At 43.2% G+C, this 60948-nt stretch overlaps 1 protein-coding gene across 3 annotated transcripts; it reads left to right on the forward strand.

Moving 5' to 3' along the window:
• Nucleotides 1–4492: 4492 nt before the first annotated feature.
• Nucleotides 4493–60187, forward strand: FAM149A (family with sequence similarity 149 member A). 3 transcript variants are annotated; one of them, XM_045453943.1, is made up of 14 exons: nucleotides 4498–5566; nucleotides 38523–38633; nucleotides 38890–39028; nucleotides 41389–41531; nucleotides 43577–43702; nucleotides 45423–45593; nucleotides 46677–46867; nucleotides 47665–47816; nucleotides 51671–51774; nucleotides 52257–52466; nucleotides 55542–55662; nucleotides 56910–57038; nucleotides 57375–57453; nucleotides 59607–60187. In XM_045453943.1, the coding sequence occupies exons 1-14, from the start codon at nucleotides 4917–4919 to the stop codon at nucleotides 59759–59761; spliced, it is 2481 nt and encodes an 826-aa protein (XP_045309899.1). In that variant the 5' UTR covers nucleotides 4498–4916; the 3' UTR covers nucleotides 59762–60187. The 3 variants fall into 3 exon arrangements, 2 of the variants coding, with proteins under 2 accessions (XP_045309899.1, XP_045309910.1); XM_045453954.1 differs by having other exon boundaries at nucleotides 4502–5566; nucleotides 59578–59802; XR_006706319.1 differs by lacking the exons at nucleotides 55542–55662; nucleotides 59607–60187 and having other exon boundaries at nucleotides 4493–5566.
• Nucleotides 60188–60948: the final 761 nt, after the last annotated feature.

Genomic DNA, 60948 nt, shown 5'->3' on the forward strand with positions numbered 1-60948 from the left:
GGCTGAAAAGGGAACTGAGCTCGTTGGTCTGTCCTCCGCTCTTTCCACTATGCTATATATGCTCCCATACCTGGCAGAGTTAGTCACGGTCTGTTAATAATCTCTGTGATCGAAAGCTGCTTCTTCATCAGTGGAAAGTTGTTCTTGTTCTACTATTGTTCCCTTTGCTAGAAACCAGAACACCTTAATCGAATATTAAGACAGTTTTCTGTTTAGTTTTCTTTTATTGCGTTTGTCCCTAAAAGTAAGTAATACGTATTTGCCGAAAATATTCAAATAGTACAAAAGTGAATAAACTTGGAAGTAAATGTAGCTATAACTTCCTTCCAGATTTTCCTCAGGTTGTTCATTGTAACCTGAGATTATATGATAAGAACTAATATCATATAACAAAATCACATGTAATAAAATCACGTATAATGTAAATTAACATCTCAGGGCGACCGGGGGCTTAGTCAGGTAAGCATCTGACTTCGGCCCACGTCATGATCTCACGGCTTATGAGTTCAAGCCCCGCGTTGGGCTCTGCCCTGACAGCTCAGAGCCTGGAGCCTGCTTCAGATTTTGTGTCTTCCTCTCTCTCTCTGCCCCTCCCCCGCTCATGCTCTGTCTCTCAAAAATAAATAAATGTTAAAAAAAAAATGATAATAAAATTAACATCTACTGAGAGCTTACCCTGTGTGACGCTCTGTTTCAGTTACCAAGCACGTGTGAATTAATATAACCCTCGGAAAGTGCCATTATTTCAGATAGGAACCATTTCATCCCTGGATTATAGTTGAGGAAACTAAGGGACAGAAAGAAGCCTGGGTGTTGATGGATGGCAGAGACCATATGAACCTAGAGAATCCTGTTCCAGAGTCTGCTGTTCAGTACTGTCTCCATTGTGGTGCTTTGTAATTATTTGTTGAATCAACAAATGTCTTTTGCTATTAAGAAGCTTTAAATTTTTTTATAATCAAATCTGATTGCATTTTTCTTTATAGGTTCTGGCCTTGGTGTTATGCTAAGTGAGGCAGTTTAAATTCTTTCAAAAAAATTTTTTTCCATGTTTATTTATTTATTTTGAGAGAGAGAAAGAGAGGGAGGGGCAGAGAGAGAGAGGGAGAGAGAGAGAATCCCAAGCAGGCTCCATGCTGTCACTACAGAGCCCAGTGTGGGGCTCGAACTCATGAACCATGAAATCATGACCTGAGCCGAAATCAAGAGCTTAAACGACTGAGCCACCCAGGTGCCCCATGGCAGTTTAAATTCTTAAACAGATTAATTACTCAATGTTATTTGCTTTAACCTTCAGGTTTCCAAAACATAACATTTCTTCATAGCAACATGGTCATAACTTCCTAATGTTTTTTTCAGTGATGCAGACGAGCATTGTTATACACACCAGAAAACCACTGCATCTAATTCTTAATTAGCCAATATAATCAGAAGAGTTTTAGCACGTAGAACACTGCTTTCACATAAAGTCTGCCTAAAAATCACCACTGCCACGGTTAGAAGCAATAATTTACTGCATTTCTTTTCATTACTGCACTTGATCTCCATCCGTGTGGAACCTCACCTGGGGCTCATGTTATGAGAATGGTAATTAACAGAGAGGCCTGGTAGCATCTAACGTCTGTCTGAAGGACTGTTGATGGATGAACAATGGGTGTAAAAGACCTAGCGTCTTCCTGAGAATCGTTTGCCATGTTTGCAATTATAGGCCATTTTCAAAGGACTTCAAACAAAAGGATCGGTGTTCATTCATAGTGCCTTCCTCACACGGCTGGGTGGCCAGAATATTTTATCCCCTACTTTAACTGACGCTCCCCGCCCCACCCTTTCTGTGATTCCTGTCATTCTCCTAGTAGATTTGAGAAAGTCATGATTTGCCTCTGTGACCAGCTTTATCGAGCGAACACCCCACCGAAGATGCTCATAAACATATCAGAAAGAGGGGTGCCTGGGTGGCGCAGTCGGTTAAGCGTCCGACTTCAGCCAGGTCACGATCTCGCGGTCCGTGAGTTCGAGTCCCTCGTCGGGCTCTGGGCTGATGGCTCAGAGCCTGGAGCCTGTTTCCGATTCTGTGTCTCCCTCTCTCTCTGCCCCTCCCCCGTTCATGCTCTGTCTCTCTCTGTCCCAAAAATAAATAAACGTTGAAAAAAAAAAAATTAAAAAAAAAAAAAAAATCAGAAAGATACTGCGATCGTAAAGTACCCCACTAATTAATTAATACTGAAATAGCTTATTAGTTTCTCAGGGATGCCGTAACAAAGTGCCCCAAACTGGGTGGCTTAAAAGGACAGAAATTTCTTCTGTCATTGTTCTGGAAACTAGAGGTTGACATTAGATGGGCGGGGCCATGCCCTCTCTGAGACCTATGTAGGGAAGAATCTTCCTTGCCTCTTCCCAGCTTCTGGCAGTGGCTGTCCGTCCTTCACATTCTTTGGCTCGGCAGCTCCATCACCCCAGTCTCTGCCTCTGTCAGCACATGACGTGTCCCCTGTGTGTTTGTGTTCAAATTTCTTCTTGAGAGTATGGCAGCCATATTGAATGAGGGCCCGTCCTGACAACCTCCTCTTAACTTGATTACATCTGTAAAGGCCCTGTTTCCAAATAAGGCCACTTTCACACAAACTGAGGGTTAGGGACTTTTTTGGACTGGATTCAACCGAGACAGATAGGATGCATGTAAACACACCTTAGAAGCAGAATACTTTCAAGCCAGGTTCTGGAAGAGGATGAGCTTTTCTGCAGTCTTATTGACGGTATCTACATACTTAAAGAAAAGCATGTGCATGGAAAGGAAGTGGTTAGTAATGGGAGCATAGAAACGTCTAAAGTTAGAGAGCTGAGACAGGTGGGTGAATGTCCCATTGTTTATATTAAGGTTGCTCCTCCAAGAGGGAGAAAAGTGTTGTCTCTAACGGTTTCTGCCCCCATGTGTAAAATATATATATAATATTATATATTATATAATATATTATATATATAATATAATATAATATATATAATATATATTATATATATATTTATATTTTTTATATATATAAAATATATATATATATTATATATGAGAGTAGGAGAGATGTTGATGGTCCCAAACCATGATACGTCTGCTGTCCTTGCATGACGACACAGGAGGTGCAGTTTGCTTGGTTTGACCCTGAGACCTCTGCCTCTAGTTTCCACTAGGTGTGTCTGCTACTTTCCCCTCTTTCCTTCATTCTTCACCATGTGCTGGTGCTGTTCATGCTGACAACTGCATGCGCTTCCCTCTCCCAACACGCAAGGCCCTTTATACTCTGACCCATATCTGCCTTGTCTCTTACTTCTCTCAGGCACACATGTGTTATTCTTGCCTTGAGCTCCTGCTGACTACAGTGCCCGCCTTGTTTTCTGGGACACTCACCTTACACCTAGCGTGTGATGTGAAGCTGATCATTCCACATTGTGGGAAGAGAACACCTTTTTTTTTTTTTTTTTTACCTCTCCGTGCCTACCACAATCTTGAGTTAGGAAAGGGGCTGGCGTATGTTTGTCCAGGGTAGTTGGATGCAGAAAAGGGCTCATGACAGGATGTGAATATCGTAAGGAGAAGACTGGCCGGCTGTCTTCAAGACGATGAAAAGCTTGCATTACTCTAGAAATGTTCCATGGTTCAGAATCCAGTTTGTGGATTCTTGCGAAAGACTCGTGTATAGAGTCACGAATACCAGCTAACGTATTCACTACCAGACTTACTCATCTCTTTTTGCCACCTCTAATCAGAAAATATACCTCCTGAGATCCAAGCAGAAACTCTTCACTAAACATTAGTGGATAACCCGTCAACATCTTATTTTTAAATCACGCTCCAAATCAACCCCACGCTCCCGCAGATACTCATACTTACAACTCTACCATGCACACATATTTCTTCCGACTTAGTAAAATGCAATGTATTCCACTTCATTAAAAACTCTTACCTTTCATATCTGCCTTTGAGTTTGTATCCGAGCAGTCTGATTATAGTTTGAGTGCCCAAACATTTTAGTTCTAAAATCTCTTGGTGCACCCAAATAGATGTTGTGAACGCACACATGGTGTATGGATTTTACTCTCAGGGCCCGGTCTTTTTTCCACGTTCTTGGGTGAGGCCCTTCCTTGCTGTTGTTCCCCTGCGTCCTCTTCACTGACCCACTTTGAACATGGCCCTGAGGCGGGAGGCTGGGCGCTGCTGTTTCAAGACCCCTCGCCTGAACACGCGTTTGTACTACGCTTCCCTCAGATCAGAGAGCTGGCCGGCGCCCTGATCCTGGCACCTTTGGTCTTATCAGGCTGGACAAGCTCCAGATCTTTTGGAACCAGGATGATGGCGAGATTGCGGTGTTCCTTTAAGGCACGAATCAAGGAGGGCCGTCAGTGTGTCTATTGCGGCCGCGGCCCCAAGCTGCAGTCTGGGGCCCAATTAGCAGTGAGCTAAGCAGGGTTTTTGTTTAGCTTAGCAACCGCCAGCGCCGTCCCGGGGGCCCGTGGGGGTAGCTCCCGCGGGCGGAGCCCAAATCACCCTCCGGCCCGCGGTGGCGCTGGCGGCACTTCGTCTCCCTGGGCTCCCGGACCTTTGGCCCTCGGGGGTCTCGGAGTACTAGGCGGAGAAGGGGCTGCTCCCCGCAGACGGCGTCCTCGGCACCCCGCAGGCGGACCAGGCCGTCGGGGCAGGTCGGCCTAAAGCGCTGCGGAGCTGAGCGCCGGGAGGGGTTCCTGCTGCTGGAGAGAGTGCCAGGCGCCCCCCGGGCTCGGCGGCGTGCGGGGACCCCAGGACCCCCGCCCCCGCCGGGGGCAGCCGGAGCCGGATTGCCGAGCGCGGCGGTGGATGGAGCCCAGCAGCCCCGAGTCCCGTGCCCTGGAGGTTCAGGCTGCCGCGGGGACAGCGTTTCCAAGACTGGGGCATGAAGGTCGCTGTGTCGGACCTGGGGTCTCTCTTTGCCAAAATCTTCAAGACCCCGACGGCGCCCCCGGCGGTCCCCTCGCCGGTGGCCTCCTCCGGCCATTCGGGGGGCGCTGCCGCCGCAGGCCGGACGGGCTCCAGCGCCTCGCTCAGCGCGGCCCCGACCCCGGCCCTCTTGCCCGCCCTGGCCCCCGACTCCCCCTCCGCCGCGCGGGGAGCACCGCCCGCCTCGCTCCATCCTCTGCTCGCCGCCTCCTACCCCCGGGTCTCGGTCGCGAGCCGCGCGGCGGAAGCAGCAGGGACCCCCCTCTCGCTACCCAGTAGCCCGGGAGCGGCCCGAGCGCAGCCCCCGCCCGCCGGCCACTCCAGCAGCGGCCGCAGCGCCGCAGGCTCCCCCGCCCACCTGGTGACCTGGGCGCGGTCCGCCCCGGGCCCCGGCGGGGTCACCGCTGCGCTGCCGGCCATCGGGGGCGCCGGGGGCGGCGGCAGCCTAGGCGCGAGCCCACGGAGCACCCAACAGTCTGGCCCCGGAGAGCGAGAGCCCGGCGCTTGGATGCCCCCCGGGCCTGGCCCCAGGACCCTGTTCTTCACCCTGCCGGACATCGGCGAGGAGTGGGCCTCGGACAGCGACTCGGAGGACGGTGGAGAAGCGTGAGTAGCGGCGGGGTCCTTGTGTGTCGTGGTTAGGACGCCGACCTTCCCCTGCCACACCCACCTGGCCAGGCGCTAGTTGCAATTTTCACTTCTACTAACACCCCTGGGCACCCTCCTTGCACTTTTCCTGAGTCCTTATTGCTCGGCTTCCTGGTCTTTTCAAACCTACACCGTGACAGGCTTGTTGTTCAGCTTTCTGGAAGGTAATCCTCTGCTGTTTGCTCTCAGAGAGGGAGGGGAGACCAAGCAGGGCTTGAAGGACAGGAGGACAGAATTTTGTTTCTCTTCTAGCTGAAGTGTTCCCCTCGATCGTTCGATACTCTGGTTTCCTTAGGGACTTTGAAAGGAGGCTTCAAGTCCCTTTCTCTGATGCAGAATGTGACAGAGAGATGCGCAGTGTAACCGAATACACGCGTTGGCAGCGACAAGTTTAAGAAACGGTGAGACTTTGCGCTTTCCTAGTTTTCAAAGATCAGCCACAATTCTTATCCCAGGTGGGATGGGGTTTTCTTTGTGTGATATCTAGTTAATTTACATATGTATAACATCATCTGACGTAAACGGAATTTGTAATACTTAGGACACTTCTGATCATATACCCTAGAGCTTGGGAGTTCTTGCCATAGCGCCCTGAGGTAGTTCAGAAACACTGACTGACTTCATGGGAATATTTCACTGGGGATTGGCGAACCCTGCCCTCAACACACACACACACACACACACACACACACAGTCCCTCCACCATCAAGAGCAGTGATGCACACAGTTCCTCCACCATCAAGAGCGGTGATGAAAACATTCCTCTTGCAAAATGTGCAGTTTAGAATTAAAGAGATTATTTTTCAATGAGCAGAACATATGGCTCTTCTTAAGTGGGTATAGAAATGTTCAGCTTTCTGAATCCTGCAGAAGAATAGTGAAATGGTCAAGGGCACACCAGAGGGTCCCCATGATGGATGGAGATTTCTGCCTACACAGAAGCTCTTCCTCACCTCTTGCCCCCCAAAACAGATTGGAGAACCATCGCATTAAAACGTATTCTAAGCCATTCACAATTTAAATGACTGCATCTTTACAATTCTCTGTGATATTCATCTCCGTGTTAAAACAAGTTGTTAAATAACATTAAGATGATTCTTTTGATTTAAAACATCATGTTGGAAAGCATATTAGAAAGTGCGTTAATAAGTTGATCCCCGCCAGAAGGAAAATCAACTGCATTTGAATTCGAATAAGTGGCTAGAATACCTATGCCTTAGGAATGAGGCCTTTGTTTTTGGCTACTGGTCCTTTAACACTTACACACTTAATGTTTTATGAGCACACGGTTCCACATGCTGACTTTAACCTCTAGTCTTAGTGCTTTTTACGAACAGGCACATTGCTCTGAGAAATAATATGGACAGATCTGCTCATTCAAGGATCTTTCTGATGATGTGTGTTCCTACTCTGCCATCAGACAGCCCTCGAGTGCACCAGGATCTTTTGTAGATACACAAACTCTCACATTCCCTTCCTTTCATACCTCATTCCTTTTGTCACTTAGAAAGTTTATGAAGGGGGAAAGGAAGAAAGTGTTGCGGTGAGTTTTCCTTCAATACTACAGACCTTTTGCAGCTTGAAGTGTATTTTTTTTTTTTTTCCCTCCCGGATTTCTCGGTTGGCAATTTATAACATAGACTAAAGAAACATCATTCAGTGATGGATTTAAATTATACAACTGCAAGCCTCACCTGCCGGTTTGCAGAGAGCTACTATGAATTATTAGACTACTTGCTTAATATCAAAGTAGAGTCTTTAGTTTTCTCAAGTCCAGGGAGGGACATGGGGAGAGGGAGGTGGTTAACGTAGGAGTAGGAAGACAAAAAGAGTAGGTAGAGAGCGTTTGGGACATGCAAACTACTGGACATAAACCCTTGAGAAACACGAATCCAAGGGTAAGACCACTACACTCAGTTACAAAGGAAGATCCTAATTCACAGTTTCTGTTTGCTTGATGAGAGCCCATGCATTTTACATCCTGATTCTGTACTGTTCTCTGGAAACTGGAACCAGTGGAATTAATTTGAGTGGGAAAATGTGCAGACTTTCTCTCAATTCTGAGCCTTTTCTTTTTCACCGAGGCGCTCCATAGCAGCCCGAGTTTTGATCTCTGAACCACGGATTGGATGAAGGAATGGCCCACAGAGGAGGGCCTTGCCTTTCTCATTCCACAGGGCGCCTTGGCTGCCTCGCAGAGGCAGAGCGTATTGAGTTCCCTGCTTCACCCCGCCCTCTTGCACTCCCAGACATGTGATCCCCTCACTTTTTGTTTTCACCCTTACCTCCCCATGCATTTCATTTACACCGTGTCCCTCATTTACGCTGGTTTCCGGTCTTGCCCACCCTCCTCACTACCTCTCTTTGGCACTTCTGGTGTGAACTACGCAGCTACCGCCCTGTAAAAGGTCTTAGTCTATTTGTTCTGGAAACACAAGAATTCCTAACAGTAGGTAAGGTGGAAGGTATATAGATAGATAATAGCTATGTAGGAATGTGGACAGACCGTAAACTTCACGTGGTCAGAAAGTATATCTCTTGTAAGTTATAGCTGGTAGCATATAATGTTGCCCTTTTGAGTGATTGAGTTCCACGGTCGGAGTCACGTGAGTGTGGAAATATTGCAGGACCTGCCTGCAGGGCTTGTCAGCTTAGCTGGAAGTAAAATGAATGCACGGACTTACCTCTCAGTCTGTCGGGGCTGAGGGAGCCTGTGTACCTAGGAATCAGAAGAGCCGGATTCCAATCTCAAACCGTCTGCCAGCTGTGTAATTCTGGGCAGTTCATGCAGTCTTCCAACCTGTGGGTTTTCCTCCTTGATAAAAGGCAGATGATAATAATATTTGCCTCAGAGGGAGGTTCCCGAATTCAATTGCAGCAACATCTTAACGTGCCGAACACGCGGAGACCTGCTTTAAAAATGTTATCCACGATTGCTATCTGCTTCTCGGGTGAAGATGAAATGAAATCTGGGAGTGTGTTTCCTGAAAGGATACATTCCGGGTGAAGAAAAGGGTGACAGAAAAAGAAGAAAAAAAAAAAAAGAATTCGTTTACAGTTATCAAATGACTGTAAGAAATGGCACCGCTTGGTTCCACTATTTGGGGAAACCAATTAGAGTACTCTAATCTTTCATGACAACGTCCCGAAGGTAAAGATTATCCTAATTAGTATGACCAGTGATTATGCTCGAATGGCTAGACGAAATGTAGGTGTCACCCTGGGATCGAACGTTTCACGTTCAACTTTTAGAGACACTGCAGGAGAATCCGTAACGTCACAAATCCTTCACGGCCCACCCTCCATACAGCTCTTACCCATTCCTACCCCCTAACCCTGTGGCTTCTATTCACATATTACATCCTTTTTGGACTATAAACTCTTCGTCCTGTGCCACTTAAGGCAACATGGGCAATAAATAAAACAATAAATAAATATAAACTAAAATAGGCAATTTTAGGAAAAAAACATTTAATAAAATCTGTTAAATGAGGGAATGAAAATGTTAGCTTTGTCACATAAGCCACTTTTGTGGGTTCCTAATCTCAAGGCAATTTAAATGCCCTTTCTCAGGACATTTAGGTACAAAACTGTATGTCACATAATGGGTTCAATTTGTTAGGAGTACAACGTTTGTGAAAAGGCATTGGGAGAAAACCCGGCGAGCCTTGGATACAGACTCTGCTGAGCAAACACTGGGGAGGCCACTAAATGTTTTTAGACAGAGAAGTGGCATGAACAGGCCTGAGCTTTAGAAGGAATAAGCTAATGCACAGAGAGTGTGAACCCAGAAACAGTGGAGAGGCTCTGGCAATGAACCCCATGGGAGATATGAGGGCCTGGGATGAGGATGATAAAAATAAAGATACTGGGATGATAAATATCACAGGACTTGGCGATGTGTTGGTGCAGTTGAAGGAAGCAAGAGGGAAAGTTAAAGATCATTTTACGTGACTGCAAGGAGAATGCCATCAATAAAGTATGAACACAGAAGGGAGTTTGTTGGGTAGATGAGGAATTCACTTTGGGATGCATATTGGGTTGAAATCTTGGAAAAACAACCAAAGAAGGTGCCAGGTGGAGAGCTGGACCTTCGTGAGTGGAACTTGGGAGAAAGATTAAGGACTAGAAATATAAATATGGCAGCTTTCCATATGCAGTTGATTTTGAATATGTACAACAATTACAAATTTATAACACAGCGCATTACAGACTCTGGAAGATACATAGTGTTCTTTATTTTTGCTCAAAGCTGGGTGTTTTAAGATCTTCTACAAGTGGAGGTGTCTCTTCTCTGTGCTAACCTAGGATTTCTCAACATGTGCCCTGTCAGTTACCCGTCACCAGTCCGTGATGAGTACAGAAAGTGGGAATAAGCATTTAGAAACTTTTATAGCAATTGAAAGAATAACTTGACGCCTGCTGACTGATAACGTTTGTATTTGTATTTTGTGCCTCTTTTTTTTCCATTTTATTCTCTGGTTAATTTATTTTTATTAGACTTTAACAATTATTTATTCACAGTAAACTGGAAAAAAAATTTTAAATGGTCTGACACTACACAATAGTTTGAGAAGCATCGAGGCAGACTTTACTTAGATACCTTTAGACCATAAAGAGCAAAAAACCTTTGGGACACCAAGAGAGAAAAAACCAGCCAAGTGATCATACTACCTTTTTTACTCTCCCTGAAATACGCTAAGCAACATTCAGAGTACCCTCTGGTTTAAGATGAGATTCTTTAAGTTGTTCAAATGATCTAGACTTGCAGATGTGCTCTGTTCACAACATCTATGGGAGCTGTGGCCCTGGGGAGAAACCTGTGGCCAAGAGTCCGCTGCTCAAAGGGGAAGGTTTCTCCTACTGTTACTCTTTGGTTTTTTTGAAGTTTAAGCCAATGGCTATGTCCATCATGATTCCCATAATTCATTCACAACCCTTGATGGCTGATGTGTCTCATAAAGCATAACTTGCAAACACAGATAATTTCCAAACGAAAGGAACTTTGACAGGAAATATGCAACATGACATGCTTTCTTGTTGCCAGTCTATTGTCTTTGAGAAGAGTCCTTTGCTTGTAATTAAGAGATGATCATAATGTATTAATCTCTTCTGAATCCTATAGAAAGGAAGCATGTCACAGTAAGGGCACTGATCTTTTGCCCCATGAGACTATTTTCCCATATTTTAAATTTAATTTCCATTTGAGGCTCACATCCCACCAAAGTGGTAGAAGCTAAAACTCAGTTATATCTGGGATTTTCCCAACTTTATCTTAAGCTTGAGCCTCTTTCTGGGGTGGCGGGGAGGGGGGTGGTGGTTTGCCTACATGGGACCAGGATATTCAGTGGCAGGGAAGGAGCCCACTGGTTTTCTGATAACCTCTATCCTTGCTGGATCCACCGAAATGTCCATAATCTCATCTTATCCTTCTTTCTAACCCAGGGCTCATGCACATATCTACCAAGGCTCTTCAAGTTAGGGCTCTCTTCCTTATTTCTATGGTCCTCATGGGAGCCCCTCATACCAACATTCTCCATTATAGGACTTCCAGGCGGATGTCAGTCTGCTCCAGACAGCCTTTCTTTTCTCAGGGATCCTTACCTAAGTCCTACTGAAGGATCAGGACACAGGTCCCCTCTGATCCCTTACCACACAAACGTACCTTAGGCCAGGTTCCACCGAGTACTCTAGCTCACTGGAGGTCTGCATTTTGTGCTTCGGAACCACAGTTTCCTAGAGAAAACGTGGTTCCTAGATTCAGGGACCCACCAGTTCACGGGAATGAGAAAAGACACTCCTTCCCCCAGTAGGCCCATTACTGACACCAAGAGGGAAATCAAGTGGAGGGCTGGCTAGATTTCAATCTACCCCCTGACTTTGTGCCTTCTCTAGGGTACAGTGTCCCTAATGGACTGTTTTGCTTTGTAATGGCCACTCAAGACACATCCTCACTTCCTAAGACTGTCCCTAAGATTCCCTTCTCAGACACAGAAAATCTCTCTCACAGAATCTCCCCATTCTGGGGAATCTGTTTCTCTTCTGAGGGTGGGGAAGAATCTCCCTAATGTATGTGTTTTTCCCTAAATCTTTTCCTAAGCTAAAAGTCCATACCAATCTTGTAAGTTCAGTTCAGGCTTAAAACACACACACACACACACACACACACACACACACACACACATATCAAGGGGAAAAACCCCTGCTTCATTCTCTGTTTTCTGAAGCAATAAGCAAAAAAGCTTTGGATTATTCGCTATGGGAGGGGACAAAGGAACATGAAAACACTAATTGAATACATTTATCTTTTTTTAATGTTTATTTTTGCAACAGAAACAGAGCATGAGCAGGGGAGGGGAAGAGAGAGGGAGACATGGAATCCAAAGCAGGCTCCAGGCACTGGGCTGTCAGCACAGAGACTGACATAGGGCTTGAACTCAAGAACCACGAGATCACAACCTGAGCCGAAGTTGGACGCTTAACCAACTGAGCCACCCAAGTGCCCTGAAATACATTTAAAAATACCCTGCTACATATCCCTACATATAGAGAACACTTTTCCCCTCAGCAGAGCAGTGTGGATATTTGTTTAATTCAACAACACCCAAATCATATACCTCTTTGGATATAATTTTATAATCTACAGGCAAAACTTTTGCTTTACCCCAAAATTATCTGAATATTCAATGGTCTTAAGAATGCTAGGCATAGTATATATTATATTATATTATATTATATCATGTATTATGTATCATGTATCATATCATATCATATATCATATATATGTTATATGTTGTATGTTATATATAATATAATATGTGATATATATTATATATAATATATATAAAATAGGACATGACTCATTAAATGAATAAATACCATTCTTTAAATATATGTTGAAAAAATTCAAATATTGTCCTTTTATTCTTGAGAGGTAGAAATAGTCAATGAATATACCATGTTTCATACAGCACAGAAATTAAATAAAGCCTTTGAAATGATTAAATATCCAGTTGTGAACTTGGAAAAGAAATGAATGGTCTTTGACAAAGACAAGAAAAACAGTCAAGCCAAGCCTTACCCTACTTTTGTTTAATAAACAGATTATTAAGGTTAAGTTGAATGAAGTAAAATGTTCTTTTCCTATGCACATATGCATGTATATTCTTCTCAGGATCATTGTCACCTTAAATGTTTTATAATGCCAGTAATAAGGATGAGGAAAAACCCCACCTTGGAAGCTCACGACTTACATTAGGATTTTAATACTAATAGTTAAATTTCAGAGAATGTCACTAGATACATAGAAGGTTAAAATGGACACTTCTTTTCAAATGACACTAATTCAGATTTCTAACACTGAACAGTGAAGTCTTAGAAACCATTCATGTATATCCAAGATTCTTTATAATCTAGTTGAATTAAGAGTCTACACTGGGGGACACTTGGGTGGCAGTGGTTAAGTGTCGACTTCGGCTCAGGTCATGATCCCCGCGTCGGGCTCTGTGCTGACAGCTCTGAGCCTGGAACCCGCTTCAGATCCTCTGTCTCCCTCTCTCTGCCCCTCCCTGCTCGCTCTTTCTCTCTCTCTCAAAAATAAATTTTTAAAAAAATTTTTTAAATAAAATTATATTTTATATAATATAATAAAATAAATACAATAAAATGATTTTATATAATAAAATAAAATAAAATAAAATAAAATAAAATAAAAAAATAAACATTTTTTTAAAGAGCCGACACTGAATAAAGTGAACACCTCCTGCTTAAAAACCAGTAATTTCATTGCTAAATTAATGCATAATGATAAATTCTGGGGAACTTTAATTTTATATATAAAATATATTTTAAGGAAGCAGGTGATTTTGTTACCATTTTACAGATGAAGAAATTGAGGCTCCGAAGGGAAAAGAAATTATTTACTTCCACCTGGCTAATAGGTGGAAAATATAACATTCAAATCCAAGCAATCAATCTATATTGTGCTTATATATATATATATATATATATATATATATATATACAAAACCAAATGTTTTTTTAATAACCTGTTTAACATGGTAAGGAGGATAAAAATCTGTTTCTAAAGTAATTGGTAGTGTTTGTCCTGGAACAAACTGACTCTAAGAAATTTTACTCTTTCAAGAAAAATAAATTTGAAAAATAAAAAGCATGTTAATGAATAATCGAAAAGTATCTTTCTTGGAATAATACTCCTAGTAATACTGATAAGGGGACCGAATTTAACGCTTAGTTTTGTCCATTTTGAAGTGCAACTGAAAAAATGACTTTTATTCTAAAGCAGTAATTTCTTTTTTTAAAATTTCTTATAAAAATTTTTTAATGTTCATTTATTTATTTATTTATTTAAAAAAATTTTTTTAACGTTTATTTTTGAGACAGAGAGAGACAGAGCATGAACGGGGGAGGGTCAGAGAGAGAGGGAGACACAGAATCTGAAACAGGCTCCAGGCTCTGAGCCATCAGCCCAGAGCCCGACGCGGGGCTCGAACTCATGGACCGCGAGATCGTGACCTGGCTGAAGCCGGACGCTTAACCGACTGAGCCACCCAGGCGCCCCAATGTTTATTTATTTTTGAGAGAGAGAGAGAGAGTGAGCATGAGTGAGGCGGGTGGGGCTGCTGGTGCAGAGAGAGAGGGAGACATAGAATCTGAAGCAGGCTCCAGGCTCTGAGCTGTCAGCACAGAGCCCAATGTGGGGCTTGAACTCGTGAGCTGCGAGATCATGACCTGAGCTGAAGTCGGACGCTTAATCGACGGAGCCACCCAGGTGCCCCTAAAGCCATGACTTCTTTAAAATAAAACATTAGTTTTATTAACCTTCTTACCGTTTATTTTATGTGTTATTCTTATAAATTATTTCATGTATATTTGAGAGCAAGTTAAATACTTTATCCATATAGTAAGACAGATAATTGGTAAGCATTGTCTTACAAGAAAAATTGGAGAAGCAGATATTAGATACGGCCCTTGCTAGGGGAAAGGGTATACCCACACATTAGCATTTTCTTAATTAGACATTTCACTTAAGGGTTTAGAAGAAGCCTTATAATTAAATACTGACCGCTGTAATCCTTGCCAGGCACTTATATTCACGTTTCTCTAATGAATTTCCTTTTTTCACATAGCATTTAACATTTTAGATCTTACTGATTTCTAACATAATGATATCATTTTGAGTATCTTAAGAAAATTGAACAGTGAGTTATTTGTTCTTTTCAAGATTCACTAAAGTGACAATTTTTAAATTAATCATTGACTTCAATTCCTTACAATGAAATTTCTTTCAATGGAGCACATGGCAATTATACTGAAAAAAACCACGGGCCCCTATTTGAGACGCGCAAGAAATGTTAATGACATTTGCTGAGTTCCAGTGTATGAAAACATACGTGGTGCCTGTCCTAACACATTGCCCCCCACTTACCCCCTAGTCTGAGGCCAAGAAACTGAACCTTTTAGGGGTTGTTGTCTCGCTGTCTCCCTTCTGCCTTCAGTAAAGTTCTGCCTCTCACCCTTTGTCTTAACTTGGTGGTAGAGTTTAACTTTGGACTTGAGTAAGTTTGGCTAAATTTGGCCAATTTAATTTAAAATTGGCTAAGTTAGGGGCGCCTGGGTGGCTCAGTCGGTTGGGCGTCCGACTTCAGCTCAGGTCACGATCTCGCAGTCCGTGAGTTCGAGACCCGCGTGGGGCTCTGGGCTGATGGCTCGGAGCCTGGAGCCTGCTTCCGGTTCTGTGTCTCCCTCTCTCTCTGCCCCTCCCCCGTTCATGCTCTGTCTCTCTCTGTCTCAAAAATAAATAAACGTTAAAAAAATTAAAAAAAAAATAAAATTGGCAAAGTTAAATTAAATTAAATTGGCTAAAATCTGCTTAAATTCATGTAACCCTCAGAACTCCTGAAAACCCGGCTTAAGCTTGCTCTTTACAAATGAGCAAAGTGTCACAGTTCTGAGGTGATCTGGGGCCTTTTCCCTTCGGAAAAGGCTGGCTGAAGAGTAGGAGGGAATTCTGCAGTGAAGTTGTCTCGCGAGCCCGTTACAGATATGGTGGTGATCAGAGGTGTTTCAGGGGCAAAAGTGGTAGTTTGTGTGATTCTCTGAGAGTCCCTCCGTCCCCACGAAGCAATAGTGTGCCAAGTGGATAGAACTGGTGGGAGACAATCACCTGCAGCTATTTCCTGTTCACCCTTAGTGGCATCACGGTGGTGGCTGGAGGCTGGCCAAGGAGGGAGCATTCACACCCTGCAAGTCTGCAAACGCTTCACATCAGGACTTTTTTTTTTTTTTTTTTTTTTCAGATTGCTGGTTTCTCAGCACACCAGTGCTAGTAAGTATTAGAAGTATGTTTACTTCCAAAGCCGTCCTGGAGATGACAGGTACATTGGAACAAAGGGATATGTTTAGCAATAGCTTATGAAACTCCTGAAAATGTTTCTGTCACCAGAACACTCCAAAGAGATGAGGGGATCTCTGCCTTCCAGAAGTCACAGAGCTGGAGAGGAGATAGGGGGTCCCCGTCGAGTGAGTGGCTCCCCGACCTTGGTTCCCTCTCCATTAGAGCACGGCGTTTGTATGCGCAAGACACGTTTTCATGCACAACTGTTCACGTAGTCCCTCACTGTCCACGTGAACAAGAATATGAAAATGCAAATGCAAATGATAGCCTCGAAAGTGCTCGGTTTCGCAACGCACGTTGTTGCTACAAGTAGTCTCAGAACTGAGACTGAGGTTAGGGACCATGATTTTGGATGATACGTGAATGGATAAGAAAGAATTGTGTCCAGCAGGAGGACTCGGTAGTTTTCTGTCTTGAAGAGCCATTCAGCTAAATGTTCTAAAACAAACCAAAACAAAAACAAACAATAGAACTTTTCGTGAAGCACCTTAGCACACAATACATCGTCCTCATTATACGAAGGAAAATCTGTGTTGATTATAGCCAAGGCTTGAGCTGGGCTTCCTGGAGATATGCCTTAATGGAAATATGCCTGTGTTGAATTTTTGTGAATTCAAGGTCTATATTAAATTCAGTTTATGATGCACATGTTTATTTTTGTTATTTAATGCACTCAGCGGCTCATTTGTTTAATACCGATACTTTGATTTAGCATCGTGTGTGTGTGTGTGTGTGTGTGTACTCTAAATGTACTTCTAATCCATATACGGGTCCCTGCTGGAAACCTTTGGTTTTGCCTCAAGTTGACCATGAAGCAGGATGCACTCCAGTTTTCACCGTAAAGCATTTGTAAATTCTTCCTCAGTAAAGCATTAGGGGACAGTGTACATTTTACTGAGGACTCTCCTGGGACATGAATGGTGATTTGTGGCACACACTGTACAAGATTTTGCTACAAAAATTCCCTTAACTCAACTTCCAGCAATGGCACACTAACCTGAGTGCAAGGAGGAAAGCTGGGCAATAAATACAAACCCCTCAGGAGTTCAGCTGAACTGGAAAGAGACCAGCCCCACAAGGACTGAAACCCAGATTTAAATCTTCTTAATTACTGACTGGATTAGTGATTTGAGATTGCCAGGCCCCCCAGTCTGCCACAAGACGCAAATTTAATCCTATCTGACTTTAGCTGTAAGCAACAACTTTATATTCTAGTTGATCAAAGAAGCGAGTTTAAGTATTAGAATACAGAAATACCGGAGATAAATGTGTGGATGGAATGTTGGTACATGTAAACTCTAATCAAAAGAACGCTGGTGTAGCTTTTATAATACGAGACCAAGTAATGTTTAAAACAAGAAGCGTTATGAAAACTTTTTCGAAAAAAGAAAAGAAACGAAAATGCGCTGACAGCACGGAACCTGCTTGGGATTCTCTCTCCTCTCTCTCTGTGCCCCTCTCCCACTCATGTTTTATGTCTGTCTCTCTTAAATAGATAAAAACTTTAAAAAAACACACAAGAAGCATTAGCGGAGGTAACAGGGGCCATTTTATAAATAGAAAAGGGCCACTGTCGGAAGATGTGAAAATCCTAAATGTACAGGCACCAATAACGTAATTTCAAAAATATATGAAGATGTGTCTATTTTTTTTTTAATTTTTTTTTCAACGTTTATTTATTTTTGGGACAGAGAGAGACAGAGCATGAACGGGGGAGGGGCAGAGAGAGAGGGAGACACAGAATCGGAAACAGGCTCCAGGCTCTGAGCCATCATCCCAGAGCCTGACGCGGGGCTCGAACTCACGGACCACGAGATCGTGACCTGGCTGAAGTCGGACGCTTAACCGACTGCGCCACCCAGGCACCCCGAAGATGTGTCTATTTTTGACAGACCTACAGTATCTGCTGCCAAGTTCTCCCTACCAGAGCAAGAAGAAAGTGTTCTCATGCTCTCTCTGATTGTGGCAGGCAAAACTGAATGGAGAACTGAATGAAGAATACAAGAATTATTGCTCATGGGGAAGAGATCATTTTTACAACTCAGAAATAACCTTGTAGATAGTGAAGAGTGAATTTTACAGCAAAAAAAAAAAAGGGGGGGGAGCCTAAATTTTGAGTTTGCAAAAACAAAAACCTATCTATAGTTATAGCAGCAATTGACTAAAAGAAGATATAAGCAAATCCAAAATCATAAGGAAAAATTTTAACGTACCTTTCACAGAAATTGATAGAAAATATACAGAAAAAATAACATTAATTACTATACAACAATATTTATAATATACAATAATTATTCTAAAAACTTTTTTAAAGTTTTTTTTTTTTTTTTTGAAAGAGACAGAGCGCAAGTGGGGAGGGGCAGAGAGAGAGGGAGACACAGAATCCGAAGCAGGCTCCAGGCTCTGAGCTGTCAGCACAGAGCCCCATGCAGGGCTCAAACCCACGAACCATGAGATCATGACCTAAGCCGAAGTCAGATGCTTAACCGACTGAGCCACCAAGGTGCCCCAGCAATAATTACTCTAAAGGACACCAAATTTATTATAAAGCCACATTAATACATAAAGTGTATTACTGATGCAAAGACAGACAAATAGGCCAGTGGAACATAATAGAGAACCCAGATTCCAGATTCAGTCTTCTAAGTTTATGAATGTTTGTTGGTGAAAAGACCGTCTTTTCAATAAATGGTGCAAAATCAGTTGTTCATCCTTAAAGAAGCAAAAGAAACTTGATCACCTGTGTGAAACTCATGCGAAAAAATCAGTTTTAAGTGAATTGTAGGTCTCAATGTGAAAGAAAACACAATGAAGCTTCTAGAAGAAAACATAGGAGATGATCTTTATGTCTTACGGTAGGCAAAGATCTCTTTGGACCAAAGAGATAGGACCAAAAAAGTGCTAACCAGGAAGAAAAGATTGGTAAGTTATACTAAATTAAAAGTAAGAGCTTCCAAAAAATCAATAAAATTGAGAAGTTCATCAAAAGAGACCACTCACTGGAAGGTTTTAACTACCCCAAAAGAGCTTTGTCAGGCCAGCTGGCTCTGTAACTACAATTAATCATTGGACAGGAGGCCTTTTGGATTTTATGAGTTGAGTTTAGCTTCTGTTTTGCTTTATCATCTCTGTTAAAGGTTGGAAGACAAAAACCTAAATAGTTTGAAATTAAGAATTAGAAACACAGGTAAACTTAGAATTTCCACAGCAGAGAATTATTTGACAGATTACCCTGGTACAATATCATCTTCCAGTTCATGCTGCTTTTTTTTTTTTTTTTTTAATTTTTTTTTTTTTTCAACGTCCATTCACTTTTGGGACAGAGAGAGACAGAGCATGAACGGGGGAGGGGCAGAGAGAGAGGGAGACACAGAATCGGAAACAGGCTCCAGGCTCTGAGCCATCAGCCCAGAGCCCGACGCGCGGCTCGAACTCACGGACCGCGAGATCGTGACCTGAGCTGAAGTCGGACGCTTAACCGACTGCGCCACCCAGGCGCCCCTCATGCTGCTTTTTAATGAAGGGCAAATCTTTACAGGCCTATTGTCCATTTCAGCAAATTAAGCCATTGAATGTAGATAAAAACCCTGTTTCAAAATCAGGAATTACTGAACTTCATTTAATTTATAATGTTATTGATTGTTAGACACATTAATATTTTATATTCCACGAAAAATAAAAATGTTGCTGATTAAACTATGATACAATGCTTTCCCATCAGTTAGAATTATAATTTTATTCTTATTGTAGTACTTCTTTGAGATCTAACCACGCAGATTTTTTTAAGTGATAAATTGCTTTGGTCCCAGTATAAGAAGGAAAATACAGGCTAAATAAATTCCTAGAAGTTCTTAACATTCCGAGATGACTCTTCTGAATTCATTTTCTACTCATCATTGTCAAGGCCTTGGTTTTTCCACACAATGATTTCTATGCCATTAAAACATAGATGAAACAGTATTTTTACTATGAATCCAGTAAAGTATTAAAAGATATTGGTGCTGGGCTCTTAAGCTGGCTTTGCAGTTAGTAACGTAGAGCCAGCCTACACTTGACCCTACTTAAGGAACGTGAATCCGATTCGACCCCACTCCCATATCCTCCTAGGGCTTTGGTGGTTAAAGTTTAGATAAGTGCTTTTGTGTTGTGGAGAAGATTCATGTATGGAAAGATTCCTTTCCAAGTCACTAATGCTCATTCTGCCCATTGGAAGGTGAGCTTTCTTTTTAAATGTGCTAAAACGTATATAACTTAAGATGTATCATTTTAACCATTTTTAAGTGTATAATTCAATAGCATTAAATGCATTCACAATCATTCATCTCCATAACTTCCTCATCATCCCAAATAGAAACTCTGTACCTATGAAACAATAGCTCCCCACTCCTCTGTTCCCCTCAGCCCGTGGCAACCACCATGGTACTTTCTGTCTCTGAAATGAAATGCCGTTGAAATCTCGTGTAAGTGGAGTCGTATAATATTTGTCCTCTTGTGTCTGGCTTATTTCACTTAGCACGTCTTTAAGGTGCATCCAGGTTGTAACATGTGTCAAGATCTCACTCTTTTTTAAGGATGAATCATATTTAATTGTAAGTATAGACCACACTCTCTTTATCTGTTCACACGCTGATGAATATGTGGGCTGTTTCCTTCTTTTGGCTAGAGCAAATAATGCCGTTATGAACAATGGTGCACAAATACCTGCTCAAGTCCCTGCTGTCAGTCCTTTGGGAGTACTTACTGAGGAGTGGAATTGCCGCATCATACGGTAATTCTGTGTTTAATTTTGTAAGGAACCGCCAGACTGTTTTCCATAGTAGCTGCACCATTTCACATTCCGACCAGCAATGCAATGGTTCCAGGGCACCTGGCTGGCTCAGCCGGTTAAGCATCGGACTCTTGGTTTTGGTTCAGGTCAGGATCTCACAGTTTGTGATTGAGCCCCGCGTAGGGCTCCCACGCTGATGGTGCAGATCTTGCTTGGGATTCTCTCTCTCCCTCTCTCTCTACCCCTCCCCCGCTCATGCATGCGTGCATGTGTGCCTGTGCTCTCTCTCTCTCAATATAAATAAATAAACATTTTTTTTAAATCTTAAAAAAAGAACAATGCAAAGGTTCCAGTTCCTCCACATCCTCACCAACACAGGTTATGTTTTGTTTTTTGGATAGTAGTCATCCTAATGAGTGTGAGCGGGAAGCTAATCTTTTTTATGGTGTATGACAAGTACTTCCCTATTGATGCTCTCCTGGCCACTATTGTAAGATACTCTTCTTGGTGATAGACATCCTCACCTCAGAGATAAAAATGTGAGAAATTATGGGTTTTTTTTTTAATTTTGCAAATTTTAGGCTGACATTTTTTAAAGACTTTAATTTTTGAGCAGTGTGAGGTTCACAACAAAAGGTTGTGAGTGAAAGGAAAAGATTTTTCACAAAGATATTTCATAAAGATTATACTCCCCTGTCCAACACAGGCATTACCTTCCCTATTATCAACATCTCCCACGAGAGTCAGATATTTGTTATAAATGATAAACCAACAGGGGTGCCTGGGTGGTTCGGTCAGTTAAGCTTCAGACTTCGGCTCGGTCATGACCTCATGCTTCATAAGTTCAAGCCCCTCATCGGGCTCTGTGCTGAGAGCTGGGAGCCTGGAGCGTGCTTTGGATTCTCTCCCTCTCTCTCTGCCTCATCCCTGCTTGTGCTCTCTCTCTCTCTCTCTCTCTCTCAAAAATAAATAAATAAACATTTCAAAAAAAATGAGAAACCTACATTGACAGATCATTAGCATCCCAAAATCATGGTTTACATTAGGGTTCAGCCTTGGCCTTATACATCGTATGCATTTGGACAAATGTGTGATATGTATCTACCTGCAGTCTCACACAGTATTTTCACTGCCCTAAAGAATTCTCTGTGCCCTATTCATCCCTCCCTTTCCCTTGGCACACACTGATCTTTTTACTCTCTCCGTATTTTGCCATTTTCAGAATGTCTTGTAGTTGGAATCAGACAGTACGTAACCCTTTCAGATTGCCTTCTTCCACTTAGTAACACATACTTAAGTTTCCTCTCTGTATTTTCATGGCTTGATAGCTCATTTCCTTTTAGAGCTGAAGAAGATTTCACTCTCTGGATATACCACAGTTTATTTACCCACTCACCTACTGAAGGATATCTTGGTTGCTTCCTAGTTTGGGCAAGTATAAATAAAGCTGCCATAAACATCTACGTGCAAGTTTTGTGTAGACATAAGTTTTTACTCTTTTGGGTAAATACCAAGAAGTGTGATTGCGGGGTTGTAGTGTAAGGATACATTTAATTTGGTAAGAAACCACCAAACTGTCTTCTAAAATGGATGTACCATTTTGCATTCCCAACAGCAGTGGAAGAGTTCTCCTTGTCCTACCACCTTCCCATCATCTGGTGTTGTCAGTGTTCTGAATTTTGGCCATTGTAACAGGTGTGTAGTGACATCTCATTGTTGTTTTAATTTGCACTTCTCTGCTGCATATGGTGTGGAGTATCTTTTCATTTGCTTGTTTGCTATCGATCCATCTTCTTCGGTGGGGTGTCCGTTAAGGTCTTTGGCTTATTTTTAAACCGGGTTGTTTGTTTTCTTACTGTTGGTCTTTAAGAGTTCTTTGTATATTTTGGATAACAGTTCTTTAGCAAATGTGCCTTTTGCAAATATTTTCTCCCCGTCTTGTTTCCCAGGCTTGTCTTTTCATCCTCATGACATTATCCTTCGCGTAGTAGAATTTTTTTAGTTTATTTTAATGAAGGCTCAATTGTCAATTCTTTCTTTCATGGGGCATGCCTTTGGTGTTGTATCTAAAAAGTCATTGTCTTGGGACGCCTGGGTGGCTCAGTCAGTTAAGCGTCCAACTTCGGCTCAGATCACGATCTTGTGGTCTGTGAGCCCCACGTTGGGCTCTGTGCTGACAACTCAGAGCCTGGAGCCTGCTTCAGATTCTGTGTCTTCCTCTCTCTCTGCCCCTCCCCTGCTCACATTCTGTCTCTCTCCCTCAAAAGTAAATAATAAAATTAAAAGGCTAAAAAAATTAAAAATAAATAAAAAGTCATTGTCTTGATGATCTAGGTCATCAAGATTTTCTCCTATGTTATCTTCTAGAAGTTTTATAGTTTTTTAAATTTTACATTTAGGTTTATGATCCATTTCAAGATAATTTTTGGAGAGGATGTTACATCTGTATCTAGGTTGATTTTTTTGCATGTGGATATCCAGTTGTTTTAACACCATTTGTTAAAGAGATTTTCTCTGTTCCATTGTATTGCATTCACTCCTTTGTCCAAGATCAGCTGAATATATTTACGTACATATATCTCTAGGGCTTTCTATTCTGTTCCATTGGTCTATTGTGTACTTTTCTACCAATACCAGCCTTGATTATGGTAGCTTTATAGTAGGTCTTAAAGTCAGGTAGTCATTTCTCTTAGTTCCTCTCCCTCAATATTGTGTTGGTAATTCTGAGTCTTCTGTCTCTCCATATAAACTTTAGAATCAGTTCTAGATATCTGTTTGTTGATATCCACAAAATAGTTTGCTGAGATTTTGATTGAGATCACATTAAATCTACAGATCAGTTTGGAAAGAACTAATACCGGACAATATTGAGTCTTTCTATCCATGAACATGGACTATCTCTCCATTTATTTAGTTCTGCCTTGATTTCTTTCATCAGAGTTCTGTAGTTTTCCTTATATAGATTCTGTACACATTTTGTTAGATATGTATCTAAATAATTAATTTGGGGGTGGGCAAATGTAAATAGTATTGTATTGTTATTTTTAAATTCGACTTGTTTATTGCCTATATAAGGAAAGCAATTCGCTTTTTTTTTTTTATATAATCTTGAATCCTACAACTTTGCTATAATCACTTATTAGTTCCAGGAGTTTTTTGGTTGATTCTTTGGATTTTCTACATAGACAATTAGGTCATCTGTGAACAAAGGTAATTTTCTTTCTTTCAAATCAGTATACCTTTTCTTTCATTTTTGTGTCTTATTGAATTTGGTAAGACTTCCAGTATAATGTTGAAAAGTGAGTGGTGAGAGAGGACATCCTGACATACTCCTGACCTTAGTGGGAAAGCTTCTAGTTTCTCATCATTAAGATGTTAGCCGTAGACTTTTTGTAGATGCTCTTTATCAAGTTTTAAAATTCCCCTTTATTCCTACTTTACTGAGAGGTTTTATTTTTTTGTTTTTGCATTAATGGATGTTCAAAGGCATTTTATGCATCATTGATATAATCATGTAATTTTTCTTTAGCCTGTTGATATGATTGATTACATTAGTTGATTAGGTAGTGTTAAGTCAGCCTTACATACCCAGGATAAATCCTATTTGGTGATGCTGTATAATTCTCTTTATAATTGTTGGATTCAATTTACTAATATTTTGTTGAGGATTTTTTGCATTTATCTTCATGGGAGATGTATATCTGTAGTTTTCTTACAAATGTCTCTGTCTGGTTTTGGTATTATAGTGATGCTGGCCACATAGAATGAGTTAGTAAGTATTCCCTCTGTTTTTATCCTCTGAAAGAGATTAGGAGAATTGGTATAATTTCTTCCTTAAATGTTTGATAGAATTCACCGGTGAACCCACTTGGGCCTGGTGCTTTCTGTTTTATTAATTATTGATTTAATTTCTTTAATAAATTTAGGTGGCCTATTCAGATTGTCTGTTTCTTTTTGTGTGAGTTTTGGGCAGATTATGTCTTTCAAGGAATTGGTCCGTTTCATCTAGTTTATCAAATTTGTGCTCACTGAGTTATTCAGAGTATTCCTTTATTATACTTTCAATGTCCATGGGATTTGTAGTGATGTTCCCTCTTTCATTTCTTTTTTGTAGAGATTTCACTTTTAATTAATCTCTACACCCAACACAGAGCTCAAACTCACAACCCTGAGATCAAGAGTTGCATGCTCCACCGACTGAGCCAGCCAAGCACCCCTCGTTTCTGATTTCAGTAATTTGTGCCCCCTCTCAATCTCTCTCTTTTTGGCTAGAGGCTTATTGGTTTTTCTTACGCTTTACAAAGAACGATCTTTTGGTTTCACTCATTTTCTCTATTTAATTTCTTGTTTTCGTTTTTTTTTTTTTAATTTCTGCTCTAATTTTATTATTTCTTCTCTTCTGCTTACTTTGGATTTCATTTGCTCTTCCTTTTCCAGTTTCCTAAGGTGGAAAGTTAGATGATTGATTTTAGGTCTTCTTTTCTAATATATGCCTTCAATGCTATAATTTCCATCTAAGCACCACAAATTTCGACAGCAAAATCACCAACTAAAAACACAAGAATGCGAACAATCATGGCACTAAACAGACTACAAAAAGGGCACTTGTTTATAGTGTTAGAGCGAAACTAAGAAGGCAGAGTGCTGTCTTGCTCCACCTCGGGGGAGAACACGCAATTCAGGCAACTCAAGCTTTTTGCCCCACTACACGTGTCCATGAATAAGCATGAAAGCACCCGGAATGTTGATTTTGGAATTATAAATAAATTTTAGCAAGTAGGTGAATTCACAAATATGGGATCCGCAAATAACGAGGATCAACTGTATCTTAAGATTTCGATGACATCGAATGAAACATCAAATGAAACCTTGTAAGTAGTGATCTAGCAATTATTACCAAATGTTTACTTTCTGCTCTACTAATTTAAAGAATAGGTGAGATTAAACATGAAAATACACTTTTGGGGGGAAAATTTGACTATATTGATGCTGTAGTGGGGGAAATTCAACTCTTCCTAGAATATGCTTAGGTGGTTGTTTTTACTTTGAAAGTCTGATGAATTCTTTATAAAAGTATTCATAAAAACATTTTCAAATTGTTTTTTTTCTTTCACTTTCTACTATAATAGCATGGTAAAGTTAATGCTTAAAAGTAAGAAAAAATACTGGATATTAAAGAATGTTATTGGGGCACCTGGGTGTCTCAGTCTGTTGAGACCTTGATCTCAGCCCAGATCTTGGTTTCAGGGTCATGAGTTCAAGCCCTACGTTGGGCTCCATGCATGAAGCCCACTTAAAAAAAAAAATGTTATTGAATCCATTCATCCAGTGTATTGGGTTGACACATAAAATTTCTGTTTTTCTGGTTCAAAACAGTACACTATTGGCAATTTCGTATGGTCTTACCTAATAATTATTGTCCTTAATAATTTTCAGCACTAATTTAGAAATCATTGGATTTCTAAATTCCCAATTTAGGTGAGTTTTTTTCTAAATAAAATACAAATTCTGTATCTCTCTGTAATTTTATATAAGCTGTTAACCTCATAGATTACTTAGGGCTTTCTAAGTTTTTTACACCCTTCATATTAAAAGTCTAATAATTTTCCTCCGTTGCCCTTTTCAGATACAATATTCTTCTACATGCAAAAACTTTTCTGTATTCTCTGTTAAATCTAGTGAGCTCGAACTTCTCCGGATATGTTGTAGAGGGCTTCTGAGGTGTCTGCCCTGCATAAAAGATTGAGTATGGTGTTGAATAAGCTTTACCTCCAGTAGCTGAAGTTAGAATGTTGGCTCTGTCATGTCATCGACTTCTCTGTGCCTCAGTTTACTACTCTGCATAATGATACTAATACTATCCCCCTTTCAAAGAATTATTGTGAAACTTAAATGTTAAACTCGCTTGTATCAAGTCCATTAAAGGAGGGACTGGAACGTGGTTAGTATTCGAGAAACATTAGTGAATATTATTATAGAACGTATTTGGTATATCCACAAGTGATGTCCATAGAACATCTTTATCAGAGAGGGGACTTCAACAGAGATCTGCAAGTTAGATCAGAGATGAATCTTAGAAAGGGCAAACTTTTAAACTCAGACTGGACCGATCTGGATAAAACTGCTTACCCTCAGGAATTTACTTACATTGCTCACCCTCGATTTTCTTTTCTGTACTGAAAAGCAGCGAGCATCAGGGTGGTTGTTAGGTTCAGAAGTAAGGTCCCTGAGCCTGTTTGCCTGCCAAAGGGTAAGCATTCCAGCCACAGGGGATGTTAGTATCTTGCCACTTTCTGTCAGCTGTGCATACTGGATATTGTTCACTGCAATAGTGATTTCTGATCTAAACAGGATTCCACATCTGGAAAGAAAATTCACTAAATCCTAAGTCTTGCAAAAAAGATGTATACATATATCATATAAATATATATGTATATATGTAAACATATGTAAACATATGTTTATATGTTTATATGTACATATGTATATATGTAAACATATGTAAACATATATATATATATGTATATATAAAATCCACCTGGGCACGTTTTTCAGTTTTAACAGATGGGAAAGATTGACATCTAGTGGCTCTCTGGCGGGATTGCATGCAAACATTTTGATTGCAAAAGGAGTCAAATAATGCACTTGTAGTTTGCTGTACATAGACTGCTCTTAGAAAAGAATTATATAAAGCACATTTCTGTTATTATTTATTAGTATCTGTCATTATAAAATCAGATATAACTTCCTGTATTTTGTTATAATTCTTTAAAAATAATGTCCTTATAAATTTTCCCACCTAGTAAATTTTTTTTTCGTTTTCCTATTAAATAATATATTAATTCTACATTTTTCTATAATTTCATATAAGCTGTGGACTTCACAGTTTACCTAGAACATTATAAAATTATTATATTCTTCACATTATAGTAATAAAATATGATATTGTTTTATTGGTCTTCTAGGAAGGTGTTATTAACTTGGACAATATATTTAAATGCGGCGAAGAGTTTAATGAAAGCATTTTTTTTTCAACGTTTATTTATTTTGGGGACAGAGAGAGACAGAGCATGAACGGGGGAGGGGCAGAGAGAGAGGGAGACACAGAATCGGAAACAGGCTCCAGGCTCTGAGCCATCAGCCCAGAGCCCGACGCGGGGCTCGAACTCACGGACCGTGAGATCGTGACCTGGCTGAAGTCGGATGCTTAACCGACTGCGCCACCCAGGCGCCCCTATGAAAGCATTTTTAAATTGACTTTGTTTTAGAACAGTTTTAAATGTACAGAAAAGTTGCTCCCTATTATTAACATCTTATATGAGATGGTGCGTTTGTCACAGATAACGAACTGGCATTGATGTAATATTATTAACTAAAATTTCACATTTCATTCCATCTTCATTCCATCACCAGTGTATTCAGCCAGGGTTCCCCAGAGAAACTGAATCATTAGGATGTATCTCTATGTATGTCTACACCTGCATCTATATTTATAGATTTATATAAGAAGGTATATATTTATGGATAGACAGATAAAGAGCTAGAGAGAGAGAGATTTACATTAAGGAATTGGCCCACATGATAATGGAGTCTTGGTAAGTCTAATCTCTGCGGGGTAGGTGGGCAGGCTGGAGACCCAGGGAAGAGTTACAGTTTGAGTCCAAAGGCAGTCTGTTTGCAGGATTCGTTCCTGCTTGGGAGAAGTCAGTCTTTGTTCTATCAAGGGCTGCAACTGATTGGATGAGACCCACCCACATTATGGAGGGTAATCTGCTTTATTCAGAGTCCACTGATTTAAGATTAGCTGTTACAACCAGCTTTCCCCACTGTCCTTCTTCTGTTCCCAGGTCCTATCCAGGATGCCATCTTGCATTTAACCATCACGACTCCTTAGTGTTCTCTGGTTTGAGACAGTTTCTCAGACTTGCCTTGTTTTGATGACGTTGACAATTTGAAAAGCACAGGTCACATATTTGGTAGAGTGTCTCTCCGTTAGAATTTGTCCTATGATTAGACTGTGATTATGGGTTTCGGGGAGGAAGACCACAGAGATGAAGCGGCATTCTCCTCATATCTTGTTAAGGGTGTCGGCTTCCATCGTGACTCATCACTAATGATGCTGACCTTGATCACCTGGCTGACAGAGTGCTGGTCAGGTTTTTCCCCTGTAAAGTTACCCGCCTCCCTTTCATACTGTACTCTTTGGAATCAAGCCCACACTCAAGGTTGAGGGTCGGAGATACTAAGCTCTGTTTCCTGAAAGGAGAAGCAGTGACCTGATTCATTTATAATTTTTCTGTACGAGATTCACCACTTTGCTCCTCCCCCTTTATTTATTTATTTATTCATTTATTTATATCACTATGTACTCATAGATATTTATTTTGTTCCTTGGATTGTAACTCAATACCACATTATTTATTTTGGTACTCAAATTGTTTTAGCTTTCGCCATTCAGGGCTCTTTCAGGCTGGCCCCTGACATGCCCCCGCTCTTTTGTAGTTTTTTGAGTACGTCCTTATTTTCTGGCACTGTACATGCTCCAGGATCTTATATTTTCCCTGCCCCAGCCCTGGAATCATACATGTCTCCACGGAAACTTAGTTCCTCCTATTGGAGGATTGTACTAGAAACCAAGATCTAGGTGCTGGCTGGGTGTGCTCACTGGTGAACAGCTCCATGGTGGAGATAGAAAATACGTGTGTGTGTGTGTGTGTGTGTGTGTGTACATTTGCAAAGCAAGGACATGGTTTTTTTTTTTTTTTTTTTTAACGTTTATTCATTTTTGGGACAGAGAGAAACAGAGCATGAACGGGGGAGGGGCAGAGAGAGAGGGAGACACAGAATCGGAAACAGGCTCCAGGCTCTGAGCCATCAGCCCAGAGCCCGACGCGGGGCTCGAACTCCCGGACCGCGAGATCGTGACCTGGCTGAAGTCGGACGCTTAACCGACTGCGCCACCCAGGCGCCCCATCAAGGACATGGTTTTGATGCATACAGTTTCAGTTTACGTGATACTGGTGCAAAGGAAAGACTGCCTGTACTGGATAAATATAAAAGGCTATATGCAACATTTGCATATTATAACTGCATAAGAATAATATGGACACAAGTGAGCTCTCTACTCAATCTTTTTCTTTTTAATTAAAAATTCCTTTTAATATTTATTTTTGAGAGAAAGAGAGAAACAGAACACGAGTGGGGAGGGGCAGAGAGAGAGGGAGACCCAGAATCCGAAGCAAGCTCCAGGCTCTGAGCTGTCAGCACAGAGCCTGATGCGGGGCTCAAACTCACCAGCCGTGAGATCATGACCTGAGCCGAAGTCAGATGCTTAACCAACTGAGCCACCCAGGCGCCCCTCAATTTTCTTTTTAAACTCTCAATGTAATTAACTCAATGTTTCAAGAGCTGGAGTAATGTAAGTTACAATGTATTAGGCATCTACGTGCACTTTTTAAAAATCATCTCTAATTCATAGGACTCTGAAAGGAAGAGAATAATACTAGATTTGCTTTCGACAGTTTGTGCTCAGGGAATTATTACCAGTTCGGGATTGCCTGGCTAGAGCAAGGCAGAGCCAGTATTTGAAATCAGGTCAGTTTTTGACAACTGAAATGTTGCTTGTGACTAGTGATAGATCTTTACATTTCTAATAGATTTTTCAGAGGATGCTCACATGCACAATTTCATTTCATCCAAATGAATTCTCCAAAATAGGTTAAGGCAGATCCTAATATCCTTATTTTAGGAATTGAGGTCTTCTATTTAATTACTGTGATTATTGACCTCAAGCCCCCTCCCCCCTTAGGATGTAAAACACTCCATCAAGAATGCGGAAATAGGTATTCACTTTTGGTTCCCAAATCCAGTTTAAGTAACCAGTGAAGGATGAAAAATGATATGCTCTAAGTACAAATAACGTTGAGGAAAATGTCTTTCTTTTATAAATCATATTCAAATGTAGAACATTTTTAATCCTTTTTATTTGAAATGAATTTTTGTCTGCTTATAGAGAAATTTCAATGTGCCTTTAAGAATAAACTGACAGGATCAGTAGCTTTGGTTGTGACAATGCAGTTAAGCGTTTAACTGCATATTGATGAAGTTTATGACTAATACTTTGGAAACGTGCATATTTATAAGAGAATATATACATATTCTCATATATACGTATGCATATGTATATATATCTTGTAGATATAAATAACGCACAACTTTAGGCTTGGCTAAGAATGATGAAGTCTTAAAATGTTTAAGCCATATTAAAAATAAAAGTCAAGGGATTTTAGGGGTGCCTGGATGGCTCAGTCCGTTGAACGTGTGACTCTTGATTTGTCCTCAGGTCCTGACCATAGGGGTTGTGGGATGGAGCCCTGCGTCAGTCTCCACAGAGGGCTCCCTATCGGGCTCTGCGCTGAGCGTGAGCCGGCTTGAGATTCTCCCTCTCCCTTGCCCTCTGACCTTCCCCTGCTCTCTCTCTCTCTCTCTCTCTCTCTCAAACCACCACCAACAACAAAAGTCAAAGGATTTTATAGTCTAGACCACTGTCCAGTACAGAAGCCACAAGCCACATGTAGTGAATGAGCACTTGAAACGTTACTGGTTCTAACTGAGATGTGCGCTAAGTGGAAAGTATACATTGGATTTCAAAGACAGCACCGGGGGAAGTAAAAAAAGGATTTAAAATATCTCAATAATTTTTATATTGATTACATGTTGAGAGGATATTTTAGATATAGTGGATTAAAGAAAATACATTATTAAAAATAATTTCAACTGTTCCTTTTAACTTTATTAATGCAGATACTAGAAAATTTAAAATTATGTGTGTCGCTTCCATTATATTTCTGCTGGGGCATACTGCTCTCTAGACCAGTCCAGAGGGAAAATTTTAGGACTTCTGTCTCTAAATCAGTAGTGCTTTGCGTTTGGAAATTTGAGAGAAGAGAGAGATGAACTAAAGAAGGAGCTGTTCAGTTATTGAGCAGAATTCGTATGAAATGTGAGAGTCAGGAGTGGTTGGGTTTGAAGAGTGGGTTGTTTCGACATCAGAGTCTCTGAACAGAATTAAGAAATGACCTCCATGCACAGATCAGCTCCCGGGCGGTGGTAGAGGGGGAACCACAGGTTCGGCTAACTAAAGCCTCGGGAAGATTTAGGGGCTTAAGAGCATTGTCCCATAGCAGCCTCAAAGGTGCCCCAATGACCTGTCCCAGAAAGAAGGGTCAGAGTGGCTTATGGCTAGTGGAGGGAACTTGAATGAAATTGAAAGGACGGGACAGAATTTATATAAGAGAATTATATTGGTGGAGTGTTAGAAGCACTGTCAGCTTGAACTCGAAGCAACTCTGACTTTGGTTTCTCCCCCGTGAAGCTTCTCTGGAAGGAAGCAGGCTGACCTGGGCCATTTCTTCCTCATGAGGACAACTCAGAGGGTGGAACCAGAAGCCCAGAAGGCAGAGCGAAGAGCCGGGAGGGAGCCAGGGAGCAGAAGCGGGTCCCGATCAAGGATTTGGAAACATGAGTCTGCTTGGATTCAGATAGCCGTGGGCCAGAGGCTGCTGTGTCTCCCACTGCCCCTCCTTTGCGACACGAGTGTCCGCTGTGGTTCTCCAGTCTCCCTCTCCCCATTGTTCGTGGGGCAGAGGGCGCTGGCTTGTCTCTTAGTTCACAGGTCTTCAGATGCAGAGGAAGTGCCCCCGAGGAGCCTCCTCCTCCTCCTCCTCCTCACTTGAATATGACTGAAATGATCAGATTTAGGGAATTTTGAGAGGCTTGAGTATGTTGTGCATGTCAGGGAGGCGTGTAAATAACATCTGGACGGAAGTGGATAGTGGCAGAGTAAAAGTGCAGATTCTTTGACGCACTTCCCATAGAGGGGTGGGTTCTCTTTCCCAACGCTTTGAATCTGTGACCACTTTGACAACGGAGTACAATGGGAGTGACGCTATGCCCGTTCCAAGCCGGCCTTTCACAGAGCTGACAGCTTCAGCCTTGGTGTCTCAGAGCCCCCGAGCTGCCATGTGGGAATTCTGATTGCCCCGCTGGAGAGGTTCCCCGAGGAGGTCTTGAGACTGCAGTGAGAGAAGGGCCCAGCTGTGCCCAGCCTTCCAGCCATTCCCCCACCCCAAAGTGCTAGATACCATGCGGGTGAAGCTTTCTTGGACTCTCCAGACCAGTCCAGAGGCCCGCTGAATACCGCTGAATAATGGTATACCAGTTGAATAATGCCAGTGAGCCACAATGCCACCCAAAGCAGAATAATCACCCAGGCAAGTCTTGCCCAAATTTGTGAATTCTGTGGTTTGTGAGCAGAACAGAATGACTCCCGTGTTAATCCACTAAATTTGGGGTGGTTTGTTGTGCAATAATCGATAGCTGGGACACACACACACACACACACACACACACACACACCCCACAGCCTCGTGGAGTGACCTGGAACATTTTGCTTCTGGTTTTTCTGCCTTCGGTATTTTCATCAGTGAAATTGGATAATGGTATCTACGAAGCATGGGTGTTAAAAAAGTAAACAAGATGGCCTATCTTTGGATCATAATATTCTTCTTTCTTTTGTTTCCCTGTCATGCCTCCCTTTACATATCACTAGTGTTAGCAGGTGTGTGTTTACTTCAGACACCATCTATTTTCCTGATAGACACACACACACACACACACACCCCACATATATACACGTATGTATAAAGGGCCCACCCTTTCCCACGTTGCTTTGAAAATGTACATTATTTAAGCTAAATCACTCCTGTTTCTCTCAATGTATGAATATGGTGGCTTGGATATTTTGCTAGCTCCCCACAAAGGGGTCCTGGTATAATTGTATGACTTCAAGATTGACACAAGCGCATATTAAAAAACCTAAACACAGGCATGCTCAATGGCTTCTAGAAAAGTTATTGGGTGGGATGAGATAAAGCATCTATTTGAATGAAGCTGGAGAGACGGGACATGAATAGAGACAAATCTTTGGTACACAACTAGGCCTGGAGTTCCTGTTAATCGGTTTAGCATCTTGCATTTACCAGGTCTGAGGCTTCCATATTTTTTAACCTCCCTTCCACCTACCTCCCACCTAGGAATCCTTTGATGGGAGGACGGGGATAGGTGAAATCTTTCTCCTGTTAATTCAAGTTCTCGGTCTTTCTCCTGTTAATTAAAATCCTACTTAAAAGAATTAAGTATAGCAAACACCTGTCCGGACAGACCCCCCCCCCTTCCTGCTCCCCCTCCCCCCGCCCGGACAGGCCCCGGGCGCGCGGGGTGGGGCGGAGAGGGAGCCCGACCGTGCGCACTGGAGGCGCAGGGAGGGCGGCGAGGCGAGGGCCAAGAGGCCGAGTGGCTTGCGGCCCAAGCTCAGGTCACTGGAGTATGAAATCGGGCCTCTGGCAGCAGGACTTTTCCAAGGTCAGGTTCCTGGGAACGCGGGCCGCGGACGCAGGGCGGGGAGGCAGCGTGTGGGGGCGGGGAGCGCGGGCCAGGCTTGGAAACCCGGAGCGCCCGAGACCCGCCGCCTGGCCCAGACCGCCCTCGGCGAAGGGCGCGGCGGCCCGGGAGGAGGAGGGAAGGGCGTGCGCGGAGGGGACGGGAGGCGTCGCCCCGCCGCGCCGGAATCTGGCCCGTGCGGGGCCGTAGCATCGGGACGGGGAGCGGTGCGGGGCGCCCCGCGAGCAGCCGCGCCCATGGGCCGCGCAGACCCGGCCGGGAGCGCCCCTGGCCGCGCCGCTCGAGGCTCGCGGTTCCCGGCTGCGAAGCGGCTGCGTGTGCGGGGCTAGCGGTCTGGGGGCGCAGGGCTGGGCGGGCGGGGAGTCGAGGCCCCGGGGGCGCGGGGGCGCACGGCCGCCCGCCGCCTGCGGGGGGCCCGCGCGGGATGTCAGCGCCCGGAGGCGCCCAGGCCTCGGGGCGCGGGGCCGGGCCCGGGGGACGCCAGCCGAGGCCTGGGGCTGATTGTGATTGGGTAAGTGTTGATCTGGGAAGGGAGGTGGAATGATGAACTTCTGATCGTGTCACATCTCCGTGCCATGTGCGTGCTTTTTTTTCCTGGCTGCAAAGCTGGGATCCATCGGGTCTATTTCCCTGCACCCATTCATGAAATCTCTAGTGCTGACATCATCCAGCTTTCCCAGGCGAAGTTGCTCTCTTGCACTGAGAAGCATGCGTCGCGTCTGAGATGACAGATTCTCCATGGGCCCGGCCAGCTGTGGTTGCGTCCAGGCTGTGCTTGTATGAAGTCGGGGCGGCGTTGGGTGTTTTAGGGCAAGAGCCTCTTCGTGAGAGACAGTCCGTCCAGAAAACCATCTTGCATTTCGACCCACTCAGAATGCAGTGCTCATTTCAGACAGTCCTTTTAACCAGGCATGCAAAATTTTGAAAGCTCTGATCACTGTTTAATATTGAATTTCTCTTAAGGCAAAGAGGCAGAGATTTGTGGGCCATCAAGAGGTGAGTTTTAAAAAGTAAAATTAAGTATTAGCGTCATTACCTCGTCCACTGGAAGAGTGACTCATGGAGATTGGGACTCAGCCTTAAGTTTGATGCACTGACAAATTAGGGCCATCTAGTTCAGTGGGGGCACTTCAGTCGCCCTAAAACCCACTCCCTCTTTCCAAGTGAACAGCCTCAAATATACCCATTAACAGTTTTTTTTTAACATCTCTAAAATCTAAGCAGTATAGACAGAAACTTGTGTAAAACTGTTATGTGTCTATGTATTATGTAATAAACTGTTCTGTGTCTGTGTATTTAATAAAAGCTTGATAGACATTCCACCATTTTCAAGTTTTAAGGTACTTATAGGACACATCCCGTAAATCCTGTACACTTGTTTATTTTTTTTATTTATTATTATTTTTTTTTTGAGAGAGAGAGAGGAAAAGGGCACAACTGAGCAAGGAACAGAGAGAGAGAGAAAAGCAGGGCTTCCCTGAAGTGGGGCTTGTGCTCACCCAGAGCAGGGCTCAAACTCATGAACTGTGAGCTCATGACCTGAGCCAAAGTCGGATGCTTAACCCAGGTGCCCTGTCCCCTTTTTTAGACTGCAGAGTTTACAAGGGAATTGATAGTTTACAGGGAATTAAAGATGTTCAGTGTTAGGTATAATGGTTGGTTAGAGGAGAGAAATCAGAGATTGAAAACAAGACATAAAAAGAAAAAAGGCAAATTGTATCGATTCTGGTTTTACTGAACCACGTGGGTAGTTTGGGGTCCCCGGAGACTGGGTGAGGGCATCTTATAGTAGTTCTCTACCCCCAGCCCCGACCTGCTGTACACACCTAGTCCCCGCATCTTGAAGATCTGTCAGCTACACTTTGAAGTCAGTAGGAATGCCGTCTGGGGAAAGGATATGGTGCTAGGAGAAGAGAAGCATCAGTGCTTTCATTTTGTAAAGCCTTTTCTTGGATTGGAAAGACCCCCTCCTCCCCTGGCCCCTGAAAAAGGGTGAACTTCCTGGAGGAAGAAGGTATTGTTCATTGGGAACAAACCAAACAGGCATACCTCCGATTAGTGAATTCAGTCTTCCAGCGCTGACAGCAAGAAACCATTTTATGCAACCAATTCGTTGTAAAAGTCACTTCTGTGGCCATCAGCTATTCCCAGAGCTGTGAATTTTCTTTCTTCACGAAGGATGACACATCCTCCAGAAACGTCTTGAGTTGGAAGAGTATGTTTGTGTCTGGTCGCAATGCAGTCCTTTGTAGTAAGCATGTACTTTTAGAGTAAAACCATGTTCGTTGTTTGAGTCGCTAATTCAATCTTTGCGTGTTGATTCTTTCAGCAAACATAGAGCATCTCTGTGTGAGAGGCATGCGTTTGATACGAAAACACTAAAGTGTCAGAATGATCTAAATAAAAAGCTGAGGGATGGGGAGAGATCTGTATGATACAAAATGCTGCGGGAGGTGCAAAGAAACAGCTCGGTGTTTTCAGAGAGGAACGTGTGATAGCCGTGGTAGCAGTGAGCAGGAACCACCCGAAAGAGCCAGCACTGATGACGTGGGCACTGCACACACTTGATCTAACTGAGATCTCACAACAACCGTATTGAAACCGTTGACAGTATTTGCACAGGAGACAGAAGCAACTTGCTGGGAACACAGAGCCTGTCAGGGGCAGAGCAGGATTCTAATGGATCTGTGTTCTTCGTTTATAGATCTTATGAAGGAGCTCGTTTCATTTAATTCACCACCCTGAGGTTTCCCGTTATTTCTCAGTAAGAAGCAGATGAACTCGTAGGCTAGCATTTCTTTCTTAATGCTCGAAGCAGTTCTCTCTGATGTAACGTTTGGTTGACTGTCTCCTTTCCATCATAAGTGTTTTTATGTTTCTCTAAAGAGTTATGGAGGCGCATGAAATTGATAAGTAATTGATGGTTTTGAAACACGACTGAATAAGGCCAGAGGTAAAGCTGTTTATTACCGTAAAAGCTTGTCCTGTATTCTTTTCTCTTAGCACCTTTATTCTCCGAATCGCCTGATTGTACCTAAGACACATAAGCAGTAAGGAGGGAGAAAAATACATGATTCTATTCTTCTTTCATACAAGATGTATGTATGGAAGGCAGAGGTTCTTACTAACCTGTTTGTACTAATTTGTTTTTCAAATTCCCTTTGTTGTAGAGTACTGTAGGTATATAACTAAGGGCAGAATTTATTCTCTGTATTAATATTTTTAATTATTTTAATGTTTATTTATGAGAGAGAGGGGGGCAAACAGCATGAGCTGGGGGGGCTGTAATGTAAATGTAAACTCCATTTACATTCAGTAATATAAATGCTGTAAATTAGGCACCATTTTAATGACACAGCAAACTTTTTTTTTAAGTGAGTATTACTGTGGTATCCCTGTTAAAAAGACTGAAAGTTGACTTTTTCCCCCCAAATCACTGCCATATCTTCAGTTGATGTAGAATATGAGTTATATGTATGGGAAACTATTATTTCTATAAAAGAATGAAAGTTGTTTACTGTTAAATGTTAGGAAGTTGCTGTGACTAAGAGGGAAGTAAATGTTTTAAGAGGTTCATTGAAAGGGCATTTTAATGATTAACTCTCCTACACCAGTCAGGTTTAGTACCTTATTTAAAGTTTAGAGATTTCTTCCTTTGTTGTTGTTTTTCATTAACTTTAATGTTTTATAACTCTCCATACGTCAGGCAGACAATGGTGCCATGCTAAAATGAGCTATTGTCTGTGGGTTTCGATCATTTCTTCTGTTTGTTCATGTGTTTAGTGATTCAACAGAATTTAATACATTTCAGAGTTAATACAGAACTATCAAGTTTGTCCCAAAAGGCTGGTTGGCTTTTGTAATCACAAGGGCACCCAGTCAAGGGACAAGTTGGAAGTGAAATCTAGCTCCTGGTCCACTTGCCTTGGAGTGAGGCCGTGTCTGTGCAGAGTTGGGGGCAACGTTTCCCGGTCTGGCTAAGTCACAATAAGTTGTGTTTTCTCCCCCCCCCCCCCAGTTTACATAAAGGGGCATATAGGTTAATGTCAACCTTGTTCTAAGAAAAATAGAGATGGTAAGATCCTAGACCTTCAGTTTCTTGAGGAAATATGGTGTGTGTGAGCACGTGTGTAAGCATGCACGCTTTGTGTGTTTGGGGGACACAGCAGGAGGAAAGAAGCAACTTTATGCCAAAGGACATTTTAAAAGTCTCAATGAATAAAATTCGATTATTACATCAGAGATGGTTTTCCTATTTTATTTTTCAGAAGAGGACTGGCAGAAGGATCTGGAAAGCACAGTTCCGTTGTGAAAAGCGAAGATCCTTTACCCACACGTTTTACAAGAAATGTGCAGAAAGCCATTGATAAATATGCCTGGTAAGAATTAGCTTGTTCAATGCTTCTGATTGCAAAATCAAAACGTTCCCATAATGAATACAGGAAGCAGAATCAGTGATTGGCCATGCATTTCTAAAAGTAAAAAACAAAACAAAACAAAAAAGCAGTTTTGTTTGTAGTGTCGGGAGATGCTACACTGCATGGATGTTTTGGAATCAGTTTTAAAAGCAGCTCAGAGAAGGAGAACCACCTCCCGTATAACCTCTTCCCACTTTGCTTGCATGTGTCTCTGCAGTGGATCCGTATCATCGTTGCCATCGAGCGGAAGGCCCACGCCTGCAGGTGCCCACAACTCTTGGTCTGGGTCTGGCACACAGACTTCCACCACTGGCTTATCAACGGAGAGGAGCTCCATTTACTCCTGGAGAGATGACGTAGGTTTCAGAATCTTCTGTGCAATTCTGTGCTTACAATTTATGATGAAGAATTGCTTTCTTTACTTTTGAAAAAAAATTTTTTAATGTTTATTTATTCTTGAGAGCCAGAGAGCATGAGCAGGGGAGGGGCAGAGAGAGAGAGGGAGACACAGAATCCGAAGCAGGCTCCGGGCTCTGAACTGTCAGCACAGAGCCTGACGCGGGGCCCGAACCCACAAACCGTGAGATCGTGACCTGAGCCGAAGTCGGATGCTTAAGCGACTGAACCACCCAGGTGCCCCAAGAGTTTTTTTTTTTTTTTAAGTTATTTTGAGAGGGAGAGACAGTAGCAGGGGAGGGGCAGAGAGAGGAGGAGACCCAGAATCCAAAGCAGGCTCCAGTCTCCGAGTTGTCAGCACAGAGCCTGACGTGGGGCTTGAACCCACAAACTGTGAGATCACGACCTGAGCCAAAGTCAGACGCTCAACTGACTGAGCCACCCAGGTGCCTCATTTTCTTACTTTTAAATAAACTTTCTACCAACTTTGAAAGATACACATACATCCATACGAACCTATTTACATGTCACATGGAAAAACTTAAAAATACAGAAAATATTAGGAAAAATACAAATCACTCATAATCTCATAACCCAGCATCTTAGCTGTTGAGAATTTTGGTTTTGTTTTCCACTTCCCAACCCTCCCCCTCCATGTTATAAATGATCTCTTGTATCCTCTCGATGGCTGGAAATTCAGGACAGGCTTTGACAATCAGGAGCTTAAATACTAGAAAAATGTGGAGAAGTAAAGACTGTACAAAATCGTCGATGATGAGGGAATTTCCCACCAGCATTCTAAATTTTTATTTTTATTTTTAGCATATACTTATTTTTGAGAGACAGAGAGAGAGACAGAGACAGAGCACGAGTGGAGGAGGGGCAGAGAGAGGGAGACACAGAATCCGAAGCAGGCTCCAGGCTCTGAGCTGTCAGCACAGAGCCTGATGTGGGGCTCGAACTCACGGACTGTGAGATCATGACCTGAGCTGAAGTCAGACGCTCAACTCTTTCGAAGCAGTTGGCCACTCGACAGGCACACGTGGGTCCACTTCCTTGGCCGGGGGACTAGCTGGGCCTCCCACAGTGGTGAGAGGGACACCGAAAAGAGTCAGCTCCCGATCACTCAGGACTTTTCAGACAAGGCGGGACTCCTGCACGTGCGATGAACAGCCCCTGCCCTCACTCTCGTGCCTCTGCAGGTGGGAAGAAGGCTGAGGACCCTTGCTTCGTAGGGTCCCAAGTTCCGCAATTCTTTCGGCCCATGTTTTCGTGTAATTATCCAGAGAGATTCTTGGGGCTTCCGTTTCAAGAGTTGAAATTACATCAGGCCCTACAGTTGCTCTTTGTTTAAAAACTTTAACGTACCGGGGCACCTGCGTGGCTCAGTCGGTCGAGCGTCCGACTTCGGCTCAGATCATGATCTCACGGTTCCGTGAGTTCAAGCCCCACGTTGGGCTGTGTGCTGACAGCTTGGAGCCTTCAGGTTCTGTGTGTGTATCTCTCTCTCTCTGCCCCTCCCCACTTACACTCTGTCTCTCTCTCTCTTTCAGAAATAAATAAACGTTAAAAAAATAATAATAAAAAAATTTTAACTTACTTTTTTGATAGGTAGTATTTGCAATAAGCAGCAAAAGCTAAAAGAGAAAATTGAAAGTAAGCCTTTCTCCATGCCTGGGTCCCCCAGTCCCCTCCTGGGAGGAGAATATTAGTAGTTTTTACCCTATTTGCATTTTATTTATTTATTTATTTATTTATTTAAATTTTTTTTTTCAACTTTTTTTTATTTATTTTTGGGACAGAGAGAGACAGAGCATGAACGGGGGAGGGTCAGAGAGAGGGAGACACAGAATCGGAAACAGGCTCCAGGCTCTGAGCCATCAGCCCAGAGCCCGACGCGGGGCTCGAACTCACGGACCGCGAGATCGTGACCTGACTGAAGTCGGACGCTTAACCGACTGCGCCACCCAGGTGCCCCAAGGAGCACTTTAAATGTGTGTTACTGATTACGAAGGCCTCACGTCTGCACCTTTCATTTTTTATTTCTCGTTTCATTTTTATTTTTTAATGTTTATTTATTTCTGAGAGCGAGAGAGACAGAGACAGAGTGCAAGCAGGGGAGGGGCAGAGAGAGAGGGAGACGCAGAATCGGAAGCAGGCCCCAGGCCGTCAGCACAGAGCCCAACGCGGGGTTCGAACTCACGAACTGCGAGATCGCGGCCTGAGCCAAAGTCAGACACTTAACCGGCTGAGCCACCCAGGCTCCCGTCGTAGTTCTGCAGCTTTTCATCTTGCTACTGAATGTGCATTTCTGTTCTAGGAGTTTGACAAAGCCAATGCTCAGAAAGTGCAGCAGCTGTTCTGGGAGGTGGAAGAAATGTTGTTCGAAGGGAAAGTAAGCCCTCAGACTCAGAATCTAGTGGCCGAATGCAGCGAGTGGGCAAGAAAATCCCTCCATCTGAGGTAGGGAAGCTGTTCCACGGTAATTCTCGGGAATGGGTTTTGGATCCACCTGCTTACCCCTGACCCGGTTAATACAGTTCGTATATTTTGACTGAAAGCAATTGCCTGATCAAAATATGTATCCCGAACACATGTCTTTTTTTTTTTTTTTTTTTTTTAATTTTTTTTTTTTTCAACGTTTATTTATTTTTGGGACAGAGAGAGAGAGAGAGCATGAACGGGGGAGGGGCAGAGAGAGAGGGAGACACAGAATCGGAAACAGGCTCCAGGCACTGAGCCATCAGCCCAGAGCCCGACGCGGGGCTCGAACTCACGGACCGCGAGATTGTGACCTGGCTGAAGTCGGATGCTTAACCGACTGCGCCACCCAGGCGCCCCCGGAACACATGTCTTAATTGAGAAAGCATAATCTTTGAAATGGTGTCTGAGGGAATGTTGGGACATTCCAGTGCCTAATTTGTGAAAAGCACATCTCGCTCATTTTCAGAAAGGCCTTGCCTACGTGACAAATGCAGGAATGGGCCGAAACGAGCCTTTACCTTTCACCTTCACTAGTTCGTGAGCAACACGTCAGTCTTCAGAGCTGAGAACAGTCTTTGGGGTTGGGGTGGGGGAGGAACAGAGTAATTATTTGCCAAGTGATTGAATAGCTGAATTTTACTAACTCATCCAGATTCCTCATGAGAGAGGATAGCTTTTTTTTTTTTTTTTTAATTTGTTTTAATGTTTGTTTATTTTTGAGAGACAGAGAGAGTACAGGTTGGGGAGGAACAGAGAGAGAGGGAGACACAGAATCTGAAGCGGGCTCCAGGCCCTGAGCTGTCAGCACAGAGCCCAACGTGGGGCTCGAACCCATGAACCGTGAGATCATGACCTGAGCCGAAGTCGGATGCTCAACTGACTGAGCCGCCCAGGTGCCCCAAGGATAGCTTAGTTTGTAATAGCAAAGCTGGAGAATATAGATTGGGTATGGAGAAAAGCTTTTCTTCTTTCAATTATTCAGCCAGATGCGCTTAGGAGAAAAACCCATCTCAGTTATCTGAAGTTCCTTTGTATTACATCTGAAGAGAATAGATTAGATAGAACACCCCTACAAATGTTGAGGGATTTTCTGGTTACCTCAAGTAGGTAACTTAAAAGAAATCTTGACTCAGTAGTTTTTATTTTTTTTTTCAACGTTTATTTATTTTTGGGACAGAGAGAGACAGAGCATGAACGGGGGAGGGGCAGAGAGAGAGGGAGACACAGAATCGGAAACAGGCTCCAGGCTCTGAGCCATCAGCCCAGAGCCCGACGCGGGGCTCGAACTCACGGACCGCGAGATCGTGACCTGGCTGAAGTCGGACGCTTAACCGACTGCGCCACCCAGGCGCCCCAGTAGTTTTTAAATCTTCTCTATTCCGTCCTTCATCAGCCCTCTGTCTTGAAGGGCATAGTACGCCCACCGGTACTCATTGTGGGTGCTGACTTTTCTAGCACAGGGCAGTCACCCAAGAGCCAGGAGCTCAGACCTGCCCCCACCACTCCTGTCTTAAATAGTTCAGACGAAAACGAAGGAGGGGAGGGTGGAAAAAGGAAAGACTGCAAGGAATATAAGCCTGGTATATATATTTATATAGGTTTATTCATTACGTGGATATTAGTTAACATGCATAGAGAGCCCCTGTGTGCCCAGCCTTACCCTAGATGTCTGGCTCTGGCATCTCTAAGCCACCCCTCAGCCCTACAGGTGACTATTAGTATCTCTTTTCATACAAAAAACAAACCAGTGAAATCAGTGGCTCAGAGAGCCCGAGAACTTTGCCTCCGATCTTTGCGTCAGTGGCGAGAACAGCCTGTCCTGCGCCCTCGAAGCCTGTGCTTTTCCCGTGACACCATCGTGCTTCTCGTGGACTGGCATGTGCCTCGTCACTTCATACACACGCCTTCAAAGCATCATTTCATCTGACTTGGAACACTGCAAAACGTGTTGGCCTTTTTACGAATCAAAAGTGTTAGTAATTTCCCATCTTTTTTCTTTTTTCTTTCTTTCTCCCCCCCCGCAGAGTATTAGGAAGACAGCTCATAGTGCCGACTGATGAAGGATTCCAACATTTCCAGGGCGATGAGCCTAGTTCCACGGTCCACACACCCTTCCTGGATGCCTGCGGACACAAGCACAACAGCAGAGAGTAGGTTCCTCTGAGTTACTTTCGAAAGTATTTTTAATTTCATTTTAGTGATACTTTTTTCTTATTTACTTATTTACTTATTTATTTTTTAGGTCTATTTATTTTGAGAGAGAGCGAGCTGGGGAGGGGCAGAGAGAGAGGATTAGAGGGAGAGAACCCAAAGCAGGCTCTGCAATGACTGCCAGCATGAAGCCCCAGGCAGGGCTCAACTCACAAACCTTGGGATCACGACCTGCGCCGAAACCATGAGTCAGAAGTTTAATCGACTGAGCCACCCAGGCGCCCCCTTTTGTTTTCATTTTTAATTTCCTGTTAGTTATACTCTTCCCATGTCTGTCTTAGCCGTGAGCCTTGGCCCCACTGATTTTGGAAGCTTAGATTTCAGGGAAGGGCAGGGGCAGAGCATTTTTTCACAGGATGCTTCTCATTCTAAATTGATGGTGATGCACCAGTCAGAGTGGCTAAAATTAACAACTCAGGAAACAACAGATGTTGGCGAGCGTGTGGAGAAATGGAACCCTCTTACGCTGCTGGTGGGAATGCAAACTGGTGCAGCCGCTCTGGAAAACAGTGTGGAGGTTCCTCAAAAAATTACAAATAGGTCTACCCTATGGCCCAGCAATAGCACTGCTAGGAATTTACCCAAGGGATACAGGAGTGCTGATACGTAGGGGCACTTGTACCCCAATGTTTATAGCAGCACTCTCAACAAGAGCCAAATTATGGAAAGTGCCTAAATGTCCATCAACTGAAGAATGGATAAAGAAGATGTGGTTTATATATCCAATGGAATACTACTTGGTAATGAGAAAGAATGAAATCCTGCCATTTGCAACAACATGGATGGAACTGGAGGGTATTATGCTAAGTGAAATAAGTCAGTCAGAGAAAGACAGATACCATATGTTTTCACTCATATGTGGAACTTGAGAAACTTAACAGAAGACCATGAGGGAAGGGAAGGGAAGGGGAAAAATAGTTTACAACAGTGAGGGAGGCAAACCGTAAGAGACTCTTAAATACAGAGAACAAACTGAGGTTGATAGGGTGGGAGGGGGAGAGGGGACAAAGGGTGATGGGCATCGAGGAGGGCACCTGTTGGGATGAGCACTGGGTGTATGTAAGTGATGAATCCTGGGAATCTACCCCCCAAACCAAGAGTACACTGTATACACTGTTATGTTCGCTACCTTGACAATAAATTATAGTTAGAAAAATAAATAAATTGATGGTGATGAAGAGGATGACGATATCAAGGGAGTTAACTTTTGAAGGTTAGATGCGAAACCTTTTGCTAAATGCCAAACCCAAAACTGACCCCTTGTGATGGATCCCAAGCTCCATCACAACAGCAGAAGGAATAAAGCTCTATCCCGTTTTCTCTGGCTCACCAACAGATTTTGATAAATCTCTCCATGCCAGTCACACATAGTTGGGACTGTGCCGGGACGTCCTTTCACTACAGCAAAAGGGATGCAAACTCATAGAGTAAGTTAAGCTTTTAAGAGGCCCTTAAATGTTGACTGATGCCCGTGTTAAAATGTTGCGTTTAAGGATACGACTTTTATCGAATGTAATAATCAATGATTTTGTTTGTTTGTTTATTTGTTTGTTTGTTTGGGATTCTGTACTTTATGGATAAAGACTCGCCCAGATCCTGCAAGCATCGTATTCTTGACGCTCCACACGCCCTCACGGAGGCTCTGCTCTTTCCCCACAGGCTGTGCATCTCTGGCTTTCAGATACTCCCAGGGGTGTGCTCTTCCCCTGCTCTGCCAGGCCCCGCTTGCACGCGGCCTATTGACTGTTCAGCAGGTTCACCCCTGGAAGAAGAGGTTTACGATGCGGATGGAAAGATGGAAGAATATTTTGCTTTTGACAGAAGAGAAGAGTAAATAGAATTTATTTGACATTGACTCAGTATAATAATATTAACCTTTTTGGCATTTATTTTGATTATCTGCTCATTTGGTGTTTTGCGTAGTTTTAACTTGTCCGAACGATTTTCCATGCTTTTGAGAGGAATATACTCCCCAAAGTGTTTAGATTCCTTTTTTTTTTATTTAAAAAAATTTTTTAACGTTCATTCATTTTTGAGAGACAGAGAGAGGCAGAGCGTGAGTGGGGGAGGGGCAGAGAGAGAGGGAGACACAGAATCCAAAGCAGGCTCCAGGCTCTGAGCTGCCAGCACAGAGCCTGATGCTGGGCTCGAACTCATGGACCGTGAGATCATGACCTGAGCTGAAGTCGGACGCTCAACCGACTGAGCCACCCCGGCGCCCGAAAAGTTTTTAGGTTCCTAACAGGATGTGTCTGTGCTAGATCAGTGCTCCCCTTTCTGTTTTGACCATATGGCACAGATGGGGAACAAGAAGTGTGTTTGGCATTCTGGCGAAAGTGGACAAGGCCACCTGAGGACTCCAGGCTGCCCAGAAGGGCACAGGGGAAGACCCCGTCTCTGCACTAGATACAGAGGCTTAAATTGGTTCCTAGATGAAAGCTACGAAGATTGAATAATAAAAATTGGTCTTGTGATCGAAAATTGGTAGCAATAAAAAGTAACAATGTACTGTTTAAAACAGGATGTTATAGGGGCGCCTGGGTGGCTCAGTCAGTTGAGCGTCCGACTTCAGCTCAGGTCACGATCTCGCGGTCCGCAAGTTCGAGCCCTGCGTCGGGCTCTGGGCTGATGGCTCAGAGCCTGGAGCCTGCTTCCGATTCTGTGTCTCCCTCTCTCTCTGCCCCTCCCCGTTCATGCTCTCTCTCTCTCTGTCTCAAAAATAAATAAATGTTAAAAAAAAATTTTTTTTTAAAATAAAAAAAACAGGATGTTATATTTATTTATATATGCATAATATATATATGCATGCATAGTAGATGGATGGATGGATGGATGGATGGATAGATAGATAGATAGCCTGTTTTAACTTGAGCCACTGATACTTTTAGTAATTACAGTGGGTTTTGTTCTTAGGGGTGATGAATGTCTTGAACAGAAATCAGTTCATCGCCGTAGGATGCGGCATAAACACGGACTTCCTCCCGTTTCTCCTCACGACTGTATCAAAGATGCGGTGGCTGCGGAAGTGTTCGATCATGTCTGGACAAATGTGGTAGCACTGTTGGAAGAGCTGGTTAGAAAAAATTGGGAAGTTACACTCCCAGGTACTTATCGGCAGCATGTGTCCCCAATGAAAAGAAAAAAAAAAGACCCCCGTTGCCCAGCTTGGTGGCCCCACCCAGCGTGGCCACACCTGGGATATGGTTGGGTGAGAAAGGAAGTGAGTTTTCCACCCTCCTTCACACGTGATCTTTGATCCCTTCAAAGGGGACATCATCATTTTTTGAGTTCTAAAAATAACATGTGTGCGCTTTTGGAACAGTAACCTAGAAATACACAAGAAAGGAGCTAAAAGTCACTTTAAAAATCTCTAATAATAGGATAACGTCTCTAATACTGGGATGTTGGTTTTTAAGTGTTTATGGCATTTTTTTGTAAAGTAAAGTGGAAACACAGGTAATTGTACAGTTACTTCATTGAACCTGGTAAAATGTTCTCGAAGCTACTTGAGATCGAGAAGAAACAAATCCTAGAAATGCCAGTGATGGACAACACTGGCTAATGTTATGCGATCAGTAGGGTAGTAGTCATGTTAATTTAAATACGTTCTTTTCCAACCAAAAGATTAGTTGGGTATTGTACAATACCAAGAATTTTTTTCTTGCCCCAGTGTATAATCCCTAGTTTTCTACCTACCACCGAAATGATAGAACGTGCGTGTGGAAAGCATCACATCAGGCAATTGCCTTGTGGGGTCTCCGTGTTATACAAGGTTCAGTGGCCATCGTAGACTCACGGTAACTCCAGAGCAAATATTCTCTTAGAGAATTTAAAGTACCTATGTTAGATAATATGTTTCCTAATAATATTGACTTTTTTTTTTTTGTCGTTGACGTGGAAGGAAAGAAACAGAAAGAGAAATTGAAAGTAGCTGAGAATAAATCTCCACTTACACTCATTTCTCGTACGAACACTGATGCGTCGAGTGTTCCCCCATCCAGAAGCTCTGAAGCCCGAAGTATATCCCTGGCTTCTCATCTTAATCCACCTCAGGTAGGTGGTTTTCTACCAGTCTCTCTCTTTCCTTCAGTATTTTATGGCCTTTATGTCAGAGTGCCTGCCTTTCTATATCGAGTATTTGGGTCTGTCAATTGGACTACTTTAAAAATAATTTGTGGAAAAAAAAAAAATAAAAATAATTTGTGTATAGAGTTTAGTAGCATCACCATATTCTTGAATAGAGACACTCAGATTTGAGACTTCCCACCTGCATTGAGCTGTAGAACTGTTGACATATTTTTATTTTTATTTAAAAAAATTTTTTTAATGTTTATTTATTTTTGAGAGAGAGAGAGAGAGAGACAGAGAGCAGGGGAAGGGCAGAGAGAGGGAGACACAGAATCTGATTCAGGCTCTAGGCTCTGAGCTGTCAGCACAGAGCCCGACGCAGGGTTTGAACTCACGAACCACGAGATCATGACCCGAGCTGAAGTCAGAGGCTTAACCGACTGAGCCACCCAGGTGCCCATCCATATTTTTAAAGAGAAAAAATGCTTTTCCCCAGCATTTCTAGCCAATATGAAGAATCTAGATGGTCTCCTGTCTTCCCTCCAAAATGATAAAAAAAAAAAAAGTCAATGAGAATATGTTGGATCCGTTCAACATTTATTGAGTTTACATTAAGTGCACTGTATTAGGTATGTTCAGTTGTATCAATCATATACGTGAACGAAGCATAGTCCCTGATCAAGTAGAAAGAAAAGCATAATGCAAGTCAGTTGCAATACATTGGGTCAGTTCTGTGCAAAACAAGGCCTCAGGAGAATAAAGGAGAGAATGATTCATCCTGACCTGAGCTCGAGCCTTGATGTTTTAGGTTGGAGGTGAAATTTGAACAGAACCACGAAGAAGCAAGTAGGGCTTGCACGGGCAGGAGGTCTGTGTGGGTCATTTCAGGCCAAGCAGAGGCATGGTGGAGTGGGAGGGTGTGTTTGGAGAACAGTGATTGGACGGGGCAGGGTTAAAGGTGGGGATGCTTGGACCACCGGGGGCATTGGGTCAAGACCAGGGTAGTGAGAGTCAAGAAACTATGGAGGAACTATTTGGGACGTGTCACTTAACTGTTCCAAAGTTGAGTTTCCTTTACCTAGGGAATGATGATAAGACGTTGTCCAAGGTATTGCCGTGAGGATAAAATTCTGTAAACAGGTGAGAGTTCCTAATGCAAAGCCTAGTGCGTTCTAGGCACTCAGGACATTTTTCTTGAATTGCTTCCTTAGTCAAAGATCTAGTGGAGGGTGGGGCTGGAAAGGCTGATCTTGCCCATGGGAGACCTTCAGTACCACTAAAGAGTTTGGACTTTATGTTTTGCACAGCTTGTCTTGTGCGGGTGGGGAGCAGAGAAAAAGGACAGGAGGGGTTTCCTGGTCTTGAGGTACATGCAGTTTAGCTGGAGGGAGTCAAGCCAGGCCAAACAACACTGCACACACGCACACAGGCACACAGGCAAGATGAGGCGGCCAATAGACAGTAGGGTGGATGAGAGTATGAGCCACATAACTACAAGTGTCGGGCCCGATGGCACAATTTATGAGCTCTGTGATCTCGATTCAGTCCCTCAAAGCCTCAGTCTCATAATCGATGGGATCTGTGGGTCAGGAGGCTGTGAGAAGTAAAAGAGATAAGATGCTGAGTACAACGCGTAGAGTAGGCACTCCATCAGCATTAGCTTTCATTGTAACCAGATGCGAATTGTGTATCGTATCATATCATAGCCCATCACATCGCATTGTATATTGTAATTTGATATCCTTTAGCTCATAAATGCCCTGGAGAAAAAAATAGCATACCCTCCATAAAGTAGAGTAATACCTGAATTAAATCCTAAATGATACACTAGATTTGGTAAGGCTGAAAGGAAAAGGGAAGATGTTCAAGGCAGAGGCAAAACTATGCATCTAGCATAAGAGCACGTAAACAGACTACCTTTGCAAAGTGTAGAAGAACACAGGTCTGAATAGGATGTACCGTCAGGGAGTGGTAGTTGAAAATAGAAATATCTAGGTTGGTTAAGTGTCCAGTTGGTTAAGTGTCCAACTTCAGCTCAGGTCATGATCTCACTGTTCGTGGGTTCGAGCCCCGTGTGGGGCTCTGTGCCGACAGCTCAGAGCCTTCAGATTCTGTGCCTCCCTCTCGCTCTCTGCCCTTCCCCTGCTCGCACTCTGTCTCTCTCTCTCTCTCTCTCAAAAATAAATAAACATTAAAAAAAATCAAATAAAATAGAAATATCTATTAGGGTTGTTTTACTCTGTAGTGTAAGGGCTTTGCAGTAAGACTTCTTTGCTTTTGCTGTTCAAAATACACTTTCAGAATACTGCCGCTAATTGTATTTTTCTCTGGGCTTTTTAAACTGCTCTGGCAGGATCAGCATTGGTTCCCACTTTGCATATTCACATATGCAGTACGAATCGCATAAAAATGGGTGGCTGATGACAACATAGGAAAGAATCTATAAGTATTAGGCAAAATATAACTAAGCCCGAAAAATATGGAAAGTTTTCAATCTAAGGAGTTTTTTTTACAAGTATTTTCTTTTTGTGGCTTTTTATTTTTTTATTTTTGAGAAGGACAGAGAGGGTGCAAGCAGGAGAGGGGCAGTGAGAGAGGGAGAATCTTGATCAGACTCCGTGCTGTCAACATAGAGCCGGACATGGGGCTTGAACTCACAAACCATGAGATCATGACCTGAGCTGAAATCAAGAGTTGCACACTTAACTGACTGAGTCATCCAGGCCACCCTCTTTTTATAGCTTTAACGGGCTTCAAAAAAAAATTTCTTTACAGCTGATTCATTGTTTTCATTTGGATCCATGTTAAAAGGAAATGAATGGATGACAAAGTTGAAAATAAAGTATTATTAGAGCCTGTTTTGAAATAGTCAAAGTGTTCTAGCAGTAATGACAGTAGGTCATAATTTATTCCGCTCACATTTTTTGGTTTTTACATGTTCAGCATGGGGGAAAATGTGCTTGTGGTTGCTACATCTATTCTCGAACTAGAATATGATTCTAGTTCAGAAATCCTGTTTGCCTGAATCAAATGTTGTTTTCCATCCTAGCTGGTCATATTGCGGGACCAAATAGGGAATTCGGGATTATTTAGCGCTGCGTGCTTTCCCAGTGTTCTTCAACTTAATTCTCATACAAAGTATGTCTCAGTATTCTGGACTTAAAGGTTAGGGAATTAAACCTCCAAGTTAGCTTTCCAAGACCACCAGTCAGGAAGCGGTTAGAATTGGGACTCAAATTTAAGGGTCTGACGTCTGGTGTTCGGGTTTCTTCCTAGGCTCTTGTGCCCTTCCTGGCAGCTACCTTCCTCAAGCTGTGAACGACTTCCTCTGGGCGCAGGCCAGTTAGGAGCTGGGGTGCCCTTTCTTTGCTTCTCCAGATTCTCTGTCTACCTTCTTCACCCTGGTATGCCCTGGCCACTGGTGCATTCTAGCTGTCTGGAGGGCTCCTTCGCCCCATATAGCTCTCGGAGCTCAACATGGGAGCAGAACGTGGGACACTGTTCACTCCTGGCCTCTCTGCCAGGTCGCAGTGGTTGGTGGCGTTTCTCCCTGCAGCCGCCCTTGCCGGATTCCAGAAACTTCTCCCTCCCTTCTTGCCACTCCCGGCTTCCAAGTGGTAATGCGTCCCTACTGTGGCGTTGTTACGTTGTGTTGGGAAATTAAGCCATTCCCTGTTAATTCCTCTTCGCCCGTGTTTGTAAAATATAGTCGCTTTTAAAACTTTTCCTCAAACCAGCCCATTGGAGCGCGCCTTTGTTTCCTGCTGATTCCCGACAGGCACCAGAGGTTGCAGTGGCACTGGCTGCCTTTTAACTTTCACTGTCTTTACTCTTCTCAGGTTCATCGCTTCTCCAACAACTTTTATAGTGATTTGAGTTGTGTGATGACAATTCAAGCAAAACCACTTCAGCAGAGACCTACCTGTTCTGCGGATAGAACGCAGTACGTATGCGAAATAACGACGCAGCCTGCTCTCTAGGCTGCATGCACCTGAGCACGAGGCCTGCAGAAGTCCGCGTGCTAGGCGTGTCTGAGCACACTCAGGGAAGGATACAGCCATGTGTGAGAATGAAAACGCACTGCTCCAATAGCAGCCACAAAAGTGACTTACCGTTAGGTGAGGGTCAATAGATAAGGGGAAGATAGCTGTGAATTCTTAATCTTCTGGGCTATACTGTGTGATTGCAGTCAGGGAGGACCTTAGACCTTATGTTCCTGTGGACGATTCTTCAGTGGAATGGAAGTTGAATTGGAGATGATAGTCTGTCCATTCGTTCAGCCAATATTCAGAAGTGTCTGCTTGAGGCGGGCACTCTTCCAGACAGTGCCTCGTAATGGGCACATCTGTCTATGCCCTGTTCACCTAACGCTTACAAGCTGAGTAATTAATTTGGCTTCCCCCCCCCCATCCCTCCCGTCCCCAGGAATGAACAAGAAGGCAAATCACTGGGTGTGGGGGCCAGTGCTCCGTCTTTGGCCCGGCACCGTCTGGGACGAATCTCAGATGCTCGCGGACTCCACGCTTCCGCAAGGAAGACGCCTGCACATCTGAGGCTGCCTTCTCTCACTTCAGACTCCCAGAGGATGAAAACCCCCAGCGTGTGCAGCGATGAAGTTCTAAGGGGAACAAAGCCGTAAGTCTTGTTTCTCTCCTGGGGAGCCAGAAGCCACACGTGACGGAGGATAGAGACAGGTGGACACCTTCTAAGTAGTTCATTAATTTGAATATTTCCCACGAAATGCGTTTCAGTAGTGTAGTTAAGCTGCGTGCTGGAAAGTAAAGTCAGGCAGAGAACCCGTGTTTGTGTCTTTCCAGTTTTTATTTAAATTCTAGTCAGTTAACATGTAGTGTAGCGTTGGTTTCAGGAGTAGTATGACTGTTCGTTCTTTTTTATCTCTAAGGCTGTGTTTCACTCTGTGTGGGGGAATTTCAGAAAAGCTTTTGACCTTAGGGCTCGACATCAAATCATTGCCCTGTTAGAAAGGAACTTGTCTTTTCCTTTATTACAGAGGTATTAGGGAGCAGCCCAGCTTTATCACTTACTCAAGTGCCCAGCAGTCTTTACATTAATAACGGCTAGTGTTTGTCGACAGCTTTCTGTTACCAGCACCAGCGGGACGAGTCACATTTATTATCTGACTTATTCCCTGCCACAAATCTTTGGAGTTAGTACTCGTGGGATCCCAGATCCAAGAGGAGGAGACAGAGGCTGAGAGAAGTTGCATAACTCGCCAAAGCTCCCAGGAAGGAGAGGCAGAGCCTGGGGCTCCCCCGCGGTGCTACGCAGCTTCCGAGACCTCCACCCCCTACCCCCCCCCCCCCCACCGCCACCACTGGCCCCAGGCTTCCTGCAGCAAGGGAGGGAGTCATTAAGGGGGCTGCCTTAGGCTCCCCCTGCAGGGATGGGGTGCATAATCAGCTGCCAGTGCTTAACCAGCAACTGGATTTTTCTGGATGCATTACACAGAGCCATGTTCAGTTTTGTGATGGATTACTGTGTCTTTCACCCTCCGGAACTGGTATTTCTGGTGTTGTTCGGGTTATCCAGGGTTATTTGCTCTGATAGTTCTTTTCAAGAGCTCTTCCCCTCCTCCAGTCCCACTGTGGCCACTTGGGACCCCTGACCCCATGCCCCAGTCACTGGCACATTGCTGGCCCTCTCCTCCTCCTCCCAGCCCCCCTGGGCTCCACTAACAGGCTTTCATCCAAAACCTTTTCTATTTTCTGTTGAAATCTGTGCCTCCAACTATACCTTCCCTTCATGTTCTGCCCCTTCCTATCCATACACCATAGACCCATATTTTTCAACTGTTTTTTTTTTATATTACTGCCATACTAAGAAGCCCTTTTAGACGATCTTTCCTAATTCCTCCCTCACCTGTGGAATTTGAATGCCACAAATATACCATACAGTCTATGTACTGTTCTTTATGTCTGTGTTTTATGCATAAAAAAAGTAAGGGTTGGTTTGTCTGTCCCACCAATAACCAGCGTTTGCCCCTTGGGGGGCAATGTCGCCCTCATTGATATGCATACCTGTTTCCATGACTTCTGATCACCCGCCTTGACTGGGTTCAGCCTTTTTTTCTGTCTGACCCACAACCATGCCAGCTGTGCTGGTCCTTCCCTCGTGGGGATTTTGTTCGTGCCCTTTCACTTTTAGCAAAGTAACCTGCTTTTTTTTTTTTTTCTATCAAAGTACTCCAAGTTCACAGTGGAACATTAGAATAGTACCAAAACTACAAGTAGGTGTCAAAGGTCACCTGTATGCCTAATACCTAGAAATGTAAAAATGATTAACTGTTGATAAATTTACTACCAATTTTATCTATGGTTACGTTTCTTCTTTTCTTTCCTTTATCTTTTTTCCAATACTACGTTTTCCTACTAATATAGCTTTTTTCATATTTTTTTCACTTAACGTTATTCCTATTTTCCACATTGTTAAATATTTGTGAAAGCATGATTTTAATGACTAGAAATAACGTATGGGTATGTGATAATTTGTGAAATATTTCACTATTACTGGAACTTTTCCTTCTATATTTTCACTATTATAATGTACAGGGGACATCATTTTATGTAAATCTTTTAAGTTTTTATTTAAATTCCAGTTAGTTAACAAACAGTGTAATATTAGTTTCAGGTATAGAGTATCATTTCATATAAATCCCAATAAGGATGTCTTTAAATTGTTTTTCCTGTTGGTACAACCCTAGAAGTAAAGCTACCGGGTCAAAGATTATGGATATTTTTACGACTCTTCACATCTTTTTCCAAGGCTCTTCCCAGAATGGTTCTAACAATCTATAGTCCCACTGGCAGGACGTGAAACTCTTTCCTTGCAGCCTCTAAACTATGGGTAGTATGTGTATTTTAAAACTTGATAGCCAGTATGGTCATATGTTAATTTTCATAACTTGATTATTAACGAATCAATGAATTGGAATCTTATTGTAGAATATCCATCTCTATTCTTGTGTATGAACCAGACAGCCTTTCCATGTCAGTATCTGGTGGGGAATGTCTATCATCATTACTCTTCTGAACCTTTCCTCACCCTTCCTGACAAAGTCTATGATCTGGTGGTCAAATTCAAAAACGAAAAGTTATCACATTGAACCTGATGGCATTAAATCTATTACAAATGTAGGGATGACCGACACTTTCACAATATTTAGTTTTCTCATCGGAGAACATATCTTGCCTCTCCTTTTAATGCCCTTACATAAAGTTTTCTAGTTTTCCTCATCGAGGCCCTACACCTTGGTAATTAATTTTATCCTTCATTGATCGCTCCGTTCTCTCAATTTCTACAGCACTTCTATTTAGAATCGTTTACCATAGCCCTTCATTACATCAACTGATTACATTGTTCTCTAATAACTTCATGGGTTTTCAGTAACTTACAAGCTCCTTAAGAGGAGGAACCAGACCTTCAATTATTTCCGTATCCTGTACAGGGACTAGCATCGCAGAGCAGTCAGTAAATACAGTTCGACAGTCACTGCCGAGCAAGGAGAAGGTGACCGGAGCTGGTGGTCAGTCCCCCTCTTTACATTTGTCTTTCTCACACTCTGCTCATTCTCCTCGAACATTTCTTTTGAAAGGCAGCTGTGATTACCAGTTCCGATGAGGAGCTTTGTGGTGAGGTCTGTCCCCCTGTCTCTGCACCTGGGTGCTCAGTTACATGTTGTTGTGTTTACAGGCAAACTGGCATAGACCGGGGGTCCTCCCCACCGGCTCAGGCCTCAAGGAGCAGGTTACCCCCCATAGGCTCAGAGACTGGTGGGCAGAATGTGGCAGTTCCTGGATCTCGACCTGTTCCTGTAAGACACATTTCATTATATTTAAGTGCACCATTTAGATCGTCTACTGCAAAACAACCAACCACAATATAATTTTGGCCCTTCTGGGGCCAAGTACGAACTCAAGTAACGTAAAACGTCTCCATAATCTGCTTCCTGAAAGTAACTGGCATGCAAGAACTGACGGGAGGTGGGAGGGTTAATTCACTGTCGTGCGAAATGAAAACCGGATTTGAACCGAATCAGAAAGTCCAGGTGTCAAAGAAAATCTGACAGTCAGGATGGTATAGCAAAGAAAATAGCATGAAGGTTAGGTCAGGAAACAGGGAGATCTGTGTTTGAGCCCGGCCACCCAAATGTAGTGTAGAAATTAACGTAGTAGAAATTAATCTCCCTGTGCCTTTGTTTTTCTGACCCGTAGAAGGGCCACAGTGATTCCTTCCTCAAGGGAGTGATATAAGGATGACATGAATTTATAGATGGGAAATAACGCCTGCATAAAGTGAGAGCTCTGTAGAACGCCCCTGCCATTTTTATCAGCTCTCATGTTTACGGCTCAGGGGCACCATGTCCGTCGCAATGCGGAGGGAGTGTCTTCTTCACCCAGGCTCAACGGAGCCACGTGATGGCAACAGGTGTGGGGCAGGTGTGGGGCTGCTGGTGTGCATCACCAGATGTCCCCCCACACTTACAGTGACTCGCCACTTCGCTCTCTTACGAGTAACTAACTCATCTCTATTTCGTAAAACACAGAAGGGCCCCAGTCGTGGGAACCTAAAAAGCCTAAGGAGAAAAACCGATGGAAGGTTTTCTCTTGCATTCCTTTGCTTCCCTGAGTGCGGCGGCAGAATCCATTCCTAGAAAGGCAAGAATTGCACAGCTTTCGTGTGTAACCTTAGAATGTCGTGGCTTAGAGTAAAATCATAAAGGAAGGCAGACATCACATTAAAAAAAAATAAACGCAAAATTACATTTCTATTATCATTTAATATTGAGTACTTTATGCGGTTCGGGTTTTTAATCCGCATTTATCTATTAGGACACTCTTGTTTTATCAGGTTAAATAATAAAATGACATAATCAACATGTGTTCTGACATTTATGCTTGATAGATGTTATACTTCCCAGTATCTAAATAAAAGTTTCAAATAAGGGAGTGAATGGATGAATAAATGAGTGAATGGTTGAAACACAAAGAAAGGAATCTTCTTTTGTCTTTTTTAAGGATTGCGTTTACCTGAAACCAAAACATATTATCCTTTATTTAGTACAGAGGGAGGCATCCACAGAACCGTGTGTTAAGTGCAGTACCTGACAGTTTGGAACGCTCGCCTCTTCGAGAAAGATCTCTGACCGTGGAACAGTTTTCAAGACCCAGCACAACCCATACATTTCGGGTAGGTTGTCTGTTAACCATAAAGTTGACTTTTAAAAATGTCTGAAACAATACAGGGGGCCTGGGTGGCCCAGGCGGTTAAGCGTCTGACTTCAGCTCGGGTGGAGATCTCACAGTGCGTGGGTTCGAGCCCCGCGTCGGGCTCTGTGCTGACAGCTCAGAGCCTGGAGTCTGCTTGCGATTCTGTGTCTCCCTCTCTCTCTGCCCCTTCTCACACTCTTTCTCTCTCTTTCCCTCTCAAAAATAAACATTTAAAAAAAAAAAAAAAGAATCTTGTTTAAAAAAAAAATACGTGTAACAATAAAGCTCACCCCTCATTTTATTTTTCTTCTGACAGTTAGATACTCCTCGAAAAGGTTCACTGACCCTGATGGAATTTGCTGGCCACACATGGACAAGTCAGAGTCTGTTGACAGGTCAGTTTTCTCCACGTGTAAATAAATGAGGTGTGATGTAAAGTTTCAAGTTTTGGAAAGAGAAATGGAAGATCATCTACCTAAGGAGGACTCTTTCGACCATGTAAGAGCAAATTACAAGTGTTTGTCACCCATGGCCAGACACAGAAGTCTCCAGAAAGAGCCACACTTCAAAGATAAGCCCTCGCCTGCTGTTAGTCATAAAGGGGAAAATGCCCAAATGCGCTGCATTCAACTGGGGCCTCACGCTCAGAAAAAGGAAAATGCTGTCTTAGGAGTCTCATGACAAATCAGCATCTCTCTCCACAATAACAGTTTTCATGTTTTCTCATCACACCCTCCTCTTAAGTCCCTTTAAATTCTAATGTTATAAATTCTAATTTATAAAAATGCTCCACAAAATTAACACAAATATTCTAAGTATTTTAGAATGGAGAGTTTCACCGATAAATACTTATTTTCAGCCCAGTAGCTATTTTTAGAGTAAAGTTTCTAGTCCCAACGCAGGCCAGTGATGTTTTAATTCTCAAAACTGTTACCAGTATTTTTGTTTAAGGAGGCAACATAGTATTCTCATGAACTGTGCCACTCTGGAACCCAATGCCAGGTTTCCATCCCACTCACTGAGCTATCTTAGGAGAGCCTCAACCTTCTTGGGCCTCGGTTTCTTCATTTTATAATAGTCTGGGTTGATCAAGCCATCACTGGAAAAATGTCCGGAGAGGACCTCGCTAGCTTCTAGGCATATGTTGTTTGTTCAAGAATGAGGAGTCATTGGGATTATAGGTCATGCGAAATGCACAGGGTAACTTGCTGTGTTAAGGCAAATGCTACAGTTTAAACATAAGTCTAGTGAAATTGAAGCATTGAGACAACACGCTAATTCTATCACTGTTTACGTCAGCCCTTCTGTAGTTCTGTGGCATAGGGATGTCACGGATGCTTTAGCCTTTTCCAAATTCTCTCGAGGAACACTCAGTGTAGTGGGGAAGATGAGGGGACCGTGAGAGAGGAGAGCAGGCCCACCGGCTGGCTGTGCAGATGGGTAAAGGGTCGAGGGGCGGCCCGGAGGGGCCGTGAGCCACGCAAATCGGGATGAGCATCACGCGGTACACGAGACCCATCCCCTGGATGGTCAGTAGAGAGTGGTGCCGGCAGAGGGGACGCAGAGAATTTCGATGAGTTTCGTTTTGGAGATCTTGACCACAGGACGCTAAGTGGAGCTGTCTAATAGTTTCCTGGGCACACAGGATTAGAGGTTCCGAGAGGGAACTGGGTTCTGAATTCGTTTGAAATCTGCACATATAATTTACCCCCCCGTACTAAGTCAGTATATTCTCTTATCAGGAGTCTCGTGACTATTATTACCGACCATCAGGAGCTTTTCTCATTGCTTTAGAAATAACTGAGGTACATAAGAGGTATTTCTGTAATTCTAAGAACTTATTTTCTTTCTTTCTGACAAGCAGGCATGTCATCTCTTAACCTTTGCTTCCAGGTCAAAAAGCACCCGGAACTATTAATTTATCGACATTTGTTCTGTGGCAGAAGAAAAAGAGAAAGGGAGAAGCTGAGGGGAATCCCCAACAGTGGCAAGGGTCTCTTAAGGCAGCTGACATTCCTTCTGCCCCCATGAAGCCAGTAGGCCACCAGAACTCACTACTCGGCTTCCTGGGATCCACCTCAGGGTAGAAGGTGCTAGCAAAGCCACCAGCTCTCGGAGGACACAGGGCCAGAACTTAGGCTTAGTGGAGAAGGGGAACAACATCCATCCATCCTTCCTTCCTTCCTTCCTTCCTTCCTTCCTTCTTTGCTTCCTTCCCTCCTTCCTTCCTTCCTTCCTTCCTTCCTTCCTTCCTTCTTCGCTCCCTCCCTCCCTCCCTCCCTTCCTTCCTTCCTTCCTTCTTTCCTTCCTTCCTTCCTCCCTCCCTCCCTCCCTTCCTCTCAGGACCCTCGATGGCAGTTTTTGCATATTTCCCGGTTTATGTAAAAGCAACATCAAAGTGTTTTGGTTTTCTTTTTAAAAAAAAAAATATCGTCTGCATTGAATGTACAAAGCCATCCTTTTGAGAGCTGGAAGTTTGAAGCAGTTTAATGGGCGTTACTTTGTGGTTGGTGTTTCAGGTTCACAGTATCCACCTAAATCTTTTCAGAGGACGACTCTGACGTCAAGGAAGAGATTCCAAGTGGCATCTTGATGGAACCGGGAGCAGCCAGTCTCAGCAGGCCATTTATCACACGAATAATGGAAGAACGAGTATTTTACTATGCATCAGTTTGTCTGACAGCGGGACCTGAGCCCGTCTGAGAGAAATGCAAGCACATAAACAGCTTAGTTTTGCATCCTTGCATTGCAAAGAGACTACAAGTCAAATTCACCAACCTTCTTCACTGGAAGCGTTCGGATCTAATAGGTGTTTATATTCCATCATCTTGTCAATCACACATACACAGACACACACATAAGCAGTGCATGTATTTACACACTCAACAGATGAGAGGATATTACCTAGGAATGGGCCATTTTGTAACTTTGTGCCTTGACATGTGTTTTGTGTCTCATTCTGTGACTCATCCATCGAAGTCCTGGTTACTAATTGATGAGATGTCACTCCCTTCTTTAGAAAATAGCAAAGCCATCTTTGGTACAGTATGTCAGTTTATCTAAGATTCAGATTGCTCTGGGCGTTGTGCTGACTTTCTTACACCTTTGTAAAAAATGTTTTAATGTTTATTTTTGAGAGACAGAGTGTGAGTGGGGGAGGGGCAGACACAGACTCGGAAGCAGGCCCCGCGCTCTGAGCTGTCAGCACAGAGCCCGACACGGGGCTCGAACCCAGGAACCGTGAGATCGTGACCTGAGCCGAAGTCGGACGCTTAATAGACTGAGCCACCCAGGCGCCCCCTTACACCTTTTTTTTAAAAGTACTCGAGTCACGAGCCTCTTTGAGAAATGACAGCGACTGTCTCCCGAGCCAGTTTCATTTTGCTAGTTTTCATGCTCAGCCTCAGGCAGTCTATCCAAAAGTGTTCCAAATGTATTGACTTTTAAAGCTGACTGGAAACCTAATTTCCACATACCGTGTAGGGTTTCCTGTTTGCTCTCTGCGGGTGACGGTGTTCATCCCCTGGAGGGAAGGCCTGAAGCAGCCTCCTGCTTATTTTATCACCGTCTGATCTTTGCTCAGATGTCACATCTGCTGTGAACCCTCCCTGATCCCTCTAAGGCAGCGGTTCTTTCCGCTCTGTCCTCTGACCCTGCGTTTGCCTCTTCCGACCATGTACCCCTATCTGGCATTCATACAGAAAATGGAATGGGGATTGCGAAGGGGAGGTGATCGGTTGGAGGCCAGGCTCTAGGGTCATTTTCTTTTCTTTCCTTTTTTCTTTCTTTCTTTCTTTTTTTTTTTTTTTGAGAGACGGGGGAGGGGGGTGAAAGTGAGTGAGGGGCAGAGAGAGAGAGAGAGAGAAAACCATGAGGGGCAGAGAGAGATG

This window comes from Leopardus geoffroyi, chromosome B1 (genome assembly GCF_018350155.1).
Source record: "Leopardus geoffroyi isolate Oge1 chromosome B1, O.geoffroyi_Oge1_pat1.0, whole genome shotgun sequence".
In the NCBI taxonomy this organism is placed as follows: Eukaryota; Metazoa; Chordata; class Mammalia; order Carnivora; family Felidae; genus Leopardus; species Leopardus geoffroyi.

Bases quoted from the DNA above. Each gene is read 5' to 3' on its own strand.
- FAM149A (XM_045453943.1), top strand. From the start codon at position 4,917: ATGAAGGTCGCTGTGTCGGACCTGGGGTCTCTCTTTGCCAAAATCTTC. The intron at 45,594-46,676 runs GTAAATAGAATT...TTTTGTTCTTAG, and splicing joins GCTTTTGACAGAAGAGAAGA to GGGTGATGAATGTCTTGAAC. The intron at 51,775-52,256 runs GTACGTATGCGA...TCCCGTCCCCAG, and splicing joins TGTTCTGCGGATAGAACGCA to GAATGAACAAGAAGGCAAAT.